This window comes from Nicotiana sylvestris, chromosome 6 (genome assembly GCF_000393655.2).
Source record: "Nicotiana sylvestris chromosome 6, ASM39365v2, whole genome shotgun sequence".
Lineage (NCBI taxonomy): Eukaryota > Viridiplantae > Streptophyta > Magnoliopsida > Solanales > Solanaceae > Nicotiana > Nicotiana sylvestris.
Window position 1 is genome coordinate 81,766,945 of NC_091062.1, and position 72,089 is coordinate 81,839,033.

The 72,089-nt window shown below is 40.4% G+C and overlaps 2 protein-coding genes across 2 annotated transcripts; both read left to right on the plus strand.

Annotated features, from left to right (window-relative positions):
• The first annotated feature begins 37,550 nt into the window (after window positions 1–37,550).
• On the plus strand, window positions 37,551–50,090 carry LOC138870853 (uncharacterized). Its single transcript, XM_070148693.1, has 2 exons — window positions 37,551–37,872; window positions 49,960–50,090. Exons 1-2 carry the CDS (start codon window positions 37,551–37,553, stop codon window positions 50,088–50,090), a joined length of 453 nt encoding a protein of 150 aa, XP_070004794.1.
• Window positions 50,091–50,959: 869 nt separating this feature from the next.
• LOC104243128 (uncharacterized) lies at window positions 50,960–51,313 on the plus strand. The gene has a single exon (XM_009798277.1). It carries the CDS (start codon window positions 50,960–50,962, stop codon window positions 51,311–51,313), a length of 354 nt encoding a protein of 117 aa, XP_009796579.1.
• Window positions 51,314–72,089: the final 20,776 nt, after the last annotated feature.

Below are 72,089 nucleotides of genomic sequence, written 5' to 3' on the forward strand. Positions count from 1 at the left end.
TTTTATTTTCTTTATTATTTTTTTATTTATTTTTATTTTTTACAAAAAAACAAAACCTAAATAAATCAAATTAAAATCAAATAAACACTTAATACAATTAATTGCACACACATTAAAATATTTTAAAATAGGTAAAATCAAACAAAAACAAAATCACGGACAAAGATGCCTATTTACGATTTTCTATTTAACAACCGTGTTACGGTTCAGATTACGCATGACACATACATTTTTTTGTGTATTTTGTTTTAATAAAAATAAAAATGGACAAAATCTTAAATAATTAACAAAGTGCCATGTAAAAATCCAAAAATTGTACAACATGATCAATTGTTATTATTTTTTTATTTCTTTTGGAGCGATTGTCGCGTGAAGCAAAAATCACGTGCTCACACCCTTTATTCGGGTCTCGAGTATTGAGGGTGACTTTCCTTAGAACTCAGTCTTCGATGGCGAAGGCTGGTTCTTCTATTATAATATCTCTCGATTCTTTTCTTCTGTGCAACCATCCGAACAAGTGTAGCTTCTCGTTTTCATCTAATAATTCGAGGCTAGTATTCATAGCCTCGCAATTTGATTCCTCCGATGCATACCGAAATTTGGTGTTGGGTTCACCGACCTCAACTAAAATTAAGGCCTCAGAGCCATATACTAAAGAGAAAGGGGTTTCCCCCGTGCTTGACTTCGATACGCTCGAAAAACCTCGAGTAGAACTTCTCTCCATTTCCTTTAGTGTCGTTCAACCTTTTCTTTAAGTTTTGAGTACTTGTTTGTCGATTCGGCCTTCCGTTTCTGCTCGATTGATACAACGTTGATAAGATCCTTTTTAATTTGTGTGCTTCGAGGAACTCCGTTTCCTTATTGCCGATGAATTGCTTCTCGTTGTCGCTTACAATTTCGGCAGGTATCCCGAATACATGATCTGATCCCAGATGAAGTCTATAACTTCATTTTCTCTAAACTTCTCGAAGGTCTATGCTTCCACCAATTTAGAAAAGTAGTCAGTCACAAACAAAATGAATTTATCTTTACCTGGAGCCGTTGGTATAGGGCCGATGATATCCATCCCCCATTTCATGAATGGCCACGGGGATAGGACTGAATGAAGTTGCTCTCCGGGCTGATGAATCATCAGTGCAAATCTTTGACATTTATCACATTTTTGAGCAAACGCCTTAGTATCTTTTTCCATGTTATCCCAGTAGTACCCTGCTCTAATGATTTTGTGAATAAAAGAATTAGCGCCAGAGTGGTTTCCACAAGTGCCTTCATGGACTTCTCATAAAAACATAACCGGTGTCTCCCGACCCTAAACATACCACCAATGGTCCATCGAAGGTTCTTCTGTATAATGTTCCATCTTCATCCAATGTGAATCGGGCGGTTTGGTTCGTAGGTCTCTTGACTCTTTAGGGTCCGATGTGAGCTTTCTGTTCTTTAAATATTCACTATACTTATTCCTCCAATCCCAAGTCAAACTTGTAGAATTTATCTCGGCATGACCCTCCTCGACCACAGAACTCGATAATTGGACGACAGTCCCCAGGATAATACCATCTTCCTCGACTGATGATCCCAAGTTTGCAAGTGCATCGACCTCACTATTTTGTTCTCGAGGTACATGGTCTAGAGTCCACTCCTTGAAGCTGTGCAAGGTTATCTGTATCTTGTCCAAATACCTTTGCATCCTATCCTCTCGAACTTTGAAGCTATTGTTTACTTGGTTCACCACTAATAAAGAATCGCACTTAGCTTCAATGACTTCTGCCCCCAAACTTTTAGCTAGCTCGAGACCTGCAATCATGGCCTCATACTCGGCCTCATTGTTAGTCAACCTAGAAGTTTTGATAGATTGTCTAATAGTGTTACCTGTGGGTGGCTTCAAAACAATGCCAAGCCCGGACCATTTCACATTTGAGGCACCGTCCATGAAGAGGGTCTATACAAAAGATGATGTACCCGATTTTAGTAGAAGTTCCTTTTCCACTTTGGGACGATGTTTTGTGTAAAATCGGCCAAGAAGTCTGGTAAAATTTGTGACTTGATGACCGTTCGGGGTTGATATTTGATATCGTATCCACCAAGTTCGATGGTCTATTTGGCCAATCGGCCCGATAACTCGGGCTTGTGCAAAACATTTTTGAGAGGATAAGTGGTTATCACACATATGGGGTGATACTAGAAATATGGCTTTAACTTTCTAGATGCGCTTATTAATGCTAGTGCCAATTTCTCTAAGTGTGGATAGCTAGTTTCAGCATCTCCTATGGTCTGACTTACGTAATAAACAGGAAACTGCGTACCTTGCTCTTCTTGAACTAGTACACTACTTACCGCTATTTCAGACACTACCAAGTATAAGTACATGATCTTTTCTGCCTTCGGAGTATGGAGCAGAGGTAGGATCGATAAGTATCTCTTCAATTCCTCTAATGCTTGCTGACATTTCGGGGTCCATGCGAAATCATTTTGCTTTTTGGGTAAGGAAAAGAACCTGTGGCTTCGATCTGATGACCTCGAAGTGAATCGGCCCAAGGCGACTATCCGCCCAGTTAGCCTTTGTATGGCTTTCACACTTTCTACGACGGTGATATCCTTGATGGCCTTAATCTTATCAGGGTTGATTTTGATTCCTCGATCGATACCATGAAGCCGAGGAATTTTCCCGAGCCGACACCGAAGGCACATTTTTGGGGTTAAGTTCCATGTTGTACTTCCTCAAGATTTTGAATGTTTCCTACAAATGAGTAAAATGGTCCTCTGTGCGCAGGACCTTAACTAGCATGTCATCAATATAAACTTCCATTGACGTACCTATTTGTTCTTCGAACATCTTATTTATTAGGCGTTAAGAAGTAGCCCTACGTTTTTTAGCCTAAAGAGCATTACATTATAACAGTATGTTCCATACTTGGTGATAAATGAGGTCTTGTCCTAGTTTTCCGGGTTCATCTGAATTTGATCGTACATGGAATAGGCATCGAGAAATGTAAGGATCTCGTGGCCAGTCGTGGTATCGATCATGCAATCGATGTTAGACAATGGAAAAGTGTCTTTAGGGCATGCCTTTTTTAAATCCTTGTCTCCACGTACATTCTAAGTTTGTTGCCTTTTTTAGGGACTATAACTACATTGTCTAACCATTCGGGGTATTTTACCTCCCGAATGGACCGTATTTTAAGAAGTTTAGTTACCTCATCCTTTATGAATGCATGCTTCACCTAAGACTGGGGCCTTCTTGTTTGCTTCACTGGTTTGAATCTGGGGTCCAAGCTTAGCTGGTGTATTGTTATTTCTTGTGGGATCCCTGTCATGACTAAATGGGTCCAAGCAAAGCAATCCATGTGATCGATAAGAAATTGAATGAGTATTTTCCGAGGTTCGGGGTTAACCCCATTCCCAAGTATACCTTTCGCTTGGGCATGTACTCAATAAGTATAACCTGTTCTAGCTCCTCGATCGTTGAATTGGTTGCATCTGATTCTTCGGGAACAACGAAAGTTCGAGGAGTAAGGAAATCCTCTTTTTTTTCTTTGATTACCTGTTTTTCCGATTCGGTCGAGGCGGGGGATGGTGATTGCTATTTGGCCATCTGCTTATCTTTGGTGCTCGATTTTTCTGAGGTCGAAAGTGCTGATATCGGTGTCACCTCATCGACTACAAACATTTCCTTCACAGAGTGTTGTTCCCCATAAACCATTTTCACACCATCCATTGTCAGGAATTTCATCATTTGATGAAAGCTCGACGGTATTGCCCTCATGTTGTGGATCCATGGCCTTCCAAAGAGTGCATTATATCTCATGTCACCTTCAATAGCATGGAATTTTGTATCTTGGATGGTCCCGGCCACGTTTACTGGTAGGATTATCTCCTCCTTCGTTGTTTCACTTGCCATGTTGAAGCCATTTAGGAATGGAGTCTGATTAGGTTTGATGAGCTACCCGGATCCACTAGAACACGTTTAACATGAATTTTATTTAACAAAATAGAAATTACCAGGGCATCGTTGTACGGCTGAGAAATGCCCTCCACTTCTTCGTCATTGAACGATAGGATGCCTTCGGGCACATAACCCCGAGTCTGCTTTTCTCTGGTGATCGACACCTTGGTACGTTTGAATATAGGCCCTTGTGGAACATCGACCCCCCCAACAATCATATGAATTACATGTTGTGATTCTTCCTGCTCATTCTTTCTGTTGGTGTCTCTTTCTATGAAGTGATTCTTAGCCCGATCACTGAGGAACTCTCGAAAGTGGCCCTCATTGAACAATCGAGCTACCTTCTCCCTCAATTGTCTGCAATCTTCGGTCCTATGGCCATATGTTCCATGATATTTACACATAAAGTTTGGGTTCCTTTGAGAAAGATCGGTTTGTATAGGTCTAGACCACCTGGTGTCTTTGATCCTTCTGATAGCCGATACGATCCCCGATGCATCGACACTGAAATTATTCTCCGATAACCGAGGTGATTCTAGGGGATTGGCATGTTTATCAAAACCACTCTTACTTGTAAGTCCCCGAGAATTTTGCCCTCGATCATTTCTTTGATTATTCCGAGGAGGATTGCGCCCCAAACCATTGTTTATTCGATCTGCAATATATGGTTAATACAGTTCTCTTTTCGAACTTGGTTCCCTGTCGGTATCCCTCGGGGCTTTAACTGCCAATCTTATTGGATGAATTAAACAAAATGGGCTCCCAACTGGTCGTCCTCAATCCTGATCTTCGATTGATATTGATTGTGGACATCTGCCCAAGTTACAGCTGGATACTCGATTAGGTTTTGCTCCAACTGTCGTGACGCTATCAAACTCCACTCGTTCAACCCCTGAGTGAAAGCTTGAACGGACCAATCATCTGTAACTGGTGGTAACTCCATTCGCTCCATTTGAAATTGGGATACAAACTCCCTTAGCATTTCATCACCCCCCGGTCTTATTTTAAAAATGTCTGATTTCCTCGTTGCAACCTTTATAGCCCCAACGTGCGCCTTCACCAAGCCGTCTGCTAATATAGCAAATGAGCCGATGGAATTTGGTGGCAATTTGTGATACCAAATCATTGCTCCCTATGACAAAGTTTCCCAAAAAAATTTCAACAAAACCGACTCGATCTCATCATCATTTAATTCATTTCCTTCATTTAAGTCATTTCCTTTAATCCCGCGTGTGTACGAAGTGATGTGTTCATTAGGATCGCTTGTCCTGTTGTATTTAGATATATCCGGCATACGGAACTACTTAGGAATGGGCTTCGGGGCCGCATTTTGAGGAAATGGCTTTTGTACGAACTTCTTTGCATCCAAACCTTTTAAGATTGGGGGTGCCCCCGGTATCTGATCAATACGGGAGTTGTGTGTTTCTACTTTCTTGTCATTATCTACGATTTTTTTCTCTCCTGACTTGATTCTTTTGGTGATCTCCTCGAGCATCTTTATAATTGCAGGATCAGTCCCCAATTCATTATCGTTCGACCTTTGTAGCACTGACTCAATACGGCGAGTGATTTCTTGTTCGACCTCACTTGGAGTTTTATGTTGACTTTGAAGCTGAGTGATAGCAACCTGTTGAGCTTGTAGCATCTCAAATATTACCTGGAGACTAACTCCCCCGTCTCCTACACCTTGTGTTCTTTGGTCACCAGATCGGACTTCCCTGCATACACTTCCTTCGTGGTCTGCGCCTAAGTCCGCGTTGAAAACAATGTGCGAACTAACATCGACTATATCGGCAATCGGCACTTCCCCAGGGTTAATCAATAGTACACCGGATCCTGGAGCAACTACATTATCGTTTTCCTCGTGAATTTCAAGACCATCATCGCCATGTTCGTGTGCGTTTTGTAAGTTTGACATGCTTTAACCTGAGAACAAAAATTCTTGACAAGAACAAGTGTGAAAATAACATGTGTTATCAGAATCAGTACTGAAACAGTTACTATTATCCTTAGCCTCTCGGTGGGCGCCAAACTGTTTACCCTAAAATCTGAGTAACAATTAAATGTGTATTGTAGTTTTAAAGATATGTGATTTAATCCAATACTAATTAATAAACAAGAAATCAAATGTATAAATTAAAGAGTAAAGTAAGTCAAACCAGTGTGCATGCAAGCCTCAACCTCGAGTTGTAACAGCCTCGAGGTAGGTTAGTCAGAATAATAAAATAATAAGGCAATTCAGATGAAAAATAAGCAAGAAAGTGATGTATGTATATTATCTTGTCAATGATTGATGTGTTACAAATGAATGGGCTCCTCTTCATATAATAGGGGAATCCTAAATAAGGTACATTTTCATTTTTAATAGGGAATATTATTGGACAGCTGTCTAACCGCCTAGTACAAATCAGTTCGAGAATTTACGCAGTGATCATAGGGCCGCTGCGGGAATCTCGTTCTTTTTGTTATAAAACCATAACGGTATTATTTCGAGGTTGGTTATACACAGCCTCGGTGTTCATTGAGAACTTCGATCTCCAAGTATTGTAATCCGTAATCGGGCTCGAGCACGGTCCAATTGTAACTTAGGCTCGAAGCGATTGTTCAAGCCTACGAAATCGGGCATACCTGATTTTGACCCTATACACTCTGGTTAATTAAACGCCACCTTAAAGATACCTAAATTGACTAGTTTAGCTACAGGATATAGAAATGAATGTTAATTTAGTAGAAGACATAAGACTGTAAATCAGTACTGCAAATACATGATAAGTCTCCAGCCAATGACAGAAGATTGATTATATAATCAGATTTATATTCGAAACTAGCCTTAATCAGAATTCACAAGGATGAGAGGAATAGAGAAAGAGAGAGATGAGATGATGGTAAACACATTTTTAATGGGAGAGTTTGCATGCGTAGTTAATCTCCTTGAATTTAGACGTCTCCAAAAATTGTCCTAGCATGAAAATAATTGGTTAAATAATGGCCTTCACCTTATTTGATGTTGCACTTATCAAAGAGTTTAAATTTTGTATGTATTTACTATGAAAAAGATATTTAGATACTTAGTTCACTTGTATAGCAATAGCCGCTTACGTTCTGCAATTAACAGTGATTGGTTACTTTAAAAAGAATTACGTAGTATATTATATTAAATTGAATTAGACTGATAAGATAATTTTATTATATTGTCAATGGATATATTTAATTAAAGAGCCGTTCGCATGGCATCGAATAACTTCATGTATTGACGACTAAAAATTAAACGAGAGCTGTTCGCTTATGGATCTGGTAGTTGCGTTTTAAAATTTAATCAAACATATAGAATTACGGTTGCAATGGACACTACTTCAGTCTTCTACAGTATTAGAGTAAGGTTCATAACATGTAAATGAGTGATAAGTTGGAACTGATTTTCAATTTGAATGACTAGAATAAAGCTGGTATGAATATTGAGGGGTCTAATGTCATCGAACTAAACTAGAATAGACATTCTAACCTTCTCCAAACCTCGCTTCTAGAATTAGAAGAATCGAAACAGTTACTGTACACAAAAGCAAAATCTGCTCTTTATATATTTGACTACTCTTTCTCTTTTGTTCTTGATATTGCTCTTATTGTTACTATCGGAGAAGTTGAGTTCATAATCAGGCTTGTACTTTCTTCAAATTTATTTAATTTCTTTATTTCTGTTCTTAACTATTTTATATTCATGGATCAAAATAATTCATGTTTCTATAAACTACGTTACAAATTCAAGTGTATCATTTTACGGGTAAACAGTTTGGCATCCACCATATATGGGGCATAGACAATTGTGTTGTTACTTTTATCCATTCATCTATTACTTTGTTTGACTATTTTCTTTAATAAATGAAAAATCGAATATGATAGCTAATGATGTGTCACGACCCGAGTTCGCCCTCCGTGAACTGTCGTGACGACACCTAGTCTCTACGACTAGGTAAGCCTAACAAATTGCGGAAAAAGAAAAAAATAACAAAAATAAACTAGCCAAAACTGTAGAAAAATATCAAAATGAAGCGTTTGAGATGCCGCTCGGCATATACAATACAACTCTCAAGCTGAAACTACATTTTTCAAAACCCGGAATCTCATGAAATAACAAGCTATTGAATAACTACAAGTGTCTAACTCCAGAATCTCTAAATAAAAGTAAATATAGAAGGGCTAATACTATGAGAGAGAATGGAAAGGGACTCCTCAGTCTTCGGACACAGCATATATACCTTGAAGTCTCTGGAGAATTTCCTCGCCTCGCCTCAAGGGTAGTAGGGCTGAGTCGAAGTACCTGGATCTGCATATGAAAAACATGCGCAAAAAGGGGATGAGTACATCACAGCGGTACTCAGTAAGTGCCAAGCCTAACCTCGGTCGAGTAGTGACGAGGAAGGTCAGGGCCCTACTGAGTTTAAATGAAAAATAAGGTATAACAGTATATAATAAGACATCATAATTAAGTGCAACAGTAAGAAGTAACACATGATAGAAAGAACAACAACAACTACAACAGAGAAAAAATAATCACAGAAAGGAATACAGCTCAACACAGAGATAACAACAGGGGATCTCTCACGATACCGTCCTGTAGTCCCAAATATAAATATCCAGTGGATCTCCTGGGTGCCGTCCCATGGTCCAACTCATAATGCATGGGGATCTCCCAGAATACCGATCCGTAATCCCAAATGTAAATATCCAGTACTGGGGGAATCTACCGGGTGCAGTCCCGTAGTTCCAATATAAAAGTGCAGGGGAATCTCCCAGAATATAAATCCGTAGTACCAAAGTAAACATGCAGGGGGATCTCCCGGGATACCGTCCCGTAGTCCCAAAGTAAACACACATCAGCAACACGAAGAACAATCAATTCAATTCAAATTTCATACCAAGGTAAAACAGGTATTTCTAACCTAGCATGCTGCACATAATCCAAATAAGGCAGTTTGAGCAAATAAGGCAATTAAGTCAATTAGACATGCTTCTCTAAACCAACAGTAAGCTTAAATTGCAAGTAGTATAGACAGGAAAAGAAGCACAATTATAGTTAATTAATGAAAACATAATTTTCAACAATTAGCATAAGTACACCCTCGTTACCTCACGTACAAAGCATTTCAAATATCAACAATACTAAATCCTAAGGGGAGTTCCCCACACAAGGTTAGGCAAGCCACTTACCTCGAACCGACTCAATTAATCAACCTGAAACCACGCTCTCGCCACGACTACTCGACTCCAAATGGCCCAAATCTATTCAATTCAAGTAACTGATTCTACTAATTAATTCTAAGTTAATACACGAAATTAGGAAAAATGACCAAAAGGCCCCCGGACCCAAGTCTCGGAATCCGGTAAAATTTCCAATATGTAATCCTTACATTCTTACGAGTTCATATATATAGAAATTACTCCAATCCGATATCAAAATCTTGATCCAAACTCAAAAATTAGGTCTAAGAACTTTTCCAACTTTTCTCCAATTTTTCAACCCCAAATTCGAATTTAGATGATGAACTTAAGCATAGATTCGTAGAAGTTAGTCAAAACCGAGTAAGAATTACTTACCCAAAATTCCGAGGTAAAAATCTCTCTCAAAATCGCCAATCCCGAGCTCCCAAATCAATTTCTAAGCTTTTGAAACTAAACCCTCGATTCTGCCCTTTTCTGACCAGTGAAACTGCATCTGCGGCTCTAGGACCGCACCTATAGTCCCGCTTCTGCGAAGACCAAGTCGCACCTGCGACTTTTCATTAAATGTGGACTTTTCGCTTCTACGACTGCCTTTCCGCACATGTGATCTCGCAGGTGCGTTCCACGTTTCGCACTTGCGACATCTGGAGCCTAGACCCAATTCAGCTTTTGCGGTCACTTAGCCGCTTCTATGGCACCGCACCTGCGGTCCTACACACGTAGGTGCGGGTATGACAGGTTCAGCAATCAGATTTTGCCTAAGTCCAAATACCAATTTCCGTTAAGCACCCGAAACTTACCCGAGGCCCCTGGGACCTCAACTAAACCTGCCAATCAATCCTAAAACATCATACGAACTTGTTCCAACCTTCGGAACGCTCAAAACAACATCAAAACACCGATTTAACATCGGATTCAATTCTAAGAATCCCAAAAACTCTCAAATTATGCTTTTGATAAAAAAATCTATCAACCCTCGTCCGAATGACCTGAAATTTTGCTCACACGTCACATTCAACACTGCGGAGCTACTCCAACTTCTAGAATTCCATTCCGACCCTTAGATAAAAAATCTCACTATCAAATCAGAAACTTTAAAAATTCAACTTTCGACATTTCAAGCCTATATAAGCTACGGACCTCCAAAACACAATCCGAACACGCCCCTATGCCCGAAATCACCCAACGGAGCTAACAGAGCCAACTGAATTCCATTCTGAGGCCGTCTTCACACTGCTCTAACTACGGTCCAAATTCTAAAACTTAAACTCTCATTTAGGGACTAAGTATCCCAAAACTCTCTGAAACTCCAAATAAATCCTCCCGTCAACTCACAATAGCAGAAATAAACATGGGGAAAGAAGTTAATAAGGGATCAGGGCATTAATTCTTAAAACGACCTGGTGGGTCGTTACATCCTCCTACACTTAAACATTTGTTCATCCTCGAACAAGCATAGAGACATACCTGAAGTAGTGAAAATATGAGGATAACGGTTGCGCATATCCTTCTCGGTCTCCCAGGCCGCCTTTTTGACCGGCTGACCCCTCCATTGAACCTTTACTGATGTAATGTTCTTTGACCTTAGCTTCCAAACCTGCCTGTCCAATATTGACACTGGCTCCTCAGCATAAGTTAGATCCTTGTCCAACTCGACTAAACTAAAATATAACACGTGTGATGGATCACCGTGATACCTCTGGAGCATCGAAACATGAAATGTCGGGTGAACTCCTATCAAGCTGGGAGGTAAGGCAAGCTGATATGAAACCTCCCCAACACGCCGTAGTATCTCAAAAGGGACAATAAACCTCGGACTCAACTTCCCTTTCTTCACAAATCTCATAATACCCTTCATAGGTGAAACTCGAAGTAGAACCGGCTCCCAAACCATATAGGAAACATCACAAACCTTCCGGTCCGTGTAACTCTTCTATCTGGACTGGGCTGTACGGAGTCTATCCCGAAGCACCTTAACCTTCTCCATAGAATCCTAAACCAAGTCTGTGCCCAATAATCTAGCCTCACCCGACTCAAACCAACCCATCGGGGATCTACACTGCCTACCATATAAAGCCTCGTACGGTGCCGTCTGAATGCTGGACTGATAGCTGTTGTTGTAGGCAAACTCCGCCAATGGAAAAGACTAATCCCATGACCCTCAAAACTCAATCACATATGTACGGAGCATATCCTCAAGAATCTGAATAGTGCGCTCGGACTGTCCGTCCGTCTGAGGTTGCAAAGTTGTAATCAACTCATGCTGTACGGCCCTTCAGAACCGTGACGTGAACTGAGTGCCTCTATCTGAAATTATTGAACTGGAATACCATGCAGACGAACAATCTTCCGGATATAAATCTATGCCAACCACTCCAAAGAATAGGTAGTACATACAGGAATGAAGTGTGCGGACTTGGTCAGCCGATCCACAATTACCCAAATGGAATCGAACTTCCTCAAAATCTGTGGGAGTCCAACTACGAAGTCCATAGTGATCCGCTCCCACTTTCACTCTGGAATCTCTATCTGCTAAAACAACCCACCCGGTCTCTAGTGCTCATACTTCTCCTACTAACAGTTGAGGAGCCGAGCTACAAACCCAACTATATCTTTCTTTATCCGCCTCCACTAATAGTGCTGCCTCAAATACTGGTACATCTTCGCGGCACCCGGATGAATGGATTACCGCGAACTATGGGCCTCCTCTAGAATCAACTCCCGAAGCCCATCAACATTGGGTACACAAATCCGACCCATCATCATCAATACCCCGCCATCACCAATAGTCACATTGCTGGCATCACCGTGATGAACCTTGTCCTTGAGGACAAGAACATAAGGGTAATCAAACTGGCTCTCTCTGCTACGATCAAATATTGAAGACCGGGAAACCACACAAGCTAGAACCCGACTAGGCTCCGAAAGATCCAATTTCACAAACTGGCTGGCTAAAGCCTGAACATCTATCTCCATGAGCCTCTCCGCTGCTGGTAGATAAGCCAAACTTCCCAAACTCTCCACTCGGCGACTCAAAGCATCGGCCACTACATTGGCCTTGCCCGGATGATATAAAATAGTGATATTATAGTCCTTCAGCAGCTCTAACCACCTCCTCTGATGCAAATTAAGACCTTCTTCTTGAACAGATGCTGCAAACTCTGGTGATCAGTATAAATCTCACAAGGCACACCATACAAATAATGATGCCAGATCTTCGAGGCGTGAACAATAGCAGCTAGCTTGAGATCATGGACAGGATAATTCTTCTCATGTACCTTCAACTGTCTAGATGCGTATGCAATCACCCTACCGTCCTGCATCAATACCGCTCCAAGGTCAATCCTCGAGGCATCACAATAGACAGTATAAGACCCCGAACCTGTAGGCAATATCAAAACTGGGGTTGTAGTCAAAGCTTTCTTGAGCTTCTGAAAGCTCGCCTCACGCTCTTCCGTTCACTAGAACGGAGCACCCTTCTGGGTCAGCCTAGTCATATGGGCTGCAATGGATTAAAACCCCTCAATAAATCGATGATAATAACCCGCCAAACCAAGAAAACTGCGGATCTTTGTAGCTGAGGATGGTCTAGGCCAACTTTGCATTGCTTCCACCTTCTTCGGATCCACCTGAATACCCTCACTTGAAGCCACGTGGCCCAAGAATGCCACGAAATCCAACCAAAACTCACATTTCGAGAAATTTGCAAATAACTTCTTTTCCCTCAAAGTCTGAAGCATTGTCCTCAGGTGCTGCTCATGATCTTCCTGACTCCGAGAATACACCAGAATATAATCAATGAAGACAATGACGAACGAGTCAAGATATAGGCGGAACACATTGTGCATCAAATGCATAAAGGTTGCTGGGGCATTGGTCAGCCCAAATGACATAACAAGGAACTCGTAATGACCATACCGAGTCCTGAAAGTAGTCTTCGAAATATCTGGCTCCCAAATCTTCAACTGATGGTAACTTGAACACAAGTCAATCTTAGAAAACACTCGTGCACCCTGGAGTTGGTCAGACAAATCATCAATGTGAGGCAAAGGATAACAGTTCTTCACTGTAACTTTGTTCAACTGGCAATATTCAATGCACAAACACATAGAACCATCATTTTTATTCACAAACAAGATAGGAGCACCCTATGGTGATACACTAGGCCGAAAGAAACCCTTATCAAGAAATTCTTGTAACTGATCTTTCAACTTCTTCAAATTAGGAGGGGCCATACGATACGGAGAAATAAAAATGGGCTAAGTTCTCGACAACAGATGAATGACAAAATGAATATCTCTATCGGGAGGCATGCTTGGAAGATCAGCTGGAAACACATCAGGAAAATCACGTACTATAGGGACTGAATCAATTGTAGGGGTGTCAATACTGACATCTCTTACATAATCTAGATACGCGTCACACCCCTTCTCAACCATACGCTGAGCCTTAAGGAATGAAGTAACTCTACTGGAAGTATGATCTAAGGTACCCCTCCACTCTACTCGCTCTACACCTGGCATAACCAGCGTCACGGTTTTGGCGTGACAATGAAGAATAGAATAATGGAGCGATAGCCAGTTCATGCCCAAGATAACATTAAAATATACCATGCTGAGCAATAATAAATTGGCTCTGGTCTCAAAACTACTAATAGCAACCATAATGACCGATAAATGCGGTCCACAACAAGAGAATCTCCCATAGGAGTAGTAAGATAAACAGGGGTACTCAAAGAATCCCGAGGTACACCTAAATGCGGGAAAAAATAAGAAGACACAAAAGAATTGGTGGAGCCTTGATTGAATAAAACTGATGCATCTCTATGACAAACCAGGACAATACCAGTGATGACAGAATCGGAGGCAACAGCCTCGGTACGGGTGGGAAGGGCATAATATCTGGCCTATCCTCCCCCTCTAGGGCGACGTCTACCTCCCCGACCTCTACCTCTAGCTGGCTGAGCAGGTGGGGTAGCAGCTGGAGCAGTAACCATAGCCTAAGAACACTACGGGGCACACTGTGGCTGAGAAGTCTGTGGAGGTGCACCCCTACTAAGTCTGGGGCAATCCCTCACAATATGGCATGTGTCGCCACACTCAAAACAAGCTCTAAGAGGACGTGGCAGTTGTGACTAGCTCAGGCCAGGTCTACTGGACTGACCACTGAAAGCACCCCACGCAGGAGACGCACTAGATACTGGAGGTGCATATTAAGGGTCCTGAGGCCTAGGAGGAGTTGGAATACCACTGGCTGCTTGAAGAGCTGAATGAACGGGGCGACTCATATAACCCCTACCATGAACTGTAGCTGGAGCACGTGCACCAGAATAATGGCCCGACTCTCGAGACCTCTTGGTCTCCCTCTCCTCTTTGTCCCTAACATGCATACCTTCTATCCTCCTAGCAAAGCTCACCACCTGCTGATAAGAAATATCCATCTCCAACTCATGAGCCAAGCTAGACATGATGCTGGGAATAAGCCCCTCAATAAACCGGCAAACCCTCTAGCGAACAGTAGAAACCAAGGCTGGGGCATGTCTATCCAAGCTAGTGTAACGGACAGCACACTCCGAGACAGTCAAAGTACCCTGGCGCAAATGCTCAAACTCTATATGCCATGCGTCCCTGAGGCTCTGAGGAACATACTCTCTCAGGAACATATCTGAAAACTAAGTCCATGACAGGGAAACTACCTCATCCGGACTGTCTAACTCAAAAGTACACCACCACTCATAGGCGACTCCTCGAAGCTGGAAGATAGTGAAGGAAACTCCGCTCGATCCTGATATACCCATGGTATGGAGAATACAGTGGCACTCATCTAGAATTCCCAGAGCATCATCTGATGCTAGACCACTGAATACAGGAGGCTTGTACTTGTTAAACCTCTCAAGCCTCAACTGCTCATCCTCGGAAGTCGCTGCCTTGTCCTCGGGCTGATCTCGGACTGCAGGTTGTACAAGAATAATCTCTAGGACCTGATCCACATGCACTCGCTGCTCAGGATGCGGACGGCGGGAATCTGTGCTCCTCCCTTGGCCTGAGATGTAGCTGCAGCAAGGGGAAGCAACCCTACCTGAGCCAGAGTGTTGTACATGATCATGAACTGCGCGAGAGTCTCCTGGAGAGCTGGAGTAGTAGTAGCAGTTGGTGTATCAGGTGCCTGGACTCTGGCTAGAATTGTTGGTGGCAGCTCGCGCGGGTACTCTTGCTGCACCACATGCGTGTCCTTAGCCTCTACCCCGGCCTTGACCTCTGACGGCTCCAGTAGGGGGCGTGGGTGCCTGATCTGTAGCACATGTCCTCACCATCTGTGAGAGAATAGAAAATAGAAGTTTAAAATTGTGATATCAACATCTCGCACGATAAGGAAATCAAATGAAATGGAATTTTACTAACAGTTACATAGCCTCTCGTAGATAAGTACAAACGTCTCCATACCGATCCGCGAGACTCTAATAAACCAGCTTTGATTCATGACTCCTATGAACCTAGAGATATGATACCAACTTGTCACGACCCGAGAGCATCCTCCGTGAACCTTCGCGATGGCACCTAGTCTCTACGACTAGGTAATCCTACAATGGGTTAAATAATGGCCTTCACCTTATTTGATGTTGCACTTATCAAAGAGTTTAAATTTTGTATGTATTTACTATGAAAAAGATATTTAGATACTTAGTTCACTTGTATAGAAATAGCCGCTTACGTTCTGCAATTAACAGTGATTGGTTACTTTAAAAAGAATTACGTAGTATATTATATTAAATTAAATTAGACTGATAAGATAATTTTATTATAATGTCAATGGATATATTTAATTAAAGAGCCGTTCGCATGGCATCGAATAACTTCATGTATTGACGACTAAAAATTAAACGAGAGCTGTTCGCCTATGGATCTGGTAGTTGCGTTTTAAAATTTAATCAAACATATAGAATTACGGTTGCAATGGACACTACTTCAGTCTTCTACAGTATTAGAGTAAGGTTCATAACATGTAAATGAGTGATAAGTTGGAACTGATTTTCAATTTGAATGACTAGAATAAAGCTGGTATGAATATTGAGGGGTCTAATGTCATCGAACTAAACTAGAATAGACATTCTAACCTTCTCCAAACCTCGCTTCTAGAATTAGAAGAATCGAAACAGTTACTGTACACAAAAGCAAAATCTGCTCTTTATATATTTGACTACTCTTTCTCTTTTGTTCTTGATATTGCTCTTATTGTTACTATCGGAGAAGTTGAGTTCATAATCAGGCTTGTACTTTCTTCAAATTTATTTAATTGCTTTATTTCTGTTCTTAACTATTTTATATTCATGGATCAAAATAATTCACGTTTCTATAAACTACGTTACAAATTCAAGTGTATCATTTTACGGGTAAACAGTTTGGCATCCACCATATATGGGGCATAGACAATTGTGTTGTTACTTTGTTCCATTCATCTATTACTTTGTTTGACTATTTTCTTTAATAAATGAAAAATCGAATATGATAGCTAATGATGTGTCACGACCCGAGTTCGCCCTCCGTGAACTGTCGTGACGACACCTAGTCTCTACGACTAGGTAATCCTAACAAATTGCGGAAAAAGAAAAAAATAACAGAAATAAACTAGCCAAAACTGTAGAAAAATATCAAAATGAAGCGTTTGAGATGCCGCTCGGCATATACAATACAACTCTCAAACTGAAACTACATTTTTCAAAACCCGGAAGCTCATGAAATCACAAGCTATTGAATAACTACAAGTGTCTAACTCCAGAATCTCTAAACAAAAATAAATATAGAAGGACTAATACTATGAGAGAGAATGGAAAGGGACTCCTCAGTCTGCGGACACAGCAGATATACCTTGAAGTCTCTGGAGAATTTACTCGCCTCGCCTCAAGGGTAGTAGGGATGAGTCGAAGTACCTGGATCTGCATATGAAAAACATGCGCAAAAAGGGGATGAGTACATCACCGCGGTACTCAGTAAGTGCCAAGCCTAACCTCGGTCGAGTAGTGACGGGGAAGGTCAGGGCCCTACTGAGTTTAAATGAAAAATAAGGTATAACAGTATATAATAAGACAGCATAATTAAGTGCAACAGTAAGAAGTAACACATGATAGAAAGAACAACAACAACTACAACAGAGAAAAAATAATCACAGAAAGGAATACAGCTCAACACAGAGATAACAAAAGGGGATCTCTCACGATACCGTCCTGTAGTCCCAAATATAAATATCCAGTGGATCTCCTGGGTGCCGTCCCATGGTCCAACTCATAATGCACGGGGATCTCCCAGAATACCGATCCGTAATCCCAAATGTAAATATCCAGTACTAGGGGAATCTACCGGGTGCAGTTCCGTAGTTCCAATATAAAAGTGCAGGGCAATCTCCCAGAATATAAATCCGTAGTACCAAAGTAAACATGCAGGGGGATCTCCCGGGATACCGTCCCGTAGTCCCAAAGTAAACACACATCAGCAACACGAAGAACAATCAATTCAATTCAAATTTCATACCAAGGTAAAACAGGTATTTCTAACCTAGCATGCTGCACATAATCCAAATAAGGCAGTTTGAGCAAATAAGGCAATTAAGTCAATTAGACATGCTTCCCTAAACCAACAGTAAGCTTAAATTGCAAGTAGTATAGACAGGAAAAGAAGCACAATTATAGTTAATTAATGAAAACATAATTTTCAACAATTAGCACAAGTACACACTCGTTACCTCACGTACAAGGCATTTCAAATATCAACAATACTAAATCCTAAGGGGAGTTCCCCACACAAGGTTAGGCAAGCCACTTACCTCGAACCGACTCAATTAATCAACCTGAAACCACGCTCTCGCCACGACTACTCGACTCCAAATGGCCCAAATCTATTCAATTCAAGTAACTGATTCCACTAATTAATTCTAAGTTAATACACGAAATTAGGAAAAATGACCAAAAGGCCCCCGGACCCAAGTCTCGGAATCCGGTAAAATTTCCAATATGTAATCCTTACATTCTTACGAGTTCATATATATAGAAATTACTCCAATCCGATATCAAAATCTTGATCCAAACTCAAAAATTAGGTCTAAGAACTTTTCCAACTTTTTTCCAATTTTTCCACCCCAAATTCGAATTTAGATGATGAACTTAAGCATAGATTCGTAGAAGTTAGTCAAAACCGAGTAAGAATTACTTACCCAAAATACCGAGGTAAAAATCTCTCTCAAAATCGCCAATCCCGAGCTCCCAAATCAATTTCTAAGCTTTTGAAACTAAACCCTCGATTCTGCCCTTTTCTGACCAGTGAAACTGCATCTGCGGCTCTAGGACCGCACCTATAGTCCCGCTTCTGCGGAGACCAAGTCGCACCTGCGACTTTTCATTAAATGTGGACTTTTCGCTTCTACGACTGCCTTTCCGCACATGTGATCTCGCAGGTGCGTTCCACGTTTCGCACTTGCGACATCTGGAGCCTAGACCCAATTCAGCTTTTGCGGTCACTTAGCCGCTTCTACGGCACCGCACCTGCGGTCCTACACACGTAGGTGCGGGTATGACAGGTTCAGCAATCAGATTTTGCCTAAGTCCAAATACCAATTTCCGTTAAGCACCCGAAACTTACCCGAGGCCCCTGGGACCTCAACTAAACCTGCCAATCAATCCTAAAACATCATACGAACTTGTTCCAACCTTCGGAACACTCAAAACAACATCAAAACACCGATTTAACATCGGATTCAATTCTAAGAATCCCAAAAACTCTCAAATTATGCTTTTGATAAAAAAATCTATCAACCCTCGTCCGAATGACCTGAAATTTTGCTCACACGTCACATTCAACACTGCGGAGCTACTCCAACTTCTAGAATTCCATTCCGACCCTTAGATCAAAAATCTCACTATCAAATCAGAAACTTTAGAAATTCAACTTTCGGCATTTCAAGCCTATATAAGCTACGGACCTCCAAAATACAATCCGAACACGCCCCTATGCCCGAAATCACCCAACGGAGCTAACGGAGCCAACTGAATTCCATTATGAGGCCGTCTTCACACTGCTCTAACTACGGTCTAAATTCTAAAACTTAAACTCTCATTTAGGGACTAAGTATCCCAAAACTCTCCGAAACTCCAAATAAATCCTCCCGTCAACTCACAATAGCAGAAACAAACATGGGGAAAGAAGTTAATAAGGGATCAGGGCATTAATTCTTAAAACGACCGGGTGGGTCGTTACATCCTCCTACACTTAAACATTTGTTCATCCTCGAACAAGCATAGAGACATACCTGAAGTAGTGAAAATATGAGGATAACGGTTGCGCATATCCTTCTCGGTCTCCCAGGCCGCCTTTTTGACCGGCTGACCCCTCCATTGAACATTTACTGAGGTAATGTTCTTTGACCTTAGCTTCCAAACCTGCCTGTCCAATATTGACACTGGCTCCTCAGCATAAGTTAGATCCTTGTCCAACTCGACTAAACTAAAATATAACACGTGTGATGGATCACCGTGATACCTCTGGAGCATCGAAACATGAAATGCCGGGTGAACTCCTATCAAGCTGGGAGGTAAGGCAAGCTGATATGAAACCTCCCCAACACGCCGTAGTATCTCAAAAGGGACAATAAACCTCAGACTCAACTTCCCTTTCTTCACAAATCTCATAATACCCTTCATAGGTGAAACTCGAAGTAGAACCGGCTCCCAAACCATATAGGAAACATCACAAACCTTCCGGTCCGTGTAACTCTTCTATCTGGACTGGGCTGTACGGAGTCTATCCCGAAGCACCTTAACCTTCTCCATAGAATCCTAAACCAAGTCTGTGCCCAATAATCTAGCCTCACCCGACTCAAACCAACCCATCGGGGATCTACACTGCCTACCATATAAAGCCTCGTACGGTGCCGTCTGAATGCTGGACTGATAGTTGTTGTTGTAGGCAAACTCCGCCAATGGAAAAGACTAATCCCATGACCCTCAAAACTCAATCACATATGTACGGAGCATATCCTCAAGAATCTGAATAGTGCGCTCGGACTGTCCGTCCGTCTGAGGTTGCAAAGTTGTAATCAACTCATGTTGTACGGCCCTTCAGAACCGTGACGTGAACTGAGTGCCTCTATCTGAAATTATTGAACTGGAATACCATGCAGACGAACAATCTTCCGGATATAAATCTATGCCAACCACTCCAAAGAATAGGTAGTACATACAGGAATGAAGTGTGCGGACTTGGTCAGCCGATCCACAATTACCCAAATGGAATCGAACTTCCTCAAAATCTGTGGGAGTCCAACTACGAAGTCCATGGTGATCCGCTCCCACTTTTACTCTGGAATCTCTATCTGCTAAAACAACCCACCCGGTCTCTAGTGCTCATACTTCACCTACTAACAGTTGAGGAGCCGAGCTACAAACTCAACTATATCGTTCTTCATCCGCCTCCACTAATAGTGCTGCCTCAAATACTGGTACATATTCGCGGCACTCGGATGAATGGATTACCGCGAACTATGGGCCTCCTCTAGAATCAACTCCCGAAGCCCATCAACATTGGGTACACAAATCCGACCCATCATCATCAATACCCCGTCATCACCAATAGTCACATCGCTGGCATCACCGTGATGAACCTTGTCCTTGAGGACAAGAACATAAGGGTAATCAAACTGGCTCTCTCTGCTACGATCAAATATTGAAGACCGGGAAACCACACAAGCTAGAACCCGACTAGGCTCCGAAAGATCCAATTTCACAAACTAGCTGGCTAAAGCCTGAACATCCATCTCCATGAGCCTCTCCGCTACTGGTAGATAAGCCAAACTTCCCAAACTCTCCACTCGGCGACTCAAAGCATCGGCCACTACATTGGCCTTGCCCGGATGATATAAAATAGTGATATTATAGTCCTTCAGCAGCTCTAACCACCTCCTCTGATGCAAATTAAGACCTTCTTCTTGAACAGATGCTGCAAACTCTGGTGATCAGTATAAATCTCACAAGGCACACCATACAAATAATGATGCCAGATCTTCGAGGTGTGAACAATAGCAGCTAGCTTGAGATCATGGACAGGATAATTCTTCTCATGTACCTTCAACTGTCTAGATGCGTATGCAATCACCCTACCGTCCTGCATCAATACCGCTCCAATGTCAATCCTCGAGGCATCACAATAGACAGTATAAGACCCCGAACCTGTAGGCAATATCAAAACTAGGGCTGTAGTCAAAGCTTTCTTGAGCTTTTGAAAGCTCGCCTCACGCTCTTCCGTCCACTAGAACGGAGCACCCTTCTAGGTCAGCCTAGTCATATGGGCTGCAATAGATGAAAACCCCTCAATAAATCGATGGTAATAACCCGCCAAACCAAGAAAACTGCGGATCTTTGTAGCTGAGGATGGTCTAGGCCAACTCTGCATTGCTTCCACCTTCTTCGGATCCACCTGAATACCCTCACTTGAAGAAACTTGGCCCAAGAATGCCACGAAATCCAACCAAAATCACATTTCGAGAAATTTGCAAATAACTTCTTTTCCCTCAAAGTCTGAAGCATTGTCCTCAGGTGCTGCTCATGATCTTCCTGACTCCGAGAATACACCGGAATAAAATTAACGAAGACAATGACGAACGAGTCAAGATATAAGCGGAACACACTGTGCATCAAATGCATAAAGGCTGCTGGGGCATTGGTCAGCCCAAATGACATAACAAGGAACTCGTAATGACCATATCGAGTCCTGAAAGCAGTCTTCGGAATATCTAGCTCCCAAATCTTCAACTAATGGTAACTTGAACGCAAGTCAATGTTAGAAAACACTCGTGCAATCTGGAGCTGGTCAAACAAAACATCAATGCGAGGCAAAGGATAACAATTCTTCACTGTAACTTTGTTCAACTGGCAATAATCAATGCACAAACGCATAGAACCATCCTTTTTCTTCACAAACAAGATAGGAGTACCCTATGGTGATACACAAGGCCGAAAGAAACTCTTATCAAGAAATTCTTGTAACTGATCTTTCAACTTCTTCAAATTAGGAGGGGCCATACGATACAGAGGAATAGAAATGGGATAAGTTCCCGACAACAGATCAATGCCAAAATAATATCTCTATCGGGCGGCATGCTTGGAAAATCAGCTGGAAACACATCAGGAAAATCGCGTACTATAGGGACTGAATCAATTGTAGGGGTGTCAATACTGACATCTCTCACATAAGCTAGATAAGCGTCACACCCCTTCTCAACCATACGCTGAGCCTTAAGGAATGAAGTAACTCTACTGGAAGTATGATCTAAGGTACCCCTCCACTCTACTCGCGCTACACATGGCATAGCCAACGTCACGGTTTTGGCATGACAATGAAGAATAGCATAATGGAGCGACAACCAGTTCATGCCAAGATAACATTAAAATATACTATGCTGAGCAATAATAAATTGGCTCTGGTCTGAAAACTACTAAGAGCAACCACAATGACCGATAAATGCGGTCCACGGCAAGAGAATATCCCATAGGAGTAGTAACATAAATAGGGGTACTCAAAGATTCCCGAGGTACACCTAAATGCGGGGAAAAATAAGAAGACACAAAAGAATTTGTGGAGCCTTGATTGATTAAAACTGATGCATCTCTATGACAAATATGGACAATACCAGTAATGACAAAATCGGAGGCAACAGCCTCGGTACGGGCGGGAAGGGCATAATATCTGGCCTGTCCTCCCCCTCTAGGGCGACGTCTACCTCCCCGACCTCCACCTCTAGCTGGCTGAGCAGGTGGGGTAGCAGCTGGAGCGGTAACCATAGCCTGAGAACACTATGGGGCACACTGTGGCTGAGAAGTCTGTGGAAGTGCACCCCTACTAAGTCTGGGGCAATCCCTCACAATATGGCATGTGTCACCACACTCAAAACAAGCTATAAGAGGACATGGCAGTTGTGACTGGATCGGGCCAGGTCTACTGGACTGACCACTAAAAGCACCCCGCGCAGGAGACGCACTAGATACTGGAGGTGCATATTAAGGATCCTGAGGCCTAGGAGGAGTTGGAATACCACTGGCTGCTGGAAGAGATGAATGAACGGGGCGACTCAAATAACCTCTACCATGAACTGTAGCTGGAGCACGGGCACCAGAATAATGGCCCGACTCTCGAGACCTCTTGCTCTCCCTCACCTCTTTGTCCCTAGCATGCATACCCTCTATCCTCCTAGCAAAGCTCACCACCTGCTGATAAGAAATATCCATCTCCAACTCACGAGCCAAGCTAGACCTGATGCTGGGAATAAGCCCCTCAATAAACTGGTGAACCCTCTAGCGAACAGTAGAAACCAAGGCTGGGGCATGTCTATCCAAGCTAGTGTAACGGACAACACACTCCGAGACAGTCAAAGTACCCTAGCGCAAATGCTCAAACTCTATATGCCATGCGTCCCTGAGGCTCTGAGGAACATACTCTCTCAGGAATATATCTGAAAACTAAGTCCATGACAGGGAAACTACCTCATCCGGACTGTCTAACTCATAAGTACACCACCACTCATAGGCGACTCCTCGAAGCTGGAAGATAGTGAAGGAAACCCCTCTCGATCCTGATATACCCATGGTACGGAGAATAGAGTGGCACTCATCTAGAATTCCCAAAGCATCATCTGATGCTAGACCACAGAATACAGGAGGCTTGTACTTGTTAAACCTCTCAAGCCTCAACTGCTCATCCTCGGAAGTCGCTGCCTTGTCCTCGGGATGATCTGGGACTGCAGATTGTACAGGAATAATCTCTAGGACCTGATCCACATGCACTCGCTTCTCAGGATGCGGACGGCGGGAGTCTGTGCTCCTCTCTTGGCCTGAGATGTAGCTGCAGCAAGGGGAAGCAACCCTACCTGAGCCAGAGTGTTGTACGTGATCATGAACTGCGCGAGAGTCTCCTGGAGAGCTGGAGTAGTATTAGCAGTTGGTGTATCAGGTGCCTGGACTCTGGCTGGAAGTGTTGGTGGCAGCTCACGCGGGTACTCTGGCTGCACCACATGCGTGTCCTCAGCCTATACCCCAGCCTTGACCTCTGACGGCTACAGTCGGGGGCGTGGGTGCTTGATAATCTCTGTAGCACATGTCCTCACCATTTGTGAGAGAATAGAAAATAGAAGTTTAAAATTGTGATATCAACATCTCGCACGACAAGGAAATCAAATGAAATGGAATTTTACTAACAGTTACATAGCCTCTCGTAGATAAGTATAGACGTGTCCATACCGATCCGCGAAACTCTAATAAACCAGCTTTGATTCATGACTCATATGAACCTAGAGATATGATACCAACTTGTCACGACCCGAGTTCATCCTCCGTGAACCTTCGTGATGGCACCTAGTCTTTACGACTAGGTAATCCTACAAAATTACGGAAAGAGAAAAAAAATAACAGAAATAAACTAGCGAAAACTATAGAAAAATATCAAAATGAAACATTTGATATGCTGCTCGGCATATATAATACAACTTTCAAGCTGAAACTACATTTCCCAAAACCCGGAATCTCATGAAATCACAAACTATTGAATAACTACAAGTGTTTAACTCCATAATGTCTAAACAAAAGTAAATACATAAGGGCTAATACTATGAGAGAGAATGGAAAGGGACTCTCGATCTGCGAACGCGACAGATATACCTCGAAGAGTCTGGAGAATCGCCTCACCTAAAGGGTAGTAGGGCTGAGTCGAAGTACCTGGATCTGCACATGAAAAACATGTGCAGAAAGGGCATTAGTACACCACAACGGTACTCAGTAAGTGCCATGCCTAACCTCGGTCGAGTAGTAATGAGGAAGGTCAGGGCCCTACCGAGTTTAAATGAAAAACAAGGTATAATAGTATAGAATAAGACAGTATAATTAAGTGCAACAATAAGAAATAACACAGGATAGAAAGAACAACAACAACTACAACAGAGATAAAATAATCACAGAAAAAAATACAGCTCAACACAGAGATAACAACCGGGGATCTCCCAAGATAATGTCCTGTAGTTCCAAATATAAATATCCATTGGATCTCCCGGGTGTTCCCGTAGTCCAACTCATAACGCACGGGGATCTCCCGAATACTGATTCGTAATCCCAAATATAAATATCCAATACTGGGAGAATCTACTGGGTGCAGTCCTGTAGTTCCAATATATAAGTGCAGGGGGATCTCCCGGAATACAAATCTATAGTCCCAATGTAAAAATGCAGGGGGATCTACCGGGATACAGTCATGTAGTCCCACAGTAAACACACATCAGCAACAAGAAGAACACTCAATTCAATTCAAATTTCATACCAAGGTAAAACAGGTATTTCTAACCTAACATGCTGCCCCGAATCTAAATAAGGCAATTTGAGCAAATAAGGCAATTAAGTCAATTAGACATGCTTCCTTAAGCCAACAGTAAGCTTAAATTGCAAGTAGTATAGAGAGGAAAAGAAGCACAATTATAGTTAATTAATGAAAACATGATTTTCAATAATTAGCACAAGTACGCACTCGTCACCTCACGTACAAGGCATTTCAAATATCAACAATACCAAATCCTAAGGGGAGTTCCCCCACACAAGGTTAGGCAAGCCACTTACCTCGAACCAGCTCAATTAATCAACCCGAACCACGCTCTTTCCATGAGTACTCGACTCCAAATGGCCCAAATCTATTCAATTCAATTGCATAATATAAATATAACTTTAGGTAACTGATTCCACTAATTAATTCTAAGCTAATAAGCGAAATTAGGAAAAATGACCAAAATGCCACCCGGACCCAAGTCTCGGAATCCGGTAAAATTTACTAATTCGTAATCCTCACACTCTTACGAGTTCATATATATAGAAATTAATCCAATCCGACATCAAAATCTTGATCCAAACTCAAAAATTAGGTATAAGAACTTTTCCAACTTTTCTCCAATTTTTCCACACCAAATTTGAATTTAAAGGATCAACTTAAGCATAGATTCGTGGAAATTTGTCAAAACCGAGTAATAATTACTTACCCAAAACACCCAGGTAAAAATCTCTCTCAAAACTGCCAATCCCGAGCTCCCAAATCAATTTCTAAGGTCTTGAAACTAAACCCTCGATTCTGCCCTTTTTCTGACGAGTGAAACCGCATCTGCGGCTCTGGGACCGCACCTGCAGTCCCGCTTCTACGAAGACCAAGTCGCACATGCGACTTTTCATTAAACGGGGACTTTCTGCTTCTACGACTGCCTTTCCGCACCTGTGGTCTCGCAGGTGCGTTCCACGTCTCGCACCTGCGACTTTTGGAGCCTAGACGGTCACTTAGCCGCTTCTACGGCACCGCATCTGCGGTCCCACATATGTAGGTGCGGTTATGACAGTTTCAACAATCAAATTTTGCCTAAGTCCAAAAATCAATTTCCTTTAAGCACCCGAAACTCACCCGAGGCCCCTGGGACCTCAACTAAACCTGCCAATTAATCTTAAAATATCATACGAACTTGTTCCAACATTCGGAACATTCAAAGCAATATCAAAACACCGATTTAACATCGGATTCAAGTCTAAGAACACCAAAAACTCTCAAATTACGTATTTGATCAAAAAGTCTATCAACCCTTGTTCAAATGACCTGAAATTTTGCACACACGTCATATTCAACACTGCGGAGCTACTCTAACTTCTGGAATTCCATTCCGACCCTTAGATCAAAAATCTCACTATCAAACTGGAAACTTCAAAAATTCAACTTTCGGTATTTCAAGCCAAAATAAGCTACGGACCTCCAAAACACAATCCGAACACGCCCCTAAGCCTGAAATCACCCAACGGAGCCAACGGAATCCCATTCTGAGGTCGTCTTCACAATGCTCTGACTACGGTCCAAATTCTAAAACTTAAACTCTCATTTAGGGGCTAAGTATCCCAAAACTCTTCGAAACTCCAAATAAATCCTCCCGTCAACTCATAATAGCAGAAACAAACATGGGAAAAGCAGTTAATAAGAGATCAGGGCATTAATTCTTAAAATAACCCGCTGGGTCGTTACATCCTCCTACATTTAAACATTCGTTCATCCTCAAACGAGCATAGAGGCATACCTGAAGTAGTAAAAACAGGAGGGTAACGGCTGCGCATATCCTGCTCGGTCTCCCAGGTCGCCTCTTCGACCGGCTAACCCCGCCATTGAACCTTTACTGATGCAATATTCTTTGACCTCAGCTTTCAAGCTGCCTGTCCAATATTGCCACTGGCTCCTCAACATAAGATAGATCCTTGTCCAACTGGCCTAAACTAAAATCCAATACGTGCGACGAATCACCGTGATACCTCCGGAGCATCGAAACATGAAATGCCAGGTGAACTCCTACCAAGTTGGAAGGTAAGGCAAGCTCATATGAAACCTCCCCAACACGCTACAATATCTCAAAAGGGCCAATAAACCTCGGACTCAACTTCCCTTTCTTCACAAATCTCATAATGCCCTTCATAGGTGAAACTCGAAGCAGAACCCGCTCTTAAACCATAAAGGAAACATCAGGAACCTTCCGGTCTGCGTAACTCTTCTATCTAGATTGGGCTGTACGAAGTCTATCCTGAATCACCTAAACCTTCTCCAAAGAATCATGAACCAAGTCTGTGCCCAATAATCTAGCCTCACCCGGCTCAAACCATCTCACCGGGGATCTACACCGCCTACCATATAAAGCCTCGTACGGTGCCGTCTGAATGCTGGACTGATAGTTGTTGTTGTAGACAAACTCCTCCAATGGAATGAACTGATCCAATGACCCTCCAAACTCAACCACACACGCACGTAGCATATCCTCAAGAATGTTAATAGTGCGCTCGGACTGTCCGTCCGTTTGAGGGTGCAATGCTGTACTCAACTCATACTATATGACCCTCTAGAATCGTGATGTAAACTAAGTGCCTCTATCTGAAATGATGGAAACTGGAATACCATACAGACGAACAACTCCCAGATATAAATCTCTGCCAACCGCTCCGAAGAATAGGTAGTAAACACAGGAATGAAGTGTGCGGACTTCGTCAGCCGATCCACAATCACCCAAATGGAATTGAACTTCCTCAAAATTTATGGGAGTCCAACAACGAAGTCCATGGTGATCCGCTCCCACTTCCATTCCGGAGTCTCTATCTGTTGAAGCAACCCACCCGGTCTTTGGTGCTCATACTTCACCTGCCAACAGTTGAGGCACCGAGCTACAAACCCAACTATATCTTTCTTAATCTGCCTCCACCAATAGTGCTTCCTTAAATCCTGGTACATCGTCGCGGCAACCGAATGAATGGATTACCACGAACTATGGGCCTCCTCTAGAATCAACTCCCGAAGCCCATCAACATTTGGTACAAAAATACGACCCGACATCCTCAATACCTCGTCATCACCAATAGTCACATCTCTAGCATCACCGTGTTGTACCTTGTCCTTGAGGACAAGAAAATGAGGGTCATCAAATTGGCGCTCTCTGATACGATCAAATAAGGATGACCGGGAAACCACGCAAGCTAGAACCCGACTAGGCTCCGAAAGATCCAATCTCACAAACTGGCTGGATAAGGCCTGAACATCCATCTCCATGGGCCTCTCCGCTGCTGGTAAATAAGCCAAACTTCCCAAACTATCCGCTCAGCGACTCAAGGCATCAGACACTACATTGGCCATGCCCGGGTGATATAAAATAGTAATATTATAGTCCTTCAGCAGCTCTAACCACCTCATCTGATGCAAATTAAGACCTTCCGCTTGAACAAATGCTGCAAACTCGGATGATCAGTATAATTATCACAAAGCACACCATACAAATAATGACGCAAGATCTTTTAGGCGTGAACAATTGCAGCTAATTCGAGATCATGGACAGGATAATTCTTCTCATGTACCTTGAACTATTTAGATATATAGGGAATCACCCTACCGTCCTACATCAATACCGCTCCAAGGTCAATCCCCGAGGCATCACAATAGACAGTATAAGACCTCAAACCTGTAGACAATATCAAAACTGGGGCTGTAGTCAAAGCTTTCTTGAGCTTCTGAAAGCTCGCCTCACATACGCATAGAACTATCCTTTTTTTTTCACAAACAAGACAGGGGCACCCCATGGCGATACACTGGGCCGAATGAAACCCTTATCAAGCAATTCTTGTAACTGATATTTCAACTCCTTCAACTCAGGAGGGGCCACACGATACTGAAGAATAGAAATGGGCTAAGTGCCCGGCAAAAGATCAATGCGAAAATCAATATCTCTATCGGGCGGCATGCCCGGAAGATCATCTAGAAACACATCAGGAAAATCACGTACTACAGGGACGGAATCAATTATATGGGTATCAATACTGACATCTCTCACATAAGCTAGATATGTGTCACACCCCTTCTCAACCATATGCTGAGCCTTAAGGAATGAAATAACTCTATTGGAAGTATGATCTAAGGTACCCCTCCACTCTACTCGCGCTAACCTGGCATAGCCAGCGTCACGGTTTTCCTGTGACAATCAAAAATAGCATAATAGGGCGACAACCAGTCCATGCCCAAGATAACATCAAAATATACCATGCTAAGCAATAATAAATTGGCTCTGGTCTCAAAATTACTAAGAGCAACCACACATGACCAATAAACGCGGTCCATAACAAGAGAATCTCCATATGAGTAGTAACATAAACAGGGGTACTCAAAGAATCACGAGGTACACCCAAATGTGGGGCAAAATAAGAAGACACATAAGAATAGGTGGAACCTAGATTGAATAAAACCGATGCATCTCTATGACAAACCAGGACAATACTAGTGATGACAGAATTGGAGGCAACAGCCTCGGTACGGGCATGAAGGGCATAATATCTGGCCTGGCCTCCCCCTCTAGGGTGACCTATACATCCCCGACCTCCACCTCTAGCTAGCTGGGCAGGTGGGGTAGCAGCTGGAGCGGTAACCATAGCCTGAGAACACTATGGGGCACGTTGTGGCTGAGAAGTCTGTGGAGGTGCACCCCTCAAAGGTCTAGGGCAATCCCTCCCCATATGGCATGTGTAACCACACTCAAAATAAGTTCTAGGAGGACATGGCGGTTGTGACTGGCTCGGGCCAGGTCTGCTGGACTGACCACTGAAAGCACCCCACGCAGGAGGCGCACTAACTACCAGAGGTGCATAATATGGCTCCTGAGGCCTGGGAGCAGCTGAAATACCACTGGCTGCTGGAAGATCTGAACAAACGGGGCCACTCATATAACCCCTACCATGACAAACTGCAGCTGGAGCATGGGCACCAGAATAATGGCTCGACTCTCGAGACCTCTTGGCCTCCCTCTCCTCTCTGTCCCTAGCATGCAGACCCTCTATCCTCCTAGCAATGCTCACCACCTACTAATAAGAAATATCCATCTCCAACTCACGAGCCATGTTAGCCCTAATGTTGGGAATAAGCCCCTCAATAAACAGGCAAACCCTCTCACGAACAGTAGAAACCAAGGTTGGGGCATGTCTTGCCAAGCTAGTGTAATGGACAACATACTCCAAGACAGTCATAGTGGGCATGTCCTTCCAAGCTAGTGTAACGGACAGCATACTCCAAGATAGTCATAGTAACCTGGCGCAAATGCTCAAACTCTATGCGCCATGCGTACCTGAGGCTATGAGGAACATACTTTCTCAGGAACATATCTGAAAACTAAGTCCAAGTCAGGGAAACTACCTTATCCGGACTGCCTAACTCATAAGTATGCCACCACTCATAGGCGAATCCTCGAAGATGGAAGGTAGTGAAGGAAACCCCGCTCGATCCTGATATACCCATGGTACGGAGAATACAGTGGCACTCATCTAGAAATCCCAGAGCATCATCAGATGCTAGACCACTAAATACAGGAGGCTTGTACTTCTTGAACCTCTCAAGCCTCAACTGCTCATCCACGGAAGTCGCTGCCCTATCCTCAGGCTGACATGGGACTGCATGTTGTACAGGAATAATCTCTAGGACCTGATCCACATGTACTCGTTGCTCAGGAGTGCGAGCGGCGGGAGTCTGCGCTCCTCCCCCAGCTTGAGATATAGCTGCAGCAAAGGGAAGCAACCCTACATGAGCTAGAGTGGTATACATGCTCATGAACTGCGCGAGAGTCTCCTGGAGAGCTGGAGTAGTAGTAGCAGTAGGCGTATAAGGTGCTTGGACTTCGGCTGGAACTGCTAGTGGCACTTTGGTGACAGATCACGCGGGTGCTCTAGCTGCACCATGTGCGTGTCCTCAGACTCTACCCCGGCCTTGACCTCTACGGCTCCAATAGGGGGCGTGGGTGCCTGATGATCTCTGGTAGCACGTGTCCTCACAATCTATGAGAGAATAGAAGACAGAAGTTTAAAATTGTGATATCAACAACTCGCACGACAAGGAAATCAAATGAAATGGAATTTTCCTAACAGTTACATAGCCTCTCGTTGATAAGTACAGATGTTTTTGTAACAATCCGTGAGACTCTAATAAACCAGCTTTGATTCATGACTCCTATGAAACTAGAGCTCTGATACCAACTTGTCACGACCCGAGTTCGCCCTCCGTGAACTATCGTGAAGGCACCTAGTCTCTACAACTAGGTAATCCTAAAAAATTGCGGAAAAAAAAATAACAGAAATAAACTAGCCAAAAATGTAGAAAAATATCAAAATGAAGCATTTGAGATGCCGCTCGGCATATACAATACAACTCTCAAGCTGAAACTACATTTCCCAAAACCCAGAATCTCATGAAATCACAATCTATTGATTAACTGCAAGTGTCAAACTCCAGAATATCTAAACAAAAGTTAATACAGAATAGAAAGGGACTCCTCGATCTGCGAACGCGGCAGATATACCTCAAAAAGTCTGGAGAATCGCCTCGCCTCAAGGGTAGTAGGGCTGAGTCGAAGTACCTAGATCTGTACATGAAAAACATGCGCAAAAAGGGCATGAGTACACCACAACGGTACTCAGTAAGTGCCAAGCCTAACCTCGGTCGAGTAGTAACGAGGAAGGTCAGGGCCCTACTGAGTTTAAATGAAACACAAGGAATAACAGTATAGAATAAAATAGTATAATTAAGTGCAACAATAAGAAGTAACAAAGGATAGAAAGAACAACAACAACTACAACAGAGATAAAATAATCACTGAAAATAATACAGCTCAACAGAGAGATAACAACCGGGGATCTCCCAGGATATCATCCTTTAGACCCAAATATAAATATTCAGTGGATCTCCCGAGTGTCATCCCGTTGTCCAACTCATAATGCACGGGGATCTCCTGGAATACCGATCCGCAGTCCCAAATATAAATATCCAGTACTGGGGGAATCTACCAGGTGCAGTCCCATAGTTACAATATAAAAGTGCAGGGGGATCTCCCAGAATACAAATCTGTAGTCCAAAAGTAAACATGTTAGGGGATCTCTCGGGATACTGTCCCGTAATCCCAAAGTAAACACACAACAGCAATACGAAGAACACTCAATTCAATACAAATTTCATACCAAGGTAAAATAGGTATTTCTAACCTAGCATGATGCACAGAATCCAAATAAGGCAGTTTGAGCAAATAAGGCAATTAAGTCAATTAGACATGCTTCCCTAAGTCAACTGTAAGCTTAAATTGCAAGTAGTATAGAGAGGAAAAGAAGCACAATTATAGTTAATTAATGAAAACAAGATTTTCAACAATTAGCACAAGTATGCACTCGTCACCTCACGTACAAGGCATTTAAAATATCAACAATATCAAATCCTAAGGGGAGTTCACCCACACAAGGTTAGGCAAGCCACTTACCTCGAATCAACTCAATTAATCAACCCAAAATCATGCTCTTGCTATGAGTACTCGACTCCAAATTGCCCAAATATATTCAATTCAATTGCATAATGTAAACATAACTTCAAGTAACTGATTCAACTAATTAATTCTAAGCTAATACGCGAAATTAGGAAAAATGATCGTAATGCCCCCTAGGCTTACGTCTCAGAATCAGGTAAAATTTACAATTTCGGAATCCTTAAATTCAGAATTCTTACAAACCGAGTAAGAATTACTTACCCAAAACACCCAGTTGAAAATCTCTCTCAAACTCGCCAATCCCGAGCTCCCAAAGCAATTTCTAATGTTTTGAAACTAAACCCTCGATTCTGCCCCTTTTTTGCCCAGGGAGCCACATCTGCGGCTCTGGTACAACACATGCGGTCTCACTTCTGCGAAGACAGAGTCGCACCTACGACTTTTCATTAAACGAGGACTTTCCGCTTCTGCGACTGCCTTTACGCACCTACGGTCTCGCAGGTGAGTTCCATGTCTCGCACCTGTGACTTCCAGAGCCTGGACCTATTTCCGCTTCTGCAGTCACTTAGTAGCTTCTGCGGTGCCGCACCTGCAGTCCCACACACGCAGGTGCGGTTATGACAGGTTCAGCAATCAGATTTTGCCTAAATCCAAAAATTAATTTCCGTTAAGCACCCGAAGCTCACCCGAGGCCCTCGGGACCTCAAATAAAGCTGCCAACCAATCCTAAAACATCATACGAACTTATTCCAATCTTCGGAATGCTCAAAACAACATCAAAACACAAAGTTTACATCGTATTCAAGTCTAAGAACCCCCAAAGCTCTCAAATTACACTTTCAATCAAAAGGTCTATTCACCCTCGTCATGGAGAACAAAATCCTCGGCATGTGAGAAGTCCAACTCCTGATTATATGGACGATGAAAGATCAAAAACAGTCAAATTTTGAGGGAACAACAAAGGAAAATTATGAATCACCTCTCAAGACAAGACTGTGTGATGACTGGGTATGTTTTTGTTGTCTCAACACAAGACCGGGTGATGATGGAATTGAAGCAGGCACTTTTGGTTGCTTCAAATAACTCCAATGGAGGAGTTCGAGTTTGTCATGACCCAAAATTCACTAGTCGTGATTGCACCTAAGCCAACTCTTTAGGTAAGCCAACTAACAGTCAACACTATTCAAATGGCAGCTATATCCGAAAAGCAGGTACATCTTCAATGCCAGTTCCTACCATACACAACAGCATCAGCTCCAAGATCTACACACAAGGTGTAGAAGTGTAGTATGAGTACAACCAACCATATATACTCAATAAATAACAACTAAGCTCAGGTTGAAAGTAGTGCCGAGCTTGGAAGAAGGTAAGTGACCAACATCATTAATCAATAACAACATGAGATAATATAATGTGGTAATACTAAGTAACTCAGAAGATATCATGGTCAGCTCGTTCACAAATATGAGAAATTAGACATGTTTTTCAAGTATAATAGTTAAAGCCCATATATCACATTGAAATCACCAAAACATGAGTTTATAAGAAATATGTGATTTTTCCAAAATGCTCAACAACAGATGAGATATTTCATTTACCAGCTAGCATGAGAAAAGTACATCTTTATGCCTACATGTCAAGTATACATATCAAGTCAATAATACCATATTGCCATCTAGCATGACGAAAATACCTCTTTCTGCCTACATGTCAAATATATATGTCAAGTTAATAATATCAGAGTGAAATCATCAAGTACACTTACTCTCAGCAAACTCAAGGTGCCTGGCTCAAATGCCCCCTCATCACACACGGTCACTCAATACTGTATGGGTGCCTAGCTCAAAAGCCCCTTACCAAATTATATATATAGCAATGTGCCTACACTCACTAAAATATCAGGCTCCGAAGGGACGGATCCTGACTCAAGTGCTAATATCAATATTCAATATGACCTGTTGCAGCATGCAACCCGATCCAAATAATAATCTGTTGCAGTGTGCAACTCAATCCAAATATCTATCTATTACGGCGTACAACCCGGTCCATATATCAATCCATCGTCGTGTGGAACCCGATCCAAATATCAATCCTTTGCAGAGCGCAACCCGATCCAAATATAACTCATAACAAGGCTCTATGGCCCACCTCAGTCATTAATCTGCTCAAGCTTCCATATGCCAACATCTCACAGAAACATAATCAAATTACACAACACGAAATATCACAAAGTGCAACAAATTCAGCTCAATACTTGTATCACGTACAAGGATACCACTAACATGTGAGACAACATATCAGAAGTGCACGGAGACAGAGATATAACATGGGGATGTAACTATCATGACCAAACTGTACGACTGCGGCTATGGCAAATAGCTCAACATGGCCTAAAAACCCTATCATGTCTCAAATAATAAAGCAGATAGCCTAGACAGGATTTCTAGAATGGATAATAACTCACGTAGTCATACAAGTAGAGAAAATATGATTTCAAATAAGTATGATAGAAAAATAAGGCATATTATATCCTAAGAACTACCCGAATCATAGATACCACAGTGCACGCACACACGTATGTCACTACCAACACATCTCAAATATCATAGTTCTCAGGGACAATTACCCTCGAATCCAAGTTTAGATATGTTTCTTACCTCGAACAAGCGAAATCAATACCAAGCAAGCCAAATAATATTCTAGAAATGCCATCCGCGAATCGACCTCCGAACGGCTCGAAACTAGCCAAAAGCAACTCAAAAATATCAAATAATTCCATAGAAAATAAATATTAATGATAAAGGTGTAATCTTTATTCAAATTCTCAATGTCAACCAAAAAAGGCAACTCGAGACTGTACCTCAGAACCCGACAAAACTTACTAATTTTCGACAACCATTTGAATACTAGTCCAATTATACCAATTTCACTCAAATCCGACTTCGATCGATCTTCGAATCACAAATATTCAATTTAAAAAAGTTTGACAAAAACCTCCAACTTCTCTTTTAGATTCATCAATCAAATGTCGAAATCGAAGATAGAATCATGTCATATAAACAAACCTGCGTAAAAAATACTTACCCCAATCCAAGTAGTGAGAATCCCTCCAAAATCGCCCAAAACCAAGCTCAACACACCTACAGGAACTTCACAACAAGAATCAAACCTCAAACTGAATAGAATTTCTCTAAAGTTTTTAATTTTTTTATTCTTTCAGACCAAGTCAAGTGCATCAAGGACGAGGATGGCAAAGTGATGATAGACGAGGAACTTATTAGGAGAAGATGGCAGTCTTACTTCCGTAAACTATTGAATGAGGAGGTGGATAGACACATTGTGCTGGGAGAGTTGGAGCACTCCTTGAGTCGGCAGGATTTTTGGTATTGTAGGCGGATTACGGCAAAGGAGGGGGAAGGGGCGATGCGTAAGATGTGTATGGGTAGAGCGACGGAGACAGACAAAATTCTGGTGGAATTCTAGAAAAGCATGGGGCGGGCAGGTTTGGAGTGGCTCACTGGGCCATTTAATGTTATTTTTAAGACAAAGAAGATGCCCGAAGAATGGAGGTGGAGTACGATGGTTCCGCTTTACAAGAACAAGGGTGATATACAAAATTCCTACAATTATAGGGGTATCAAGTTGTTGAGTCATACTATGAAGGTTTGGGAGAGGGTGGTGGAGGCCAGGGTGAGGAGGTGCGTGTCTATTTCCGAGAATCAGTTTGGATTCATGCCGGGGCGTTCGACTACGGAAGTGATTCATCTAGTAAGGAGATTAGTGGAGCAGTATAGGGAGAGGAAGAAGGATTTGCATATTGTGTTTAATGACCTTGAGAAAGAATACGATAAAGTACCGAGGGAGGTCCTATGGAAGTCTTTGGAGGTTAGTGGCGTTCCGGTAGCGTACATTAGGGTGATTAAGGATATGTATGATGATGCTAAGACTCGGGTAAGGACTGTGGGGTTGACTCGGAGCATTTCTCTGTTGTGATGGGGTTGCACCAGGGATCGGCTCTTAGCCCATTTTTATTTTCCTTGGCGATGGATGTACTGTCGCGACACATCCAAGGGGAGGTGCCTTGGTGCATGCTATTTGCCAATGATATATTGTTGATTGACGAGATGCGAAGTGGAGTTAACGTGAGGTTAGAGGTTTGGAGACTGACCTTGGAGTCTAAAGGTTTCAAACTGAGTAGAACCAAGACAGAATACTTGGAGTGCAAATTCAGTGAGGGGACCCATGATGTAGATGTAGAGGTTAAGCTTGATGCTCAAGTTATCCCCAAGAGAGCGAGTTTTACGTATCTCGGGTCTATTATCCAGGGTAACGGGGAGATTGACGAAGATGTCGCACATCACATCGGAGCGGGGTGGATGAAGTGGAGGTCGCTTCTGGTATTTTGTGTGATAGGAATGTGCCGCTAAGACTTAAGGGTAAGTTTTATCGAGTGGTGGTTCGACCGGCCATGCTGTATGGGGCTGAGTGTTGGCCAGTCAAGAACTCCCACCTGCAGAAGATGAGAGTAGCAAAGATGAGGATGTTGAGATGGATGTGTGGGTGTACCAGGAGAGATAGGATTAAGAATGAAGCTATCGGGGACATAGTGAGAGTAGCCTCTGTGGAGGACAAGATACGGGAGTCGAGGTTGAGATGGTTCGGACATGTTAAGAGAAGAAGCATTGATGCTCCTGTCAGGAGGTGTGAGACGTTGGCCATGGAGAGTTTGATAAGAGGTCGAGGTAGGCCTAAGAAGTACTGGGGAGAGGTGATTAGACACGACATGGTGTTGCTTCAGCTCACTAAGGATATGACCCTTGATAGGAAGGTGTGGAGGTCGTGGATTAAGGTAGAAGGTTAGTAGGTAGTTTAAAGTTGTTCACCGATAGTCTTAGTAGCATGCATGTCCTTTCATATTCTTAGATTTCTATTACGTTATGTGGTTGTGTTCGCCTCAGGTGTTGTATTCCCTGCTGCTATTATTTGGTACTACATATCCTTTATTCCCCCCCCCCCTTTTCTTTTCTCTTCCTTCCTTGATTTCTACTTCTTCTTCTTGTCCTTCTTGAGCCGAGGGTCTATTGGAAATAGCCTCTCTACCTACATTAAGTAGAGGTAAGGTCTGCGTATAGACTACCCTCCCCAGACCCCACCTGTTGGAATCAAACTGGGTTTGTTGTTGTTGTCGTTGTTGTCTTTCAGAACATTGTCTGAATCAAACTAAACACTTTGAATTAATTCCAAACTTTGCACATAGGTTCAATCAGCTATATAGACCTTGACAAAGTCTCGAAACACTATTTGGAGTCTAATAACATCAATGTCAACTCTTAGTCAAACTTATAAACTCTTAAACTTTTCAAATTGCTAACTTTCGACAAATAGTGTCGAATTATTCTAGGAACCTTAAAACCAATTACGAATATACGTACAAGTCCAAAATAATTATACAAACCTATCAGAATAATTAAGACCTAATTCAGAGTCCATTTACTTAAAAGTCAACCTTTGGTAAACTCTTCCAACTTAAAACTTCTGAATCAAGAGTCATTCTTCCAAATCAACCCTGAACCACTTGAAAATTAAAACCGACCATACACTTAAGTCATAATACATCATATGAAGCTACTCAAAGTCACAAACTACCAAATGGATCGCTAAAGCTCAAATGACCAACCGAGCCATTACATTCTCCCACCACTTGAATATACGTTCATCCTCAAACATGACAAGAGTCATTCCAAAGCCATCAAATAATTGTATTAACTTACCATACAGATACCCGTGAGTCATCCCACATTCAGTTCAACCTATATAAGCCTATCAACACAACCTAACTGAAGATTCTTTCTTCAACTTTTATATATCAACCATAGACCCAAATTTGAACATTCTTAATTTCCAATTATGATTCTCGCATATACATATTATATTAATCTCAACAAGCTGCAGCAAATAAAAAATATATTCCCTAGATATAATCACACTACCTAACGCATCGCTCATATGTCCATAGCAATATCTCTGACCACAATAGCTTCCCATTACCAAACCCGATACTAGTAACATACGTCATATCAAATATAACCTTGTTCTAAACCTTCATAACACTGCTAATGATGTAAGAAACTGTAACGACCCGACTTGTCATTTTGAGAAATTGCGTTTGTTTCGGTAATTTGAGGTCATAAGCAGCTTTATAATATCCGTATCGACTTGCATGCGTGTTTAAATTATGTTTCTGGATGAATTGGAGTTGAATTGGAAGAAGGAATCTAGTTTTGGAAGCTTAAACGGTGAGAGGTTGACCGAAATTTGACTTTTGAGTAAACGGCTCCGGAATGAGTTTTAGATGATGTCAATAGCTTTGTATGGTGATTTTGGAGTTGGGCGTGCGTTCGGATTTTGATTTGGAGGCCCCTAGGATAATTGGAGGCATTTCAGCGGAAGTTGGAAAAGCTGAAGTTTGGAAAATGGAAAGGTTTGACCCATAGTTGACTTTTGTGTTATCGAGTTCGGAATGCGATTCCAAAAGTTGGAACAGCTCTGTTACGTTATTTTGGACTTGTCTGTAAAATTTGGTGTCATTTGGATTGATTTGATATGGTTTGGACGCGTGGTTGCAATTCTAGAAGTTCTTAAGGTTGATAGGGATTTTCATGCGTATTGGCATCCAATTCGTGGTTTTAGAAGTTATCTTGATGATTTGAGCGCACGAGCAAGTTATTGAGGTATTTGAAGACTTGTGTGTTTATTTGTTTTTTAGAATTCGTGGTTTTCATGCATAGTCATGATAGGTAATACTGGTATCATCGAATTTGCGATGTATTGGTCGCAAATGCGACAGATGCAATTGCAAAGCAGCCATCGCATTTGTGAGGTCTGAGCTGCTAGTCAGAGTTCGCATTTGCGAAGAACTCTGCCGCATTTGTGAAAGTCCTTCATCGCATTTGCGAAGATTTTGTCGTAAATGCGACCTTAGCAAGTTAATTCCAGGCTTCGCATTTTCGAACCCAGTGTCGCAAATGCGACATCTGCAGCCTGCTAAAAGATGAGTATTCCAAGTTTTTGCTAATTTTTCAAATGTTTGAACCCTAGAGTCGAGGTGAGACGATTTTGTGGAGAGATTTTCATACCAAATCATTGGGTAAGTGTCTTTAATAAATTTCCAAAAATATTTGTGATTATATCTTAGATTTAACATCAAATTCATGAGAATCTAAAGGAAAATTTGGAAAAAATTGAGAAATCTTTCAAAAATGTAAAATGATTATTTGAAGGACCAAATGGTATCGGAATTGGATAATTTTTGTGTGGGTGAACTCATATCGGAATGAGTATTCGGTTTTTTGTAAATTTTGTCGGGTTTTGAGGTGTGGGCCTGGGGAATTGTCTTTTGTTGATTTTTTGCAAATTGTATAAAAATCATTGTTTTGTGGACTGAAATTGTTTTCTCTTGCATTGTTTGATGTATTTAAGTTGTTTTTGGCTAGACTGAGCCGAGCGTTGATGAATTGGAAAAGAAAAAGCTAAATTGAGTATTGAATTGGCCGAATTGAGGTAAGTATCTTGTCTAACCTTGCATGGGGGACTTCCCCTTAGGATTTGAGTCCTATATACTAATTGTAGTTCGTGCGCGCGAGGTGACAAGTGTGTGCTCAGACTTATTTGTGGAAAATTTGCATTTAGGGTTCTTACGCCTTTATGTTCATTAAATGGGAAGTGTTTTGATATGATTTGGTTTCTTAATTGCTTGATTTACCTCTTTATGCTCCGTACGATGTTATTAGCTTTCTTATAACTCTTACTTGTTACTTGACCCTTATTTGCCTTAATATAAGTGTACTCCTTATTGTTTTGTTATTTCTAAATTTTGAATTCTTCTATGACTCCATGCATATATGCTATGTGTCCAAATGGTTGTGGTTGACGGTGTGGTTATCACGTGCCTTGTATATATTGTTGTTTTGTAAAGGTTGTTGTGCTTCTTGGTTTTTTTGTGATTCTCTTGTTGTCGTGTATTCATACTCTTAGTGGTAGAAATCATTTTAATTGGGTTGTTGAATTGTTGTTGTGGTTTGTTTTAAACTATGTTTGGTTGTTGATGTTTAGGAGGGATGAGGGAGAATTGATATTGACTAGTAGGATCGGGTTGCATGCCGCAACAAGGAGTAATAAGGGTGGATAGGTAGGATCGGGTTGCGCGCCGCAACAGGAGGAATAAGGGTGATATATATTGAAGAGTACTAAGGGTGGACTGGAGGGATCGGGTTGCACGCCACAACAAGGAGCAGTAAGGGAGAATGATCATGTTGTTACTGATATGGTGATATAAATACTATTTACTCTTATTGTGATTGTTGAGGAGGAATAAGGGAGGATTGGTGGGATCGGGTTGCACGCCACAACAAATATATATACTATTTAATTTATTGTGATTGTTGAGGAGGAATATGGGAGGATTGGTGGGATCGGGATGCGCGCTGCATCAATGCATATTTATGCTTATGTATTTCTCTTCGACTGTACAAGTTATCCGATAGTTTTACATTTTATTTAGGATTTTGTTATAGCTGAGTACTGAAAGAATCCCGATTAAATTATTTAAGATTTGACAATTTGTATTTCGGGTTTCACTGAGTTGTGAAGATCGGTTTATTGGCATTGAGTTATTGACTTGTCGTGGTTCCTTGAGTTCTTTCTCTGAAACTGTTATTCCAGTAAATAATGTTTAAAGTGAATTTACTACGTTGAAACATTTCTCTCCTATTCGGTTAAGTTATTAGTAATATCGTGATTCAAAATAAAGGAATTTATACTACGCTGCTTTGTATGATTTTTTTAAATTTGAACTCGTTGTATTTATATATATATTTCAATACTTCAAATTTTAATAGTTGTTATATTTTTAATACAATTAGTTTCGCAATTAAGTTTTCTTAAACCGTCTGAGGTTGTATTTTACTTAAAAAGGAATTTATACTATGTTTTAAGTTATTAAATCCCATGTTAAAGATATCAATTCATTTGATGATGTATTTTAATTGAAAAGGGTACTTTCTCTACACAAATGACTTCTAAAAATAACTTCATCTTTTCTCGCTGATTTTCCTAATTGGTTAGGAATTATAATTTACCTTATGCGATGTAAATGAGACTTCTTGAACATCTTAATTGCATTTGTATGGACGTTATGTATTGTATAGTATATGGATCTTGTTGTGAAAAGTGAGATGGAAAATATATGGGCACAAGGTGCCATGTGTATTAAATGTTCGAAAGTTGAGATTATGTTGTGAGGAACAGAGGATTGAGATGGTCGAGATTGTGTATTAGACATGATGTGATCGTTTGAGTTGGCATTGCCTTCCTTATTTGAACACACTCTTACTTGTCTGTGTCCCTATTATGTCGGTGTTGATTTATTTGGTTATTTGATTTACTTGGTTATCATTCGTTACTATCCGTGTTCTCCCTTTATTGTCTCTACTATTTGTAGTTTTATTTATCCCTGCTGTTGATATTACTTTGTTATCTTTTTCTTGAAATTTTATCATCATATCTTGTTCAATTTGTTTGACCAGTAGGTATCTTGACTGTTCCTTGTCACTACCCCAGCGAGGTTAGTCTTGATACTTACTGGGCACCGTCGTGGTGTGCTCATACTACACTTCTGTACATTTGTGTGTACGGATCTATGTATTGATCTATAGTAGTTGTGCGGATCGTCGCAGTGGAGACTCAAGGCAACCTGCTGCTACGTTCGCAGGCCTCGGAGTCACCTTCTTTTGTATTTACGTTCCATTGATTCCTTCTCGTTATGGAACAATGTTGTATTTATTTTGTATAACTACTCTTAGAAAGGCTTATGACTTGTACCACCGGTTTTGAGAATTGTGATTTATTCAAAGTTTTTTTGTGTGAAGTTAATAAATGTCAATGTTAATTTAGTTAATGTTAGGCTTACCTAGTTTAGAGACTAGGTGTCATCATGACTCATTCAGAGGGATTTTTGGGTCGTGATAGAAACATGTAGAAACTCATAACCACTCAGTCAGTAGAAGTTATTCGATCGACGAGCCACACAAAATTCCACCTAGTCACATACGACGCAATCCGTACCCAACAAGCAATAACTCGAATATAGCCGAAGGTGGAAAGAGAACCAAATGAGAGAACCACCCAACAAGTCCACCAAAAAGCACAATACTATAAGCCCATCTCATAAGGAAGAGGCAAGGAACATGAAGTAAACATGAAGTATCATGTCCTATCATAACTCTGTAGCGGCACGTATCACGATCCAAACATACAGATCAACATGGAATACCCATCTAGCCATGACGCTCACAATAAACAACTACATGTGTATCAACAGCAAATGCACGAAGTGCATGACCATAAACATAGATAAATCGTATAGCACAATATACTACAGACAGGAAAACATAGCTAAGGCGCAATAAAAAATTTAACACCCCAAGAGCCATCTCGCTCGAGTGTCGCTGCAAGGCTAAAAATAACCGCATCATGTGTGCAAATAGTCAACAGTCTCGAAACTCATCGTAGAATAGGATAGTAACATATGAAATATATCATAACATGAATAAGACCAACTCAAACCGATGGCAACCCCTCAACCATGGCTGTGCTGAGTAAACAAATCTGACCCGATCTAGAATACACATTCTCATTAGGCCTATCAGTGGCCTCTAAATCAATTTTGATCCTTTGGAAATAGGTAGATAACCTTCCCTAAGTACATAGTAACCTATCTATAACACATACCCCTAGTTGCCTAACCTTAGCCATACCCTCACAATCCGCAACTAAGAAATTGTCTACCTATAGAACTCCCAGTCTCCAAATCCCTAAAATGCTAGAATCACAATATCTGATTCCAACTTGACTAGTCAAGTGACTGACACAACCCTTCTACACAATCATCTTACAAGAAATACTCCCATAATTCTTCCATACCACATAGAAAAATATGAGCATTAGCAATCGATCAACCAGGAGATTACCATAATACCTGTCAAGCATCAACAAGTCAAAACACATTGCGCCTTTTGAAATGCGCACCTTTCATAGGTGATACTAGATAGTGCCAGAATTATTCTAAACATTTGAAACCATCCATGCTGTTTGGAACTCATGACCTTCCCTTCAAAACTGAACCACAAACTTATACATGCAAATCTAAATCCCACACGTCGCACCACTTCTATCATGACATCATACGAAAACACGAGAACCATATTATCAACTCTGAATCACAAGCTGGATACACAGTCCGTCAGCCAGAAACCTTTCACTTGACCCCATCCAGGAGAATATCACTACACGCAACAAACTCCCTATGCCCGTAGAAAACATCTATCCAAAGTCGTGATCAAAATCATTGACAACTCTTCGAAACCCATTAGCACAAAACCAAACCATCAGAACTGAATCCTCAAACTCAACCCAATCCAGATGATCGCCAAACCCAGAAGTGTTGCCACCATAAACCTTCAAAGCCTCTCGGCACCAAAAGAACTGATCATTTCTATTACCATGACGACCCGAAACACTACCAAGCTAACACTTCTCATTGCTAGTACACTATGATCCTTAACCAAAGCTCACCACTAACGATCCTAGCATGAAACCACGTTCTCCTAAAGCCCAGAAGCCACTATATTTTCTCTTAAGAACCCAAAATGATGCAACCGAGATACCCCCTTTGAATTATTCTATGAATCTAATGTTGTTTCCTTAACTTATCTGATACTGAAATGTAGGATCACTAATGATACAGAAAATAACACAAGTCTCAGAATCCTCCAATGAAATTCTTAGATCTTAGCTATGTACAAAGCTCGAGGAACCCTCAAATACCACATATGAATCTTAAACTCATTAGAACCTTTTCAAGTGCCATCCATTCAGTTCTAATCTACATGCACCACCAAAACAAGCCAAACAACTTGTGCTCCATTACCACATAAATACCTACGGAGTAACCTACATCTCTAAAAGCAACCTAGTGAATCCTTACTCTATGCACCCTACATCCACCACAAATAGAAAACCCGAATCACTCCGAGATTTTCATATATCCATAAGGTGTAATAAATCATGCATGTAGAAGTTTTTTTACTCGAGTCATCATCGAAATCAATCTCTTCAAGTCATAACTGATCAACAAACATGCATCATACCTAACTAATATACCACATAACCGTGCAATATAATCGTCGACAGCGGACTCCCCCACTTAGTTCAAAGCATAGGACACAACTTCTGATTACCCATGATAACCTTATTCCATAGCTGCCATAATCCCATAGTGCAATTCAACTAAATTTTATACACTCATGTATCTCTAATCATAAGATACCTCAAATCATCTATTAAGCGCATATCCATCCTCGTGACATCCATGCGAACTTCCTCAAGCGAAACAAACTCGAATTGTAGCACATACACTTCCCCCTGGTTGAAAGAAAACTCTTCACATATACCTCATAGGGATCACACAACCCAAGAACATTCCACAGGAGATAACCCACTTGTTAGCCTCAAATTGGCATCTCACTATGCCCTATCATAGGTACAACCACTATGCAATCACTAAATCTTCCGAGTCTAACTCATCAACAAGACATAAGAATCTACTTCATTCAATAATGAGCAACTAAAATATCCAGAACACTCTTATAACTCGAGTTTGTACCACACATCGGGACATAAATGAAGAATCCATAGGGTTTTACACTCCAAGCAAACCCTCTTCATCACATCCAACCCATCTAAGTTCAGACCTCAATTACACAGTACTCATCATATAGATATCCAATCATTCACTGAGCCATCAATTCCATTCCTAAGGACACTACCGGGCATGTGAGTCCAAGAGTACATTCTCACATAACTGAAACCGTCGAGCCCAAGCTGCGGTCTAAACCTGGCGTGAAGTCTGCCAAACTGGCCTATCTCGACAACCTAGAAAACACATCTTGCACCTCATCCATGACATCACAAGTCGGTTATGCACAGCGACACTGAGTGCTTAACATAACGTACTAGTGGGTGGAAGGAATTCAAAGAGATACGCTTCAACCTGAATCAACATCGCACGACAAAGAAAGAAAGATGGGAAATTTTTCCTAGATGCCTTATAGCCTCTCGATGATAGGTATGGATATCATTACACCAATCCGCAATACTCTACTAGGCACTCGCTCAAGACTCGTAGAATTTATGAACCTAGAGCTCTGATACCAATTTGCCACGACCCAAAATCCGTTAGTCATTATGGCACCTAACCCAACCTGCTAGGTTCACAACTAACACTCATCACAATTCAAATGACAACAAGAAGAGATCAATAATGAATAACTGAATTTTTATACATCAACCCAAGGACTGGTATTACAAGTCATGAGCCACTAAGTTTATGTACATTTCAAATAGATGTGGTATTTATTTTCATACCAGCTTCGTCAAACTCGAATTGCAGCACATACACTTTCCCTGGTAGAAAGAAAACTCTTCATATAAACCTCATTGGGATCACACAACCGAAGAACATTCCACATGAGATAACACACTTGCTAGCCTCAAATTGGCATCTCATTACGCCCTAAGATAGGCACAACCACTATGCAATCACTAAATCTTTCTTAGGCTAACTCGTCAACAAGACATAAGAATCTACTTCGAGGTTGTACCACACATCAAGATAGAAATCAAGCATCCATAGTCCTTTACACCCCAAGCAAATCCTCTTCATCACATCCAAACCATCTAAGTGCATATCTCAGTCACACAGTATTCATCATATAACTATGCAACCACTCACTGAGCCATCAATTCCACTCCTAGAGACACTACCGAAGCTTATAAGTCCAAGAGTACATGCTTACATAACTGAAACCAGCGAGCCCAAGTTGCGGTCTGAACCTTGCCTCAAGTCTGCCAGACTGGCTTATCTCCACAACCCAGAAACACATCTTGCATCTCATCCATGATATCACAAGTCGTTGTTGCACAGCTGGTACTGAGTGTTCAATATAACTTACCAGTGGGTAGAAGGAATTCAAAATAACACACCAGTGCTCCACATAACGTACCAAAATATGGACCCGATATCTATAAAGTCAAACATTGGCCAAACCTTTAGATTCATTAAGCCTTGAAACTTTCAAATTTCAACAAAACGCGATAACTCGAGTTAGGAACTTCCGAATTCGATTCGGAGCATACGTCCAAGTCCCAAATCACGACACAGACCCACCGAGATTGTCAAAATACAGATCCGGGTTCATTTCCTCAAAACGTCAACCTAAGCCAACTCAAATAGATTTTAAGATTTTTTTAAATATTTTATCAGTTTTTAATATAAAAACTTTCCGGAAAAATACCCGGACTGCACATGCATGAGATATTTGAGGCATCGAAACAAAGAATTAGGTTCTAAAACTCTAGATGACCTATCGGGTCATCACATGTTTGAATTGAAAATTCGAATTAGAAGATGAACATGAAAACAATTAATGTGTATCACATTGTGTATTATTGTGTATCATATGTGTATCATGTTATATCAATGTATATCAATATATACATGTGTGTGTGTGTAATACATTCATGATACATGTTTGATACATGTGTCACAGAAGAGTTTTTTGAACTTGATTTTAACTACGAATTTTGATACCAAATCAGTCCAAATCACATCTAATATTGCTCAAATTTATTTTTTTTGTGTGTGTGTATATATATATATATGAGTCACCTTGTTTGCTATCTCATCCATGAAATTTCCTTTTCATCTTGCATCTACTGTTGCTAATCACGCTTAAAAGTATGGAAGGAGATCTTTCCGTGTGATTCTGGAAGAGAAAAAACCTTATTTATTGGGTTTTCAATTTTTATATATGCTTGGTTAATTTTGTTAATTTTATAATTAATGGCCGTAAGTTAGAACTTATTTGAGATATTTCTATAAGATTCCCTTCTTCTTTTTTCCGAGCCAGAGGTGTCATTTTCAGTGTGTCTATGTTTTCAAATTCCATCACCGTATTTTATCAGCCCATGAAATTAAAAAGCCTCCAGATTCCCGTGAAATTCCTTCACCGTCTTCAAATGTCCACCATGACACCATCATAACGCCGTCAAGAATCTCCACCACAAATGCCATAACCACCAGCTTCCCACTAAGACCATTGTCCGCCGTTTCCCGCTCGCCGCCACATAGATCCCACCAGTTTATGATATGATATATACTTTTTCTTTTTTAACTATTCTCTCCATATAATATTTCACTACTTAATTTATCCAACCTCAACAAGACAACAATCACATTTCTCTTCCAATCCGTTGATGGAACTCGTATATAGTAGTTCTAGTGAACTTCAACAATGGGCACGAAATAGTTATTTATATGAAGGATTTTCACCATCTCTTTGTCGCACCAAACTGCAACATGATCAGTTTGACTTGGTAGATGAAAGTCTGGAAACCGAATAACTCTAACTTTCAACTAATATTCACCGGATCAAATTAATCCAACTTACAAACATTAGAATAGAAAACTCAGCACATTTGCCTTAACAATTACACTGAAAATCAAGAAATTCTTAATTAGCACATTCACAAATTCTTTGGCTTTGACTAAAGGCGTACGCGAGATTTGAAGTTTTTGGTTCTAAAATTCTTGCCCTTTTAAGTAACTACATTCTAAATTGATCATTTATATATATAAAATAGATTTCTTAAGTCAAATCAGAATTTAAACCAAAAGATACTGGGTTTGGCCAAACACGCATCTTAAACTCTAGCTCCGCCCCGCTTTGACATTGGTGCATGGGCAGACATATGGGACGACCGAAAGTGATAGTATTGGAATAACGCATTCGTAAAGTCTGAGAATAAAAAAATGGCAGAGAAATAGACTTGATCCATCTTATTGGGACCTAATTAATAGACAGATGATCGATATGTCAATGCCTGGATTTATTCTCTCTTCCTGCTTCTTCTTCAACGAGCTAGAGATCAAATCTTTTCAAGTGATCAGGGAAATGACAAACAGACAGCTTGCTTCAAATGTGTCGATCAAAGGGTGGTTTAAACGGGGTCACCAAGAATAACAATGATAACAAAAGTCAACATAGAATACATAATCCTAAAAAAGATTCTGTTTTAAGAATTACTCATTTTACATGTTCAGTTTAAGTAAGTCATACCTCGTATCTACCAATAAAAAGAGTTATTGTTATATGAAAGCCGCATTAAAAAATAATCAGCTATAGTAAGTATGAAGAGATCATTTGATTAATAGATATCTAACAAAGTAAAATCACAAACTTGTTGGGCCAAACGCATACACAAGTATAGGTGGTGGTCGATAAGTAATAAAGTAAGAAGAAAGTATCTAAACTAAACTACATATAAGTTATTTGTTCAAGCCATTTTACAGAAGATGATTGTAATTTTTATTATCCAAAATTACTACGAAAACTGAGAAGCAATCAAAAGAACAAGAATGCTATTAGAGCAAACAAAGGAACAAATTAAATAAGGATAGAGATATTCTAGAGTTATGAGATTAACGTTTCTCCTATTGTATTTTTCTGGTCAATGCAACTACTTGATCTATCTGATTTGTTGATTAACATGGTTTATTATACTTGCGAAGTTCTTTTGATTCTTCGCTCGCCTATTCAAGTCAACCTAATACTATATGTCTATAGGATTAGAGTTAACTAGAATGCATGTATATCTCCTATAAAAACAACCAAGGTAACTAGAATATGTCTATCCTAATAGCGAATCTATTCTTCATGCCCGGATTCAAGAACTTATTATATTCAATCTTATATGCAATCTATAGTTCTCACTGATAGGTTATGCATCCTATTATGTTTTGATGATCTAACAAACTTACTGTTCAGAACCAGATGGGAACCCTATTCCACATTCTAAAGTGCTCAAGAACAACAAGTCTCAAGTTTGGGACATCTTTCAAAAATTCAGAGTCAAAGAAATAACAGAGGAAACAGATGGACATCAGTTCCCTTGCTGATTGTACCAGTTAACCACCACAGCTGTAAAGTTGCTACAATTGTTTCTCTGCACACATGCAATAGTGCAAACAGTGCAGCAGTCACTTTATGGGGAATGTCCTTATACCAAACATGCTTGCATCATTCAAATGATGTCATTCATGTAATATTATCATGAAGCAAAGGAAAAACAACACTCTTGCACAATCTAGAATCGATCAAGTTTTCTCTCAAGTGTGTCGCAATCTTGCAAGTGACTTTCAAGGCATCAAGAACAAAGAACAATATAACGAATGACCAGTTCCCTACATTGAGTCATTATATGTCCTTAGTTGTATGACACCTTTGTTAAAGTGATTTACTTGTAGTTCCTACTTAGCTTAGTTAGAAGTATTGTGTACGAAACCTTTTGAAAACCATAAACCTTATGTTTGTTTCTTAGCTAGAGTTAGTCGAGTTGTAAGCTTTGTAATAGAGTTATTGAAAAGGGGCTTGTGATAATGTTATTACAAGTTAGTGAGGGATTGGGTGGTTAATTCCTAGGTTACAATAGTTTGTAATCTGAAGTTTGCTCAGTAGTGAAGTTGAAGTCCTACGAGGGTAGGTCATGGTTTCTAGTCCTGTGAGCTGAGAATTTTTCACATAAAACACTATTGTGTTATTTATTTACTACTGTGTGTGTCTCTATGGGAACTAATAGTGAACCTGGTTCTCTATATAGTTTGGTGAACCCTTAGTTTCTATCAATTGGTATTTGAGTAGATTCTTTCTATCAGGCTAACACCTAGAAAGGATCCTCATGGCTGCTGCATCAAACTTTGAAGAAGGTTAATCTACCAACATGCCACCAAGATTCAATGGCCAATACTACAGATGGTAGAAGACAAGTATGCATGATTTTATCATAGATGAAGATTCAGAGCTATGGGATGTTATCTACGATGGCCCCTTCTTTCATACGGAGATCCTTGGTGAACCAGCAGTGAAAGTTCTCAAAACAAGAAAGGATTACAACGATGCTGACCGCAAGGCTATAGAGAAAAACTTTCGAGTAAAAAAAATCCTCGTCTGTGGTATTGGACCAGATGAGTACAATAGTTTTTCAGCCTGTCAATCTGCCAAGGAGATATGGGAAGATCTCAAAATAGCACATGAAGGGACAACTCAAGTCAAACAATCGAAGATTGATATGCAAACCACTGAATATGAGCTCTTTAGGATAAAGGATGATGAGTCCATTTAGGACATGCCCACTCGTTTCACCTCTATCATCAATGAGTTTCACTCTCTGGGAGGAATCATTCCAAGGAACACAATTGTCAGGAAAATGCTTAGTGTATTACTTGGTTCCTAGGAAAGCAAAGTAAATGCCATCATTGAGGCAAAGGACCTGCAAAAGCTGACAATTTTATGAACTCATTGGTAATCTAAAAACTTATGAAATGAAGAAGAAGAAGTATAATGAGAGAAGAGAGCCCAAAAGAGAGAAGAACGTGGTCCTCAAGATAGATAACAATGACTCAAGTGGTGAGGATGCGGATATAGCTAACCTAGAAAGGAGATTTCAGAAAATGGTTCGCAAAAATGGAGGTATTCCAAAAAGGGGCTACTCCAGTAAGCCAAGAAACTATGACTTGTGTCATAAGTGCAGGAATCTAGGACACTTCATCAAGGATTACCCTCTCCTCAAGCAAGAACAGTATAAACACAACACCAAAAAAGCAGCCAAGAGGAACCCGGTTCCTAACAAAAGATTCAAGAGAAAAGATGTCGTTAACAGTATTGTAAAACAATCTCTTGCTGTATGGGGAGACTCCTCCAGCGAATCTAGAGGAGATGATTCTGGAGAAGATGATGAATAAGGTTATAGCTCCATGATGGAAGTAGAATGTAAAGCAGCTGAATATGACTCTATCTTTGCCATATGGAAAAATCTGATGACGACGACGATGATGATGATGATGAGGTAAACTTTGTATACGTTCAAAGAAATTTGATTCTTACTCTCATAAAAGCTTATATCTTTGGAAAATGCTTTAATTGATGCTTATCATAGTCTTATAAATGATAAAAATGCAATAACTGTAGAACTAGGTAAAGTAGAACATGAGAGAGATGATCTAGTGGTTGTTGTGGTCGATCTAAAAGAGACCATTGAATGTTTAAAAAAAGGAAAAAGATGTTTTAACTGAAAAGATTGCAAACACAGAATATGAGAGATATGACTTATTAGTAGTATTTGTGGACCTAAAGGAAACAATTGAGGAACTAATGCGGGAAGGTAGGCATGAGATCGGTCAAAAGGGAAAGGAAGTTGCAAGTGAGGAACATCTTAGGCTTGAAAATGAGCTAAAATTAGTGAAATTTAGTTTGTATGCTGAACTTGAGAGTAACAGACAACTTCAGGAATATCTAGGCGAGGTAAGAATAACTTAGAAATATCACTTAAGTGGACCTGGTCCTCTGATGCTATCACCGCCATGTATAAGAACAATTCGGAAAACATGAAGGGAATCGGGTTCCAAAGGGAAAAGTCTCCTTACAACCCTCATAGCAAGTACGTTATTGTCCCTAATAACTAGCTTTGCACTCATGGTGGTAACACTAAGCATTTTAAAGATACATGTAAAGCTAGATTTCAATCCTAATAGGAAAATAAAGTTTTTGCTGAAAAAGTGACTACTGCTAAAGAACCTAGTCCCTCATATAAAAAATGGGTGATGCCTGCTTGTAACAAAAGAACCTTAATTCACCTTTTTTCCTCACTTCAAGAGACCCAAACTTGTTTGGGTTCCTATGTCTAATCCTTGATTTCCTTGTGTAGGGAGCAGTGAAAGGGAGCAACCAAATATGGTATATGGACAGTGGTTGTTCTAAGCACATGACTAGAAGCACCAATGATTTCCTTTCACTCAAATCCCTGCAAGGAGGGAGTATGTCCTTTGGAAATGGAAAAAAGAGATACATTCTAGGAGTAGGAAGAATTGAGAAGTCTCTCACTCATTCAATAAAAAATGTGCATTATGTGAACGACTTAAAGTACAGCTTATTGGGTGCTTCCCAAATCTCCGACAAAGGAAACATAGTGGAATTTGTGTCAAAAACATGCACAGTCACAAATCTTGTGATTGGTGAAATGGTCCTGGTGGCTAAAAGATACAAAAACATCTATGTTGCTGATTTTGAGTCCTTACAAAATGGGGATCTCACTTTTCTGAGTGCATTTGGTGATGATGCGGAACTATGGCACAAAAAATTGGGTCATGCAAGTTTTATGTTACTGAACAAATTGGTCAGGAAGGACCTGGTTCGTGGCCTGCCCAAGTCAAGCTTCAAAGATCACAAGGTGTGTGATCCATGCGTAAAAGGAAAGCAAGTCAAATCCTCCTTCAAGCCCAAAAATGAAGTTAGTACATCAAGGCCACTTTATCTCCTCCATATGGATCTGTGTGGACCTATGAGGGTGCCAAGTAGAGGAGGAAAAAAGTACATTTTTGTTCTAGTGGACAATTATTCCAGATTCACCGGACCCTATTCCTCAGAACCAAGGATGAAACTTTTCCAGTATTTTGCTGCATTTGTGAAGAAGATCCAAATGGAGATGAGCCATAATATAGTGTGTATATGATCTGATCACGGTATAAAATTTGACAATGCAAAATTTGACAAATTTTGTGCTGAAAATGTCATGTCATAATTTTTCAGATCCAAGAAGACCTCAACAAAAATGTGTTGTGGAGAGGAAGAATAGGACTCTTGAAGATATAGCAAGAACAATGTTGATTGACAGTGGCATTGCAAAAAGTTTCTGGGTAGAAGTAGTCAATACTGCATGCTACTTGGTGAACATGTGCATGATCAGGTCCCTTTTGAAAACAAACCCCGTATGAACTGTTGAAGGGGAGGAAAGCCAAGCTGTCAACATGTAAGGACATTTGGCTGCAAATGTTTTTTCCTCAACAATGGTAAGGAAGCACTTGGAAAATTTGATGCCTAAAGTGATGAAGGAATCTTTCTAGACTATTCATCACAAAGCAAAGCCTCCAACAAAAGAACTCAATGTGTTGAAGAAAGCATACATGTGATCTTTAATGAATCTCACCACCTATGTGGGAAAGATTCACATGATAATATTAATCAAGACGGAGAGTAGTCAATTATTCTTGGTGAAGTCATTGGCATGGCAAATGGAAAGGCTGACATGATGAGTCACATCAAGGAATCAAATGATGATGGTGTAGTTGCATCTCCAACTCATATGAAGGAACCTAGTTGCTCAATCACAACAACTGAAGATGAGAACATAGTTGTTGATGTTGTCCAATGAACCCCAAATGCTGAGCTGCGAAGCGGAACTCACATCAACCAAGTATCACATTCAGAAGTACCTAGACCCTCTCAGAATGAGATTCAAGTGTCTAACTGGAAGCACAAAAATTCACATCTTTTTCAAAACGTGATAACTCCTCTTAACTCAAGGATTCAAACTAGATTAAAATCAAGAAACTCACTTGCCTTCTCAGCCTTTCTCTCTCAAATTAGGCCCAAAAATATCGAGGAAGCATTGAAAGATGCTAACTGGATTACGACTATGCAAGATGAACTCCATCAAATTGAAAGGAACAGTGTATGAGACCCGGTTCCTTGACCTGCTGATAGAACTATTATAGGAACAATGTGGGTATTTAGAAACAAACTTGATGAGTTTGCAAACACAATAAAGAACAAGGCAAGTCTAGTAATTCAAGGCTACAATTAAGAAGAAGGGATTGATTCTGATGAAACTTTTGCTCCAGTTGCTTGAATGGAGGACATCAGAATCCTCATCGCCTTTACATCTCATATGGAATTCAAAATTTTCCAAATGAATGTCAAAAGTGCATTTCTGAGTGGTTTTCTAAAGGAAGAAGTCTTCGTCAAGCAACGACCTGGCTTTGAATGTCATGAGCACCCTGAGCATGTATTCCAAATTGACAAGGCTTTATATGGGCTGAAGTAGGCTCCTCGTGCATGGTATGAAAGGTTGTCCAAATTTCTCCTTGAAAATGACTTTACAAGAGGAAAGATCGACAACACCTCATTTCTAAAGAAACGAGGGAGGAACATGCTCATCGTGCAAGTCTATTTTGACAACATCATCTTTGGTGCAACATATGATTCTTTGTGTGAAGAGTTTGCAAGGCTCATGGGAAGCGAGTTCGATATGAGCATGATGTAGAAATTAAATTTGTTCTTAGGTCTACAAATTAAGCAAACTCAAAATGGCACAATGATAAGTCAGCAGAAATACATCAAAAAGCTTCTAAAGAGATTTGAGATGGAAAATTCAAAGGTCATTGATACCCCTATTGCCACTGCCACTCGTCTAGACATAGATGAACCTGGTTCTCTTGTGAACGAGACCATATAGAGAGGTATCATTGGGTCACTCTTATATCTCATAGCAAGAAGACTAGATATTATTTTTAGTGTGGGACTGTGTGCCAGGTTTCAATCTAATTTAAAAGAATCTCATCTGAAGGCTGCCAAGAGAATAATGAGGTATCTCAAAGGAATGCAAGACATGGTTCTCTACTATCTCTCAAGAGACAATTTTGACTAGATCGGGTATGCTGATGCTGATTACGCTGGTTATCTAGTGGAAAGGAAAAATACTTCTATCATGACACACTTTCTAGGAACGTGTCTAATTTCATGGGGTATAAGAAAATAAAACTCAGTGGATCTTTCAACTGCAGAAGCTGAGTATGTGGTGGCTACCTCTTGATATGCTCAACTGTTGTGGATCAAGTAGCAACTAGAAGATTTTGGTATGTTTCTAATTGTTTGCCATTACTGTATAACAACACCAAGGCTCTCAACACGGCAAAGAATCCAGTTCAACATTAAATAACAAAGCAAATTGATGTGAGACATCATTTTCTCAGCGATAATGTTGAAAAAGGGCTTATCTGCAAGAAGTTTTGTAATACAGAAGATCAAATTGCAAATATCTTCACCAAAGCTGAGCAGAGAGCACTTTGAAAAGAATCGTTTGGAACTGGGGTTGATAAAATCAAGTTAAGGACTTGGTCCCTTGATGATTGGCTATGAAAGAAATGAACAGGTAAAATAGATAAAAAGCATTTTATGGGAAGGTAAAACTCATTTCTAAACCGTTACAAGTAGACGCATGGTGATTATAGAGCAAACAAGAAGCTAATAGTATTGCATCTTGGTAAAAGGATGAGGCTCATATTATAATATCTATCAGGGAACCTGGTTCCCTTGACACAGGTTAGTAGTTCTTTTGTACTCTCATGCACAACTTTTTAAAGACTAAAAATGGTGCCGCGTCATAAAAATGTCAGTTTCTCCTTTTTACCCTCTTTAGAACCCAAGCATCCTACCCGTTATGAAATGACTCGACTACCAAAGAAAAATCAATATCCGTCCCTAACCGGTCCCTCACCCTCTTTAAATAAATCCAAATATTGTCACTCTCATAATTGTTCACATCAAAATCCAAAATTTCCCTTTTTCTCTCAACAGCCAAACACTTTCTTTTTCCATAAACTCTCACTACACTCAACCATGTCTGAGAATCTCGAAGCCACAAATGTTCCATGTATCGTCCCCACTATGTCTTCATTTATTGAAGCATCGATGACAGAGTCTACGAGCCCTATACCAGCTAGTCCAAACCCTAAGAAAGATTCCCAACAACCCACTACCTTTTCTCTAACCTAATCAAGTATTGGTTCTCATTGGAGTCACAGAACCTTGAATTCCAAGAGGTTTGTGGCTATAACCTCTCCTTTTGCCTCGTCGAAAAAAATGGATGAGGGAGAGACGGTAGAGGGAGAATAAAATTAGGAAGTCTCTAGTCTTCAAGTGGAAGAGAGTTCTGAGGAACAACAAGGTGTGGTTTATAATGGAGATGAGTCCGGGATGACTACCCAAGGCCTCGATTAGAATGTTGCCGATTTTACAGGTAATACTCTTCTTGTGCCTTCTGAGTTTACTTTGGGGTTAAATGAACAAGAGGCCATAGAGAATATGTTGTCAATAACTGCTGAGGGAAGTTTGGTTAGTGGTTATGAGGGTGTGTCTGAAACTAATGGGTCTTAAGGGGAAGGTGATAGTTTACAGGTAGAGGGTAGGGAACCGGTGCCTATCAAAAACCTAGCACCTGAAAGTACTATTGAGGAACCACTTGAGGGACATGATCCCTTAGCACAAGAGGAGCCCTCTGCTCCTAATAGGGACGAAACCTCATGTTCTTCAATAGAACCCTAGGTCAGTATTGATCCTGCTCTTTCTCCTCATTTCTATGTTGAGCCATTGACCATTGTTGCTCATGAGATGAGATCTATGTCTGAGGAAAAAAATGAGGATAGTGAAGAAGAGTATGAAAATGTGGCTCTTTCAAGCTTCATCAGTGCTAGGAGTAGAAAGGAAACACCCAAGGAGTCCACTACTAAAATACCTACTACTAAGGTGCAAAAGAAGGAAGCTCTTGAATCAGTTCTGAAGAAAAACAAAAAAGTAAAGAAGAAGAGGATATTCGTGAAGGGTAGAAAGTTTGTGAATGAGGAAGTAGTGCCTACAACACTTATTGTTGACATTGATGACGAGGTGACTGAGGAACTCGGCTCTTTAGTTTGTAAGTCCTCCAAGAAACCTGCAATTTCAAGATCAACGAAGGAGTCATCTGTGAGTGTGATGGAGTTTAGCAATGTTGAGGTTGACAAGTCCGATTAGAAAGTGGCCGAGGTGTCTGATGAGAAGGTGTTTGAGAAATACAAAGTGAAAAGTGTAAGAAAATCAGTGAAACGGAAGGCTAGTACCAATGAGGACCCTGGTTCCTCCAAGAAGGCCAAGGTGGGTGTGGCCAAAGATGAAGGAAGGGAAAATTTGAGAAACAAGAAGGTGTTGTGGGGCAGCACATTTGCCCTGATATTCTTGACATGACAGGAATGCGCCAACTGGTTGATATCTATGAATTTCAATAGTGGACACATTTGTTCACAAGTGAGAGTCCTAAAGTGTATGAGGCAGAGGTGCACAGTTTCTATGCCGACTTTTTCACAGTCAAGGATGAAAACATCTGCATGAAGGTGAATGGTGTTGACTTTGTTATTGATACTGTTGTATTGGGAACTATCTTGAGAGTGCCTACTGGCGGAATATCCTATATTGAGGGGACTTATTCTTCAAACTTCAGAAATGCCATCTTGAAGGATAATACAGTACAACAAGGGGAACAGGTACACAAGAAAGCCCTCCTTACAGTGTACCAACTGATGTTTGAAATGGTGAACAAAGTTCTCCTTCCATGGGAAGAAAGACATTCCATTATGTTACGAGAAAACTTGTTTCTTATGGAAGCACTGGATGCCTACACCACTATAAACCTGCCTAGTCGCATGATAGAGCATATGAAAAAAGTGGCAGATTTTAAGAATAGTAATCATGGGCTGCCTTACGGGTTCCTACTCACTAATGTATTTGAATTCTTCAAAGTCCCTTTAGGAAAGGCTAAAGTATGAGTGCATTGATAATAGGGGAGGGGTTGGCAACAATTCCACTATTTCTTAGCTTATTGAAGCTTAAAATAGTTCCACTGAAGAGATAAGGAAGTTGAAGGCATGAAATTCCATTCTCAAAGGTCAGCTCATTCAGGCCCAGGTGGCACCGGGTTCCAGCACTTAACAAAGCACAGAGGTTGCCCGTCTTATAAAGGAAAATGCTGATCTTTGAAAACAGGTCGAGGGCTTGAAGAAGGCGTTTTTTAATGAGCAGGTGTCAGCAAATGCTCGAATAGAGATCCTCTTTAGAACTCTTGCCTCTTCCTTTGTACCTCCCTCTTACATTACTCATTAAACTTGTTCCCTTTCAGTGTCAAGTTCAAGTTGTTTGTCCTCTGTTTTTGGTTTCCTATGTTTGGATATGTTTAGTGGCTGGTATTTTGTTTTTTGTTTTTTGTGGATAATTATGTAACAAATGGTACTGCTCCTTGTTATTTCCAAAATTAATCAATATCCCATCCTTTTTCTAGGCATGCTTTGCTCTTATGCTCTGTTTTAAGTCATGTTTGTGTGCAGATCTGGGATGAGTTAACCTGGATAGACTTCATTTTGCTTATTGCTTGTGACTAATCGTTTTATGATGTCAATTAATTGAGCGGAAATAAGTTTAGGGGGAAGTTCAGGGGGAATACAGGAAACATGTATGATACTCTTATTCTTAGGGGGGACTTCATCTACAAGTTTGTTATTATCAAAATGGGGGAAATTGATACGTTATGCATCCTGTTATGTTTGGATGATCTAACAAACTTACTATTCAGAACCAGATGGGGAACCTGTTCCACATCCTCAAGTGCTCAAGAACAACAAGTCTCAAGTCGGGGACATGTTTAAAAAATTCAGAGTCAAAGAAACAACAGAGGCAACAAATGGACATCAGTTCCCTTGCTGACTGTACCAGTCAAACCCCCCACAGCTATAAAGTTACTGCAACTATTTCTCTGCACACACACAATAGTGCAAACAGTGCAACAATCACTTTATAGGGAATTCCCTCGTACCAAATATGCTTGCATCATTCAAGTGATTTCACTCATGTAATATTAACATGAAGCAAAGGCAACATCACTCTTGCACATTCTAGAATCGATCAAGCTTTCTCTCAAGTGTGTCGCAATCTTGCAAGTGACTTTCAAGGCATCAAGAACAAAGAACAACATAACGACGGACCAACTCCCTACATTGAGTCATTATATGTCCTTATTTGTATTGCACCTTTGTTAAAGTGATTTACTTTTAATTCCTACTTAGCTTAGTTAGAAGCATTGTGTAGGAAATTCTTTGTAAAACCATAAACCTTGTGTTTGTGTCTTGGCTAGAGTTAGTCGAGTTGTAAGCTTTGTAATAAAGTTATTACAAACGGTCTTGTGATAGAGTTATTACAAGTTAGTGAAGGATCAATAGATCAATTCCTAGGTTACAATAGTTTGTAATATGAAGTTTGCTCAATAGTAAAGTTGAAATCCTACGATGGTAGGTCGTGGTTTTTAATTCCGTGAGCTAGGAGTTTTCCACGTAAAACTCTATTGTGTTATTTACTTACTACTGTGTGTGTGTTTCTGTGGGAACTAATAGAGAACCAGGTTCTCTATATAGTTTGCTGGACCCTTAGTATCTATCACTCACTTTTGAGCTCAACTATAAATTTGTAGATAGTATTCTATTGTTAGCTATATAGTAAAATAATTTAGCCCAATATTGAATAAAAATTCAATATGATAAAAATATATAATATCGTCAACCGTCAAACAACAATATTTAATAACAACTTGTAATCCTAGAACAAGGGGGAGGGGGTGTTAGCCACTCATGTTCATAACAACAATGAAAATGTTAATTTTAAACATAAAAGATATGAACATATACAATATGGAGAAGAATCAATTATCCCTGCTCCGTTTGGGTTTGTAAGCCCTTGTCGTCTTCAAAATATTTCTCATACTTCATTAATAACATTTAGGATGTATTTATAAGCTAAGACCAGAGACTCAAGTCCAAAACTTGGTAGGAAACGAATAATTTGCAAACTGGTGGACACTAGGCACCTAACCTCGTGTGGCCAAGTTCGGAGCGTGCCTGGGACCTTGCGAGGCCATGCCTAGCACTTTATTCTCCTTACTGGAGCCAGGCGACGCCGAGTCTGTGCCTGGTGCTTGCCTTGCTCCAGTTTTCGCCTTTACGTGCTCTTTTCAAGTGTTTTCAGCATCCCTTTGTACAACCATCATTTCTTTTTACATTCCAATAATCCTACACATAAAAACAACTTAATTAAGCTCAAACGTAGCACAATTTATCATTAGACACCAAAATATAAGGTAATTAATGCACTAAAGATATAAAATTATAGCCAAACATCAATACTATATAAAGAAATGCTTCCACCAGCAAAGTAGTTATTTACATTTATGATGTGCCAATGGTATCCTAATATTGCCCGATTAGTAAGATGTATAAAACATAAAAAAATCCAGTGTTGTCCCAAAAGTGGGGTCTGAGGAGGGTAGAATGTACGAAGACCTCTTTGCCTTTAAAAAGGCGAAGATGATGTTTTGCGGTAAACCCTAGGATCAGGAAGGAAAAGGGAGGGGCAATAAGAAGAAAATCAATCTGACAACCGAAGCAAAAATATAAAACTAATACTAAGTAATGCTATCAAAAGACTGAAATAAAGCAACAACAAGTAATAAAGACAATCTAAGGATAGAAAAAAAATACATGAAGGACACTAAGTGATGTATCAAAGCTACTGTGGCAAACAAGAACAATAGTAGGCTACCTAACCCTCTACCTTTATTTTCAACCTCCACACTTTCCTATCCAGGATCATGTCCTTCGTCTACTAGAGTAATGTCATATCTCACGTAATCACTTCTCCCTAATACTTATTCGGCCTGCCTCTACCTCTTCGTTGGCCCTCCAATGCCAGCGTCTCACACCTCCTCACCGGGGCATCTGTCACGCCCCAAACTTGGGGGTGAGACCGGCACCTACTGCCTCAACTATCCTTGCGTATCAACTTGCAACTAAGGGACTCTGAAAATATGATATCATACTTTGACTATGGGCCACATTGCAAGGCAACTGTGAATACTGACTAGGTATCGATATAAAAGTAGGCCGACAAGGCCGCCAGAATCATTACAATTTACAAACCAACCAAATATAAATGCAAGGCTTGCAAGCCCACCATACTGCACTAACTAATAGGATATGTATACGAGCCTCTATTGATGGATATATTGTGATCGGACTAGCTCCCCGACCTACTCATAACATATATACAAGATGTACATAAGGTTCTAGACCCGGCTACTCCGAAAGGCATGGAGCTTACCGAACAAGCTGAACTCGGGCAACACGTAATGAGGAGGTCTACCCGTCTGTCTGTCTGAACCTGCATGCATGAAATGCAGCCTCCCCCCCCCCCAGAAAATGGACGTTAGTACGAAATAATATTCCGAGTAAGTAAGGCAATATATTGGAAGCTGAAACTGAGCTGATAATATAATAACTGAAAGTAACTAGGAGTCAAAGATAATCTGAAGATATGCTTACCTGCTAATATTGACTCAACTCTCACAATATAGTAAGTAAAATAGTTGTCCGGTCCTATAAGGCTCGGTATATATATAACTGCTCTACCGTAGTAGGCTCGCTCATAGGCGCTCGGCCATACTAGGCTCTGTATCTCGACCAACTGGACTCTCTCATAGGCACTCGGCCACAGTAGGCTCGGTATATAACTTACCATCTGATCAGAGGTTGCCCAATAGGAGCCTGCCCATCGATTATAGCTCAATGGTAATGAAAATACTATAATATTGTATATATAAACTCTCTGCTCTCTTGAGTGGAAAAAAAAATACTCAATTGTATATGAAGTCCCGATAAAGAGAATATTGTAACTTACAAAACTAGGAAAATATACGTAATTTCAGGGATATTAATTTTTCTTTATGCCTCATTATCAAACTTCTATAATGACGAGATCATGCCAAAATGAAGGAAGGGATCATCCTTGACATACCTGGAATAAGAAAATATCTGTATGATATTCTTAAAAAATATTATATTGTGCTTCCTTAGAATTGCATCTTTCACATAATCAGATCTTGTATTAATTTTTCGAAGCAAATTTCATGTTTCCATCTCTTGCGTTTTTGGTTACTAGATTTGATCTTGATATAAGATATCACATTTTGAATTTTTGAAATCTCACTTAATAAAAGTGGAGATGAGATTCATGTCTTTTTATGACATAATGATTCCATTTTTCTTAAAATTCATATATAATTGATGTTAGAAGATTTTGGTCAAATCCTCAAACCTTGCCACCTATATATTTAACTTAAGAGTCATACATAGGGAATTGGGGGTTGTTTCCACATTGATTTTTGATCTTATACAACAATCAGTTAATTTAATTAGGTAATATCCCGCTACCCGGAATTAACCAATTACCCGCATAATTAAGAATTATCTCAAATTACTTAAAATTCTACTTATTTTTAATACACTTTATACATCCTACCATCATGGTCATATGGTACATTGTATGGTAATAGTCCATAAATATCGGGTACTAACGCTGTCACACCTCCTTTTTACTACCTCGGGCAGGGTATAAGGGAGTTTTTCCAATTAAAGTGACAATCGAAATGGGATTATTTGGTTAAATTCAGAGTCACCACTTGGGATAATTTATTAGTGTCCCAAGTCACCGGTTTAAAATCCCGAATCGAGGAAGGTTTGTCTTTGTTTTTTTCAGTCCGCGAAACATAGAAATCCTAGTAAGGAATTTTGTTCACCCGGGAGAAGGTGTTAGGCATTCCCGGGTTCTGTAGTTTTAGCACGGTCGCTCAACTATTACTATTGGCCAATTTATCTGATTTTAAAATATTTTTGAAACCTATGTGCATTTTTATTCATTTTAAACTGCTTTTAATAATCCAATTGTAATACAACTAATTATTTGGTTACATATTGCAAATCATGTCACGGGAATCGTACTCATGATACACAATATATTTATTTTATTAACAAGATTAAATTATGGACGGGTCACATAAATGTACCCCCGGATTTTAAAAATTAAGCATCACAACTACGTCACGGGAACCGTACTCATAGCCATGATAATTGTTTAACTAATGCGCCTAAAGTAAACTACGAAATCAATTTTTTAGTATCTAAGTTATAAAATTAATGTGAGGGCCATGAGCGATTTTAATTAAGATGGCACACCTTACTCCATTTTTAAAGAACTATACTTAATTGAGATGGCCTTATGATATACTTATCTAGAATTGATATAAATTTAATGGGCAGCTATAGTAGTAAAGATTTTGAAGTACATGGCTGGGCTTAAATATTCGAAGCCCAATTTTTGTTTGAGCTTAATCCAAGGAAATTATTCAAAGAGGGAAAAATTGGGCTCAAGAGAATGAGCCCAGAAAAGTGACCGGGCAGATGTTTTTCCATTTCAAAATGAGTTGTCGGTCTAGACCCAATAGCACTCAAGGCAAGTTGTTTTCTTATGAAGCCCAGACAATTTACATTTCAAAGTTTTAATAAAGCCCAATAGCATACAGATAAGTGATATGCTAGCCCAAACATCACAATACATAGATAGCCATGTTATATATCCTTTAAACAAATTGTTCTACTATTACTGTACCATATATATCTGAAGATCTAAAACTATTACCAATTTATTGCTGAATTCACACATGTAATTATCCGAACAGTATTCAAACTCTAAAAACTCAGATTGAATATGTACAATGATGACGATGGATACTAAACAAATCCAGATGTTCAAAGTCAGTAGTGTAACGACTCGACCGGTCGTTTTGATCTTTTGCACTTGATCTCCAGTTCTCAGGCATGTCTTGCCCCGTGTAATGTATTATGACTGATGTAGATCGTTGGTTTTAGTTTTTAGGAAAATCGGAATGGATTTGAAAGAACAATCTCAGATGAAAGCTTTCAATTTGAAAGGTTTGACCAAGAGTTGACTTATTTGTATATGATCTCGGAACGAAATTTGTATGATTTTGTTAGCTTCATTGGGTAATTTATGACTTGGGAGCGTGATCGGAATTGGTTTTGGAGGATCGGAGTAGAACTAGGCATGAATTGGTGAAGTTGAGATTTTGGCGATTTCCGATTGGTAGGTGAGATTTTGATCCAAGAGTCGGAATGGAATTCCGAGAGTTGCATTTGCCTCGTTATGTAATTTGGGTACAAAATTTCAGGTCATTCAGACGTGGTTTGGCTGGGTTTTTTGATCGAAAGCGTATTTCGGAAGATTTTTTAAACTTAGGCTTTAATCTGATGTGATTTGGTAGATTTGATGTTGTTTGAGGTATTTTGACGATTTGAGCAAGTTTGAATAAGGTAGTGGGTTATGTTTGTGCTTTTGGTTGAGGTCCCGGGGGCTTCGGGATGATTTTGGGTGGTTAACAGAAGAGTTGAGGTGTAATTACAGCTTCAGATTTTGCTGTTTCAGATTATGCATGTTTTTGGTTGCAGAAGCGGGAGATGAGGAGATGGTCTGGGATTGCAGAAGCGGTCAGGTTAGCCGCATCTGCGGAGTCGCAGATGCGGGGCCTGGTCCCTTTAGTGAGTTCCGCAGAAGAGGACGGGTGACCGCAAATGCAGTACCGCAGAAGCGGGCTTTTGTTCGCAGATGCGAAAAATCCCTGGGCAGAATGTTTTAATTCATTTCATCCGCAATTTTGAAGCTCATTTACTCCATTGTTGATCATTTTGAGATCTGGTTAAAGGAAATTGAAGAGGGATTCGAGAGGAATCACCTAGAGGTAAGATTTTTGAGCTCAATACTTGATTATTATTGTGAAATCCACCTAGAAATTCATGGAACTAAGTTAAAAATGGAAGAACTAGGGTTTGGAATTTTGAACTTTTGAATTGGGATTTGAAGAACCATTTTAGGTCAGAATTGAGAACTTTTGGTATGTATGAACTCGTGGGGTGATAAGGAATCTAATGATATGAAAATTTCTGAGTTTCGAGAAGTGGGCTCGGGGCTCGGGTTTTGGTAATTTCGGGATTTGTGCTCGTTATTGATTTTTTTTCGCTTGGGCTTTGTTCCCTTATCATATTGTGATGTATTCGTTCTGATTTTGGATAGATTCGACGCGCGTGGAGGCCGATTTGAGGGGCAAAGGCATCACGAGCTAGAGATTTTGCTGGTTCGAGGTGAGTAATGATTGTAAATGATGTCCCGAGGATTTGAACCCCGGATTGCACAACGTAGTGCTATATTGAGGTTAGACACGCGCTTAATGGCGGGCAGGGGGTCGTTTACTATTGGGGATTGTAACTTGGTCCATCCCGATTGATGTTTTTACCGCGTATTTGACTGAGACTTAATTGTTGTCATCATGACTTGGGCTTATTGCCATATTTGGGCTTCTTGCCTACTATTTCAGTCCTTCATCGACTTTTATCACTGTTTCCTCACTATTTTGTCATACTACTTGAACTCATTCCTATTGATTTACACTGTTTGACAAACTTAGCCACTTTTACTTGAATTTGAGACTTATATGATCTTTCAAATGTTGTTTGGGCTGAGCACTACTATTTTACTGATGTCCAAGGGGCTTGTGATGATTTATGGACTGAGTGAGGCCGAGGGCCATATGTGAGGACATGCTGAGTGATGTGAGGCCGAGTGCCGAGTGATGTTGCCACGAGGTGGCTTGATATAGTGCCTGGGCCATAAGGGGGCCCCTCCGGAGTCTGCACAACCATAGTGAGCGCAGGTACCCATTATTCTGAGAGTGAGCCCAAGGGGCTGATACTATTCTAAGAGTGAGCCCGAGGGGCTGATACGAGTGATTGTGAGGTAGCCCGAGGGGCTGGTACTATTCTGAGATATTACCCGAGGGGCGAACTTTTATGTGTTCCTCTTTCATATTTACTTGTCATTTTACCTGTTATACGGTGGTATTTGTGCCCGAGGGGTGGATTTTCTGTGCTTATCGGCACTAATTGTTTTGCAATCATTGCGTAATTGTTGAAAAGTCATTTTCAAGAGAGGTTTAAACTGAGCTAAGATATTTCTAAAGATTTCACAGCTTCACTACTTTTCTCAAAGGGTTTTACACTGCTTCTATACAGCATGTTGGTTGTTTAAGTGATTTCTTACTGCTCAGTTGTTATTTACCTTTATTACTCACTGAGTTGGAGTACTCACTTTACTCCCTGCACCTCGGGTGCAGATGCAGGTATTTATTCCCCCGGCAGTGGGTTTTGTGTTGATCGGAGGCTGAGTTATCGGAGTTTAGCAAGGTGGCTGCCGGCGTTCGCAGCACCGCTTTTCTCCCTTTTCGTTCATCAGTCCTGTTTTGTACATTTCAGACCTTGCAGTTGTATTTATACTCTAATAGATGCTCGTGACTTGTGACACACCGGTATCGGACTGTGTATGGGCTGTATTCCGCACTTTATAAAGAAATATTTTTCTTAGTTTGTGGTTATCTAAGCATACTAAAACTGTTTATTAATATTAACTATTCTGAAAAGGCAAAATGGGTTAGTTGGCTTGCCTTGTCTTCACGAGAGGTACCGTCACGACCGGGTTCGGGAATTGGGTCGTGACAAGTAGCTAATCCAACGAAATCATGATACGAAGTTAAACCTGGACTGAATCATCAATACTAACCTAAATAATTTAAACAAAATCAAATAGGAGATGTTCATCATCTAACCTAAATCCATACTACAAAAGTGTAAACAAGATGTACTCAACAAAAGAGCTTTTCTTGCCAAGTAGCTAGCTACAATTCGAATCTAAACTTGAAAGAGAGGTATAATTTCAGTAACATGAATGAGCAAAGGAAACACATAAAATAAAGCTAAAAACTGTAAAAGGTAGACAAATTTTAAAAAAACAGTGTGAATCAATTGGAAAGGCTACATATATAATTAGATCTTTAGAATTCAATTACATATTCCAAACTTGCACTTCATATATCAGGGTCCCAAAAGATACCTGGAAATAAAGCAAAATGGGGTGAGGACCTCAACAAGAGCAGAAATATGAGTAAAGCAAACAGATTAACCGCAAACTTTAGCTTCTTGAACCTTCTTTAAACCCAGAGAAGCAGAATTCCCACGAAAGTTCTTTTAATTCTTAAAAAAATCAGAAAAGAAGAAAACCCAACCAGCAATGCAGAAACTCTTTTTTTTTGTAATTTTTAGTGTTTGAAATTCTGATGGATTTTTCAAGACTTTGGTGCAGAGAATAATGCTTAAAAATCTGTCCTTGAGAGTGAAGGAAGGGTACTACTTATAGGACTCCAAGGCCATGTGCTCAGAAACAAAATTAGGGAATTATTCCCAACCTACAAAAGGCATCTTTTAACTAACTAGGACAACTGATTGTCCCTTATTGGCTCAGCATATTTGTGCTTAACCAAATAGGGACAGCTACCCCTTATTCTGGAAGCTTCCAAATGCAGAAATTACTTGAAAAAGTCCCTATTTCATTTACCAACTTAACCCCCTAACTTTTAACTATTCAATTAACCCTCTAAGGGTTTCTAACAATCAGCAAATTATGGCAAACAAGAACAAAGCAGACAGTATTAAAAAGCAAAATCAAATAACATTAGAAATGCAATTAAGCCTTCAGACTAATCATAAATTCATTTAACATGAACCAAATTAGCAATGAAATAGAAATAGAAATAACTCCAACCCATTACTCACACGAGCCCAAAACTAACAATGATGAACCATTATCTAAGAACAACCCCAATTGAACATACCAACATGCTAGGCCAAGGAATCATACTGATTCAAAGTTAAACTAATTAGACCTGAGAACGTACTGATTGAACCCAGAATCATGCAACAAAAGGAAATCTAGACTAGCACAATAAAAATATTGATTTCACAATTAAACTAATTAGACGCGTACTAAACCAAATTAACAGGACCTAACAAAACTACTAACTAAGTATGCATAATCAAGAAAGAATAAAGAAACGAAAAACCTAACAATCCAGGATTATGGCTAACTAAACTTCTTCATTTTTCGGTCAAAGAAAGAGAAAACAGAAAGTAGAAGGAAATAGAGTGATGCAAAAGAGAAGAGGCTAAAGAAGAAAAGAAGTATGAGAAAATAGAAAGAGGAAAAAAGGATGGATATACCTACTGCATGAACGAAGAGTGACTCCGGCAGGACCCGACCCTCTCCGATTTAAATCAAAAATAGGTGTCAAACGACTGTTCCCATTGTGAACAGACGAGTAGCACCCATTTCCGGCTCAAATCGTCTTGGAAGCTCATATTTAAGGTTTGCATGTCACTAGATTTGAAATTGGTGAGATTTGAGAGGGATTCGAGGGGATTGATTTGGGGATCTGGAAAGAAGAGGAGGTGAGGAGTATTTGGTGTAATTTTGGAGTGATTTGGAGATTGGTCGCCGCCATGAGGCAATTTCTGGCAGCGGAATACGACAGAGACGGCGGGGAATATGAGGGCGGCTAGGGTTTCCCGTCTTTTAGTTTGAGAGAGATAGAATGGGGGGGTTGAATGGGTATGGGGGCGTTTGGATAATTTTATACTTAGGAACGGGTAGTTCCTATCCGTTCGATTAAATGGAATCAACGGATGGGATTTAATGAGATAGAAATGACGTCGTTTGGTAGTAGTAGGGGCCTGGACCGGGTAATTGGGTATTGGGATGGATTGGGGTGGATTTTGGACGGGTTTTAGCTGAAAAAGTTGGGCTTTGGCGGAATAAAATTAACACAAACACCCCTTCTATCCAATTTTCCTTTCTTTTTTGTTTTCTCTTTTCTTTTCTTTTTCTTTAATCTAAAACCTAAATTAATCTAAATTTTAAACTAACCAATTTCCTAAAATTTATAAAATTCCTAGATCCTAAATCAAAAAGAAAATCAATAATCTAGCAATTAAAAGGTAAAAATGTAAAATGGGCCACTTTTTTTTGTAATTTTCACTTTTAATGGAACAAATAATTAACTAGTTAATCCTAAAAATGTAAAAATAAAAAACCTAAATGCAATGCATGGTATTTTTGGCGTTTTCATAATTTTTAATGGAAATTAAATGTGCACAAAAATGCAAGCAGTTAATAAAACCCTACAAAAATCCTATGAATTGGCAAATAATTGGAAAAAATCTATTTTCTTGAATTTTATAGGAGTAATTCATATAGGGCAAAAATCACGTGCTCACAGCTGCCCCTCTTTGCGTGGAAATATGAAGAGTTTTCGTGCAATGATAAATTAAGCGGATAAGAGCGTTTTATCCCGTTTGAATACTCTGTGGGAAGCATTTTTGAAAGATTTGAGTGTACCTTGCTTCCGAGGTTGCCTACATATCCTTGGCTATAAAGGAATTAGGTCAGTGTATTTCGGGAAGCTTTTGGCAGTTGGGACTATCGGAAAGCTGTAATTTCATTGTTGCTGCTTTTGTTACTGCTTGTTGAACTCCTTATTACACCAAAGCCAAAAAAAAAGCTAGGCTAAACTATGATTTATGAATTACAAGAATCCTATCTATCATCTTCAAACATGGTCTTGTTGCTTCTATCATTCTGTTGTTTATCTTGAACTGCTAACATGTACTCTCGAGGCGAATTTCTATTGTTGCTAATGCGAATTAAATTCTGAAATAAGGTTCCCTGGTTCTCCAGGTGGGCGCCTGATTGCCAAAACATGAACTATATTCCCTTGTTCTCTAAGTGGGCGCCTGATTGCCGAAACTCGAACTGTATTCCCTTGTTCTCCAGGAGGGTGCCTGATTGCCAAAACTTGAAATTGTATTCCCTTGTTCTCCAGGTGGGCGCCTGATTGCCAAAACTTGAATTGTATTCCCTTGTTCTTCAGGTGGGCGCCTGATTGACAAAACTTGAACTGTATTCCCTTGTTCTCCAGGTGGGTGCCTGATTGCCAAAACTTGAAGTGTATTCCCTTGTACTCTAGGTGGGCGCCTAATTGCCCAAGCTTGAACTATATTCCCTTGTTCTCTAGGTGGGCGCTTGATTGCCAAAACATGAATTGTATCCCTTGTTCTCCGGGTGAGTGCCTGATTGCCAAAACTTGAACTGTATTCATTTGTTCTACAGGTAGGCGCCTGATTGCCAAAACATGAACGGTATTCCCTTGTTCTCAAGGTGGGCGCCTAATTGCCAAAACTCAAATTGTATTCCCTCATTCTCTAGGTGGGCGACTGATTGCCAAAACTCGAACTGTATTCCCTTGTTCTCCAGGTGGGTGCCTGATTGCCAAAAACTTGAATTGCGTTCCCTTGTTCTCCAGGTGGGCGCCGGATTATCAAAACTTGAATTGTATTCCCTTGTTCTCTAGGTGGGCACCTGATTGCCAAAAATATGAATTGTATTCCTTTGTTCTCGAAGTAGGCACCTGATTACCAAAAACTTGAATTGTTTACCTTTATTCTCCAGGTGGGCGCCTGATTGCCAAAACTTGAACTATATTCCCTTGTTCTCCAGGTGGGCGTCTGATTGACAAAACTTGAACTGTATTCCCTTGTTGTCCAGATGGGCGCCTAATTGCCAAAACTGAACTGTATTCCCTTGTTCTCCAGGTGGGCGCCTGATTGCCCAAACTTGAACTGTATTCCCTTGTTCTCTAGGTGGGCGCCTGATTGCCAAAACATGAAAGGTATTCCCTTGTTCTACAGGTGGGTGCCTGATTTCCAAAACTCAAATTGTATTCCCTTATTCTCCAGGTGGGCGCCTGGTTCCCAAAAACATAAATTGTATTCCCTTGTTCTCCAAGTGGGCGCCTGATTGCCAAAATTCGAACTGTATTCGCTTGTTCTCCAGGTGTGTGCCTGATTGCGAAAAATTTGAACTGCATTCCCTTGTTCTCCAGGTGGGCGCCTGATTGCCAAAAACTTGAACTGTATTCTATTGTTCTCCAGGTGGGTGCCTAATTACCAAAACATGAACTGTATTCCCTTGTTCTCCAGGTGGGCACCTAATTGCCAAAAACTTGAACTGTATTCCATTGTTCTCCAAGTGGGCGCTTGATTACCAAATCTTGAACTGTATTCTCTTGTTCTCTAGGTGGGCGCCTAATTACAACAAAACAAACAAACAAAGAAACTTTTCTGCCCCAGTTTGGCATCTAGGCATATCTGTGAATGTTAATCGAATCATGTTAACCAAAATCTCTAAGAATTTAAACTAAATCCCATTATCCAGAAGGTTCCTGAAAATTTCCAATTGAAGCTCATCTTAAGAATGCAAGCTTTAAAGTTAATTTATATTTCCTAAAGGTAGAGCTTATACAAAATCTTGTTATCTATAAAGGCCTTGAAATTTAACTAGGTCCCACTATCCAGGAGGGTCCTGGGAATCTTTTAAAATTAAATTCAATTATCCAGGAGGGTCCTGAAAACTTTATACTAAATTCC

What these genes read in the sequence shown, in the direction of transcription:
- LOC138870853 (XM_070148693.1), top strand. Translation starts at nt 37,551, where the DNA reads ATGAGGATGTTGAGATGGATGTGTGGGTGTACCAGGAGAGATAGGATT. An exon ending in GTCGTGGATTAAGGTAGAAG is followed by an intron (nt 37,873 to 49,959) that starts GTTAGTAGGTAG and finishes CTTACTGTTCAG; the next exon opens with AACCAGATGGGAACCCTATT.
- LOC104243128 (XM_009798277.1), top strand. Translation starts at nt 50,960, where the DNA reads ATGCATGATTTTATCATAGATGAAGATTCAGAGCTATGGGATGTTATC.